This window comes from Gobio gobio (assembly GCF_949357685.1).
Source record: "Gobio gobio genome assembly, chromosome: 8".
In the NCBI taxonomy this organism is placed as follows: Eukaryota; Metazoa; Chordata; class Actinopteri; order Cypriniformes; family Gobionidae; genus Gobio; species Gobio gobio.
Genome location: NC_137114.1, coordinates 10,615,861 through 10,687,949, shown reverse-complemented (window position 1 = coordinate 10,687,949; position 72,089 = coordinate 10,615,861). Strand labels below are relative to the sequence as shown.

Here is a 72,089-nt window from a genome sequence, read left to right as displayed (position 1 = left end):
ACAAACCACTGGTCCTGCTGACTAGCGTGTAAACATTTATCCAATAAACACACTTAAAAAGTCCAGAGACCTAATAGTCTCCTGGCAAAATAGCAGCAAAATCAATCCTAATTCAATCAGAGACAGCAAAACAAATCCACCCATATTGTTCTCAGTGTAACCCTCGGGGAGTGTAAGAGAGAGACATGCCTAGGGAATCCCCACTGAGGGAAACCAAAAAGATCTTATCTCTCTTATTACACACCAAATCACTATGAAGCTCATTTTAATAGCATTCCTCTTCTATTTAAATATCATATTGTCTACACTTATTGTATTTTATTTTACTACTTGTATTTACCTACTTTTATTTGACTATAAATCAAACCATTCTTTCCCATTAATATCTTTAACAATTGCAGATGAATGCTGAATTGAGATGAGGATTGTTATAGCTGTATATTGATTTGTTCATTCATGTTTTTAAAAGAAAAACATTTCATTCATGTTTGTAGAACAACATTTTTTTGTGTGTGCATTGTTACAGTGTATAAAGGAAAATGAATATGAGAGAAACTGGACTTTTGAATGAAATGTTTTTGAGGAATTATTTGACATGAAATGACTAGGAATGTATGACAGGCTTACTAAACAGTCTTTTCCTCCACTGCGATTCACCAAGATCCCAAATAAAAGGGATACTAATATGCTTGCGCAATCTAACAAATTGCATTCACGCTTTGTGAGCATATTGCATGTGAGTAAGTAATATTAGAGGAGAGCGGGGCACAAACTACACTCTAAAAAATGCTGGGTAAAAAATAACACAAGTTGGGTTGAATATGGACTAACCCAGCAATTGGGTTGTTTTGACCCAGCGGTTGGGTTAAATGTTTGCTTAAAATAACCCAATCACTGGGTTAAAACAACCCAATCGCTGGGTTAAAACAACCCAATTGCTGGGTTAGTCCATATTCAACCCAACTTGGGTTATTTTTAACCCAGCATTTTTTAGAGTGTAACGTGGGGTTAGTTGTTACACACATGGTTTAACACTTTCCACACATGCCAGGACAACGAAACCTAGTGACTAGTTGCCATATCAACACTATTTATAGAAAAAATTGGCCCAAAATTTTTAAATCTTTGGAAGATACCTTTGAACATTTATTTATATAGCAAAAGTACATTTCTTACTTAAGTTTATTTTTCATCTCTGTTTTTTGTGTTTATTTAAAATAAGACAAATCTGATATTATTTTCATCTTATATCTGTTATTTAACAGTTGAGATGGTTCTTTAATGCTGATCTTACAGCAGAAGACACGACCCGCGGTTTAAATCCCAGTTGTGGAGGCGGGGCATGTTGTCACACTGCGTTATAATGAGCCCCTATTAGAACTATGATATTATATTCTATACTTTTATGAATTCTATCGAGAAACCATGAGAAAAAGGTGAATAATGACTTAGAGTCAATGTTCAGAAATGTTTAATTATTATTATGTTTTGAACTATGCTGTATGTTTTGAGGTGTTTGTTGTCAAACTCAAAAATTAGTTTAGTTTTAATAATTAAAATATGCCATTATTTTATATGAAAAAGTTAATAATTGTATTTTATGGACAAAATATTTAGTTTGTCTTGGATAATTTTTTGATTATATCAGATAACATTTTAAGCTGTCATGTGGTCATGTTACATTGTGCCTCTCACAAGTTACAATGTACCCCACCTATGGGGCATGTTGTCACATTTCACTTCCATTCTTTCGGGGTAAATCAAGAAAAAAGTATACACTAATGAAACAAAACCACATAATTGTACTAGATGTGTGATATTAATGTGGGGGAAAAAATAATACTCCAAATAAATAAAAATAAAAATAAATACTCCACCACAAATGGATTTACACAAACTGAGTAAGTCAAAAAGTGTTAGTTTGTGCCCCGCTCTCCCCTACTTGCACAAACAGTGTCACAAAACGGCACACCAATATTTGAAGTACAACCCCAAATCAGAAAAAGTTGGGACAGTATGGAAAACGCAAAAAAAAAAAAAAGAAGTGATTTCTAAATTTACTTTGACTTGTATTTCATTGCAGACAATATGAACACAAAATATTTCATGTTTTGTATGGTCAACTTCATGTCATTTGTAAATATGCATCCTTTCCTGTCATTCAGACCTGCAACACATTTCAAAAAAAGTTGGGACAGGAGCAATTTAGGGCTAGTAATGAGGTAAAATGGTTAAATAATGATGTGATTTGAAACAGGTGATGTCAACAGGTGATTGTAATTATGATTTGGTACAAAAGCAGCATCCAAGAAAGGTCTAATCCTTTAGGAGCAAAGATGGGCCAAGGATCGCCAGTTTGCCAACAAATACGTGAGAAAATTATTGAAATGTTTAAAAACAATGTTCCTCAAAGAAAGATAGGAAGATATTTGGATATTTCACATTCAACAGTGCATAACATAATTAAAAGATTCAAGGAATCTGGAGGAATTTCAGTGCGTAAAGGACAAGGGCGCAAGCCTAAGCTGAACAACCGTGATCTCCGATCCCTCAGGCGGCACTGCATCAATAATCGTCATTCATCTATAAGCGATATCACCACATGGGCTCAGGACTACTTTGGCAAACCTTTGTCAAGTACCACAATACGTAGTTACATCCACAAATGCCAGTTAAAACTGTACTGTGCCAAAAGGAAGCCCTATGTTAACAGTGTCCAGAAGCGCCGTTGACTTCTCTGGGCTCGGAGGCACCTGGGATGGACCATCACACAGTGGAAACGTGTACTGTGGTCAGATTAATCAGTATTTCAGGTATTTTTTGGGAGGAATGGACGCTGTGTGCTCCGGACCAAAGAAGAAAAGGATAATCCAGACTCTTACCAGCCAAAAGCCAGGGTCTGTCATGGTATGTGGTTGTGTCAGTGCCCTTGGCAAAGGTAACTTGCACTTCTGTGAAGGCACCATTAATACTGAAAAGTACATAGAGATTTTGGAGCATAATATGCTGCCTTCAAGAAGACATATTTTCCAGGGACGTCCATGCATATTTCAACAAGACAATGCAAAACCACATTCTGCACACATTACAAAGTCCTGGCTGCGGAGGAAGAGGGTACGGGTACTTGACTGGCCTGCCTGCAGTCCCGACCTGTCTCCAATAGAGAATGTGTGGCGCATTTTGAAGCGCAAAATGCGACAACGAAGACCCCGTACTGTTGCCCACCTTAAGACTTTGCAGGAAGAATGGGACAAAATTACACCTGAAACACTTCATCACTTGGTGTCTTCAGTCCCTAAACGTCTTTTAAGTGTTGTGAAAAGGAATGTCAACAGTACAAAGTGGTAAATGCTTTACTGTCCCAACTTTTTTTGAAATGTGTTGCAGGTCTGAATGACAGGAAAGGATGCATATTTACAAATGACATGAAGTTGACCAGACAAAACATGAAATATTTTGTGTTCATATTGTCTGCAATGAAATACAAGTCAAAGTAAATTTAGAAATCACTTCTTTTTTTTTTTTGCGTTTTCCATACTATCCCAACTTTTTCTGATTTGGGGTTGTATATCAACCCCTGCTATAAAGTAACAGGCCTTAGTGTAATAGTAATTGACTAAAATGCACCCATATAACACAGCATTTGCAAAGAGGAGGATGAAATCACTTGAATGCATAATTTACAAAGACAAAAATATAGTAGTATAATGTTAATTACATGTTAAGCCATCACACCATGGATGAATACAGGAAGGAAGGATGAGACGTTTTTCGCCGCATCTTTGTATTCAAACCCAAGCTTTTTGTTCACTGGCAAACAGAACATGGATATTTCAAGCAGCAGTAGCAGCTCCAGCAGCTCCATCTTCTTCTTTGTCTACTTACTTCCTCTTCGTCATATCAATGTGTGCTCTGCAAGACCGTTTTGTGCTTGAGCGCCACCAAGTAGTGTTTTACTGTAACTTCAGCAGCTCCAGGCGCGTGAACAAATGCTGCAATCTCATTGGTCGGCCAGTTTTTAACATGGCGCGTCAAACCAAAAAAACTAACCCGAGGTGGTTTTTTTTGTTTTAAATTACACTTTTACGCCTGGCATTTTGCGTGTTGGCGTGCACATTTACATTGCCGCTCTTTGTTTCGTCACGAGTGTATAAGCATTAAGTCTGTCAACTCTTTCAGCAACGTATATATGTTGCTGGTTGAGTGCTGAACACAGTTAACTATGACTATAAAGACCCACTTTAGCAGTGTCGGACTCACCAGTATTATGTTAAAAGGTACAATGTGTGTGATATGCAGAAAGGCTTCTATACCTGCTATTTTTTGATTGGCCCATTTTCCCCAGAGATAGCTAAACTGCGGGTGAGTCACTGCATATCAAATGATCCTTGTGTTCCTGAATGCTGGCTCCACAAACATTTACTGATGCTCTTCTCATAACATTGACCATACATCCGGTACTGCACTTGTAGCGGTTGTGCTAAACACGCTTACAACTCCTCCCTTTGAACCTCTTGTGATGGAGAGCTTGTGCGTTCTCTCTCTGAAAGCAATGCTGTTATTCGCTTTGACTTCAGTGAAGCGTATTGGACACCCTCAGGCCTTGTTAGGCCATGACTCTTGTCTGGAAATTGGGCCTGCGCTCTCTTCTCTCCTTCCCCTCTGGAGTTGGTCAAAGCGCAGAATTCGCACATGCTCTGAGGGCTCTGTACCAATACAGGTACAAGTCAATTCAAGCTGACGAATGTTCCTGGAGGCTGCTCAAAAAGTTTGGCCGTCTTCAAGCAGAGGCATTTTCACTGTGTTATTGATGCTATTATGACCGAAATTAATGAGAATACATATCTCACGCATGCATCTCGGTGGTTTCCCCATTTGGCTTTAACCTCGTCCGCTGCACAACATACATCAGTAAATTAAGATAAATAAAGTTTGGTACTACACAGAAATCATCATGGAGTGTGTGTAATAACTTCTGACTGCGATATAAAGTGGATTTTGATTAAATAACAGGCAGATGTGCATTATTTGTAGCATTTCATAATAAACTATATGCTATACCTGCTTAGCATTTTTCATGTAAGCATTTCTCTTGTTATACAAAGACCCGAAACCACATGAAAAACACATACAGAACATATATTGTCATAATCATATTTATTTTGCTTTTTTGTTTCATCTGTGGAAACGTTTCTCTCAGTTGTTTAAGTGCGGAAACGAGCGGAACTCAGAACTAGGAAATGATCATTATTCGGAAGGGCTGGAGTTATGATCACATAATATGATTGACCGCTCTAGAGCGAATGAGCTCTCTGACGCTCTGTACGCCATTTCAACCTCTTCTGATCGCATAATTCAGTGGAAAATTAATAGAAATGATAATCTGTATAAAGAACATGTAAGAATAAAACTGTTCTCAGACACTAATGATTACACTCAACATCCATTCTCTCTTCCAGAATACTTTTCTTCTGTGTTTACACAGGTTTTCAAAACAGAACCACCACTCTCACACTTTTGTGCAACAGCAGAGACTTGGGTAAGCTCAAATCTAATTGGACAGCTTGTTTCATCATGGGGCGACTGGGGAAAAAAATCAACTCACTGGTTGGAAAAAACTTTCTTTGTCGCATCCAGTGTGAATAGCTCCATAGGGATCTATTGTTTTGATCTCGCCTATGAGCCTATCACCTTCGAGTGGTAACAGAACAAGCCAATGGACATTGGTGAGTGAGATTTACATCACGAACCATGCCCGTAACATGTTTAATGTATCCGGTCCCTCCTTCACGTTCCCTATCAGTCAGTCATGTTCAATGTTAATGTCGAAATTGGGAATCCCTAAGAAAAATTCCACAATCGCTGCGCCTTCCACACGGAGAATGTTGATCACTGCTGTTCCTACTTACTCATACAGTAAGACTACTAAATAACACTGGGAAAGTGTGCCTATTCCAAAGGAAAGGGATGCTGCAGAGGCCACATCCTGCCCATAGGGAGGTAACATTTGGAGTTTACACATATGGACTGACCATTAGGGTAGTGCTACATGTGGAAGGTCTCTGTAGTAGATCCTGCCTTGTCTAGGGTGGAATGTGTGACAACACACTACAGAACCTTGAGGGGTCCAGACACTTCCCAGCATGGCGTTGTTGGTATTCTCATTCCCATAGTGTATAGTGCTAGCCTGACAAGCCAGACCCACATCAAGATGTTGGGTCTGGAAACTTACCATTGACAGGGCTCAATCCGAGGGGCGGGATAAACGGTTGTCTTTCAAATTTCCTCTGCATGCAATTGGATAGCGCCATGGGTGCCAACCAACCAGAGCAAAGAAGAAGCTGAAGCCGAGCTAACGTTAGTTGATAGACTTTCGCCGTAGGCAAAACTTCGAACATATCCTCTTTTCTTAAGAATGACTTCAGTGCCGTTCTTTGTTCTTTTCTCAAAGAAAAGCTTAACTCCAAGTCTTGCAGAGTCCAAAGCCGATTCAAAAGACAGCTGTTCGTCAGCTTTGTTTACGAGTAGCACGCAGAACCTCCGCAACTCTGCCGTGACGTGCCGTCATTATGTCAAGCCTGCCCACCGACTCTACACACTGATCAGAGTTTGTTTTTTCCAGCTCTCAGGTCTACCGAGAGTTGCTAGACTACACTCGCGGCAAAATAAATGTTCTGCCGCTAGGGTGCGTCTAGATTTCTAGGCTAGCATAGTGCAATTGAGAGTAGCTTTTGATAGGGAACATCTTGGGTTACTTGACTGTAACCCTGTTCCCTAAAAAGATATGGGAATGAGATGCTGCGCCTCAATGCTGCACTGGGGGAGTGTCCAGATGTCTCTAAAGACAAAGTGATACCTGAATGTGCACCTGTTTCACTGACGTCATCGTCAGAGGTTATTTAAAGCCAAGTTCTTGGCATGTTTGCACACATGCTTCACAACTGCTTAAGCAAAGATGTTTCTAATAGTGCAAGGCCCGTTTTTCAAGCAACAGCGTTACAGTCAAGTAACCCATTTTCACTGTTATACGGTAGGGGTGCTATTATGCATATTTTGAAGCAGTACAGAATCTCTGGATCAAAACACAGGTGAGGAGCAGAAACAAGTGATAGAAGATTGCTTACGCAAATGTAAAATAACGCGACCATCAAACATTAAACAGCATATAAGTTCTAAACTGCCTAAACTTACATTAAAATGTCGACCCAGGAAGGGTTAATCACTGTGAAGCTTTGGGGGTGTTGATGGACTCGATCTACTCCATCTGTGTTCTCATCGTTTTGTATCCCATCTGAGCATAGTCTTTGAAAAAATACTTTTTTATCAGCTTTTTTGTTTAAAATTGTCACAATCACCAGTGAGAGTGCCCCTGATTACCACCTGAGGGCACTCCACCCCGGACTGTCACTCCATCAAGGACTACATCTCCCATCATCCTTTGCCCGGACTCATCAGCACTCATTGATTACATCCACCTGCACCCCATTACCTTGTTAGCTCACACTAGAATGCCCTGGTCATGTCTATCATTCATTGCGAAGTCTTGTTTTGTTCACACTGCTATTCTGGGTGTTTTCCCTGGTTTCTTGTCACTTGGTTTTGGATTTCATGTCTGTTCCGTGGTTTACCCATTTGTTCATCTGCTCCACCGTGGGGGTCTTCAACCTCATCTGTGCTGCTGTGGTGGTCATCTGCTCCGCCATGGGGGTCTTCAACCTCATCTGCACTACTGTGGTGGTCGTCTGCTTCGCCGTTGGGGTCTCCCTACCGTCTGCACTGCTGTGGTGGTCGTCTGTTCCGCTGTGGGGGGCTTCAAGCCTATCTGCAGGCCTGTCTGTTCAGCATGCTCCGCCTGCCCCACCCTGGTCATCTGTCCAGACTGCGCCATCCTAGTCATCTGTTCAGCCTGTTCCGTCCTGGCTGCCTGCTCTGCCTGAGTCTCCAGGCCCTCTTTCGCTCCACGGGCCCTTACAAATAAAACTCCATTTGGACGGCCCACCAAATACTATTCCATTCTTAAAAATGGAGAACTTCTGTAAAGGGGCGGTACGGATGATGCCGCATTCCAAGTAACCCAAGGCCTCCAATTTTATAACATTACGAGCCAGTACTAATAGGTTAACCGAACCACTTTCACATGGCACTGGCCAATGAAAAAATGTGGGTACACTTCACCCTGCTACATATACTATATATACACTCACCTAAAGGATTATTAGGAACACCCTACTAATATTGTGTTTGACCCCATTTCGCCTTCAGAACTGCCTTAATTTTACATGGCATTGATTCAACAAGGTGATGAAAGCATTCTTTAGAAATGTTGGCCCATATTGATAGGATAGCATCTTGCAGTTGATGGAGATTGGTGGGATGCACATCCAGGGCACAAAGCTCCCGTTCCACCACATCCCAAAGATGCTCTAATGGGTTGAGATCTGGTGACTGTGGGGGCCATTTTAGTACAGTGAACCAACAGTGCACCAAACAGTGAACAGTGTGCCAAGAAAACATCCCCCACACCATTACACCACCACCACCAGCCTGCACAGTGGTAACAAGGCATGATGGATCCATGTTCTCATTCTGTTTACGCCAAATTCTGACTCTACCATCTGAATGTCTCAACAGAAATCAAGACTCATCAGACCAGGCATCATTTTTCCAGTCTTCAACTGTCCAATTTTGGTGAGCTCGTACAAATTGTAGCCTCTTTTTCCTATTTTTAGTGGAGATGAGTGATACCCGGTGGGGTCTTCTGCTGTTGTAGCCCATCCGCCTCAAGGTTGTGCGTGTTGTGGCTTCACAAATGCTTTGCTGCATACCTCGGTTGTAACAAGTGGTTATGTCAGTCAAAGTTGCTCTTCTAGACCTCTAGCATCAACAAGGCATTTTCACCCACAGGACTGCCGCATACTGGATGTTTTCCCTTTTCACACCATTCTTTGTAAACCCTAGAAATGGTTGTACGTGAAAATCCCAGTAACTGAGCAGATTGTGAAATACTCAGACCGGCCGTCTGGCACCAACAACCATGCCACGCTCAAAATTGCTTAAATCACCTTTCTTTCCCATTCTGAAATTCAGTTTGGAGTTCAGGAGATTGTCTTGACCAGGACCACACCCCTAAATGCATTGAAGCAACTGCCATGTGATTGGTTGATTAGATAATTGCATTAATGAGAAATTGAACAGGTGTTCCTAATAATCCTTTAGGTGAGTGTATATCTCTCAAATCAGATGTAAGTTTATATCCTATTTACCCTTAATGTTCTCACATCTTCCTGGTTAAATAAACATTATATAAAATAGAGACAAAAACAATTATATTTTGTATTTTTACATTATGTAATTAATGTTCTAATTAATGTGGCATCATTTTATTAATTCAGACTGATTCGCAAATTTAGAAAGTGGACGAAAACAAGAGGATGAGTTTTATCACATGAACCAATCATATCCAACCATAACCAATCACATTCAATCATAGCTTGATGGAGGCAATGTGCCCTCTCATGTGACTTTCCTCATTCATTCTCAATTACCCCCAACCAAACCCACCGCACACATTATAGGGCAGGGGTCTCCAAACTTGGTCCTGGAGGGCCACTGTCCTGCAGAGTTTAGCTCCAACCCCAAATAAACACACCTGAACCAGCTAATCAGTGTCTTACAAGGCCCTAGTTAGAAACTGATTAGCTGGTTCAGGTGTGTTTAATTGGGGTTGGAGCTAAACTCTGCAGGACAGCGGCCCTCCAGGACCGAGTTTGGAGACCCCTGTTATAGGGTGTCTATTAATGCTGCCTTCACATGCTATCAGAAACTTCCTACGTCCCACTAATCAAGTCGTGATTACGAACTCTTCGCATTCAAATTTTGACTTGAGAGGGCGTTCATCATCCAATTATTAATTCCATTAATTCCGATAGGTCAATGGGGCTCATGGGAGGCACGAGAGACGCTATAACTTCACCTGTGGGTGTCACTGTTGGACAGTGTTATTTTAGAAAAACAAGTGATTTATAAAATTTTTAACGTCACATTTTGTAACATTTGCGTTGTTTTATGATTCTAATGGTGTGTGCACACCAAACGCAAATTGTATTATTTGCGCAAGCATATTACATACAAAGTCAATGCAAAGATGCGAATACGCGCAAATTCGCACTAGGCGATGCAAATGCGATGTGACGTTTGCCTCAACCTCAATGAAAAATTTCAACTTGAGCGGAAAATTTGCATGATGCGTTGTCGCACAAGCCAATCAGTGAAGAACTTATTGACACGTCCGGTTTGATAGGCACTGCCTCCCTTGCCTCCGTGGAGGAAACGCCCCTGCTTAAAAGTATACTTTATAGCCTAAAAAGTGGTCCAAAGTAGTATTTAAATATTGCACTTACAAGTATACTAGTACATTGATATTAGTATTCTTACTTCATAAATTATACTTAATAAAAATACACTTAAACAAATACTCTTAAACATTACATTACAACTTTACTGAATGTTACAATCACCAGCTGGTGTGCCCTGGATGTCCACCAGAGGGCACTCCCCTCTTGTTCATTGTCATTCTATTATGGACTACATTTCCCAGAACTACATTTCATTTCTGAGCGCTCCTTTGAATATCTGTCCTATGGTCCTGACCCCCTTGCCTGTTTTCTGAATTTGCCCTGGTTGCCTGTCGCTTGGATTGCCCTGTTTACCTGAGTTCCTGCCCTGGTATCTTTTTGGATTGTGATGTCCTGAGGTAAAAGGGGGAGGAGTCATCTGAGACCTTAAGATACACATAAATAACAACTTAAGTGATCACTACGTCATCTGTGACTTGAGTACCAACCACTACACCAAATAGGAAATCTCAGAGAATCCACACTGTCGTCTGTCATGCAAAGTGTGTGTCTGTGTGTGTGTAGTTTCACATCTAACATCTATTACACAGACAGATGTGGTTTCCGTATGAGGACCTCGCCAAAAAGCTGCATTTGGCCCCAGTCAGTGATGTATTATTAATTGTTGTGCTAAGTTCTTAGTGTGTGTGTGTGTTTAGGTTTTGGGGTGTGGGGGTGGGGGTGTTGATGGGGTTTCAAGGAGTCAAGGAGATGGGAGTCCTCAGGGCTGTCTGGAAAACTTTTTCCCTAAGCAGGGGGAGTGGGGTGCGGAGAAGAGAGAGAGAGAGAGAGAGAGAGAGAGAGAGCGAGAGCGAGAGAGAGAGCGCGAGCGAGAGCGAGAGCGAGAACGAGAGAGAGATCAACCTGGGAGATACGGAGAAGGTTGGGTTAGGTTTGGCCGCTGGCAGGTGCCTCTGACATGGCAGCTGTCCACCCCCCACCACCACCACTTTATACTACATCCTTGCTGCTGAATCTGTGATAACAGAATGTGTGCGCTGATTAGAAAAATAGTGGCTGTTTTTGTTTTTTTACATATGCACTAAAATGAAAAATAATAAGTAATCCTACAATAAACATTTAAACATTTGTTATTGTTTTATTTCAGGTCATTTAATGATCATTCTACTTTTTCTTAATTTTAATGTTAGTAAACATTAAACACTGTTATGTACACTGTTATGTATGCACTGTTTGTGTGTTATATACACCGATCAGCATAACATTATGATCCTAAGATTGTGTTGGTCCCCATTTTGCTTCCCAAACAGCCCTGACCCGTCGAGGCATGGACTCCACTAGACTCCTGAAGGTGTGCTGTGGTATCTGGCACCAAGATTTTAGCAGCAGATCCTTTAAGTCCTGTAAGTAGCGAGGTGGGTTCTCCATGGATCTGACTTGTTTGTTCAGCGCATCCCACAGATGCTCGATTGGATTGAGGTCTGGGGAGTTTGGAGGCCAAGTCAACACCTTAAACTCGTTGTTGTACTCCTTAAACCATTCCTGAACCATTTTTGCTTCGTGGCAGGCGCATTATCTGCTGAAAGAGCCAAAGCCACCAGGGAATACCGTTTCCATGAAATGGTGTACATGGTCTGCAGCAATGCTTAGGTAGGTGGTACGTCTCAAAGTAACATCCACATGGATGGCAGGACCCAAGGTTTCCTAGCAGAACATTGCCTTCAGCAACACACTGCCTCTTTTGGCTTGCCTTCTTCCCATAGTGCATCCTGGTGCCATGTGTTCCCCAGGTAAGTGACGCACACACACCCGGCCATCCACGTGATGTATAAGAAAACGTGATTCATCAGACCAGGCCTCCTTCTTCCATTGCTCCATGGTCCAGTTCTGATGCTCACGTGCCACTGTTGGTGCTTGCGGCGGTGGACAGGGGTCAGCATGGGCACCCTGACTGGTCTGCGGCTATGCCGCCCCATACACAACAAACTGAGATGCTCTGTGTATTCTGACACCTTTCTATCAGGACCAGCATTAACTTCTTGAGCAATTTGAGCTCCAGTAGCTCGTCTGTTTGATCGGACCACACAGGCCAGCCTTCGCTCCCCACGTGCATCAATGAGTCTTGGCCACCCATGACCCTGTCGCCGGTTCTCCACTGTTCCTTCCTTGGAGCACTTTTGATAGAGACTGACCACTGCAGACCGGGAACAGCCCACAAGAGCTGCAGTTTTGGAGATGCTCTGACCCAGTCGTCTAGCCATCACAATTTGGCCCTTGTCAAACTCGCTCAATCCTTACGCTTGCCCATTTTTCCTGCTTCTAACACATCAACTTTGAGGACAAAATGTTCACTTGCTGCCTAATATATCCCACCCACTAACAGGTGCCGTGATGAAGAGATAATCAGTGTTATTCACTTCACCTGTCAGTGAATGTCATAATGTTATGCCTCTATCAGTTTATATAAGCATAGTTTATATATAATATACAATATAACAAAGTTAAAAATGTATTCAGGTATAGACATGTGTAATGATTAGGCCTACATGTAAAATAACACTATAGCGTTCACTGTTTAAATTAAATATGGATTAATCTTTAGTAAAGCTGTGTTTTGTTGTTTGATTAACATTAATGTCTTAGACAGCAGCAGCTATTTATAGGTTGCTGTCACTTTAAGACCGAATGCACGGATCCAATATAATGATACACATCCAATTTCTTTCTCAACTGTTTACGTTAACATAAGACACGATCAACTGTGTTTATGAGAATACTTGCAGAGACTGGTATTTTGACATACTTAGATGTGTATGTGTCCATTTAAGTGCATAGAGATGCGAGATGCGCCTCTCTGTGTGAGCGCGCTTCGGGTGTGTGCGGCTAAGATAACATATAACAAGTACCAAATTGATGATGAAACTTAGCAATTAATCCATGAAACACATGCATGGGGCCTGGTCCGCACAGATCACGGATCAACTACGATCCGTTTAACCCCTACTGAGAAGCTCAAGGCAGATCCGAGCAGCTGAGGGGCAGAAGGGAGACAGCAGAGCAGGGCCGAACCTATGATGATGAAGGAGACTTGAAACTGGGCAGAGCCAATTTGGACAAAAGTGACTTGGAGCTGAGCAAAGCCAATGGTGACGAAGGCGACTTGGAGCTGTGCAGAGCCAATGGCGACAAAGACGGAATGGGGCTGGGTTGAACCAGCAGAGATGAAGACAACCTGGGACTGGGCTGAACCAGCAGAGACGAAGAAAACATGGGACTAGACGGTACCAGTGAAGACTGGAGACTGGAGACCTTGAAACATCATCATCATTCAGCTCATCACTTAACAATTGAGCGTGGGACATCAATCCTTTCAAGTGCTTTGCTGCTGGAATGAACAGGAATTATGGAGGACACCAGGTTTATTCTTGCCTATTTATTGGGAAAATCGTTTTAAAACCAAAAATATATTGTGTCACATGCACTGACAACCATATAAACATTTACGATACTATTCTGCCGATTCTGTAATTTCGGTCAAATGCAGGCTAATTTCGCTGTGTATAAAACATACAATACGCTTCAAATGATTACTCGTAAATGTAAATATGCACTACATTCACCCCTTAACTGTCCCCCCCTTTTTGAGAATATGAAAAGGGCTGTAATTCAAGAATGCTTTGGAATAAATTTGGTCTTGTTTTAAAGCAGACACTCTGCAGATTATTGCTGAAGTGAAAGCAATTCAAAATATGAAAGTATGAAAAAAAAGTTTAAATTTACTGTAAATTAGAAATACTGTACTAAATATTTTTTATTTTATATAAAATATTTATTTTACAGGAATGTTTTGATCTAAAATGACTATAAAATCAAAGCCATATGTCTAACCAAGTTGTGTTCCAAATTGAAGTTGATATCACAAATATTGAAGTTCCCATGAGATTTTGTTTAGGCGCTGTACCACAAATAGCCACCGGGAGTCATTGAAATTCCATTGATTGTTATTTTGATGCAGTTTCCTGTAAATTTCTGTCCAAATGTCACTTCCATCACAGAACGGTCACCAAATATGGAACCTTGAGACTCAGACCTTTCCGTCGATATGTGTTTTGTCAAGATTAGAAAAGATTTTGATTATAAAGTAGTTAAAATAAATGTTGTAATATGAAACATGACACCGCCCACTAGGGGAGGAGCCTGCTAGAAGAATTTAAAGTAACATTTCCATGGTAACGCAACGTCCAATTTCAAAACGGTTTCAGAGGATGAATTTTGAGTTCGTAAGCTTTCGAATGATACCTAATTTATGATAATTACAAAAATATTTGATATGAAAAAAGGCAATCAAAAAAAAGAGTGCCAGGTGTCCTGCCAGCGGGACGGTGACAGTTAAGAGGTTAATGGCAAGACAAGGCCTGTTTTGGGGAAAAAACTAATAAATCATACCTGTCACAGTAATAGTTCTCCCCGCCACCATGTTTGAAATTAGTTTATGCCATGCCCATCTCAGGAATTTGGGTATAAAAAATTCTTCCGAACTTCCCAGTGGTAAACACGACATCAGAGGGCGTTCGTGTGCAATTTTTACCTAGGAATCTCATATTTACAATAATACCGATAGCACGTGAAGGCAGCATAAGCCACCAGTAATGGACGCTGTTGCCAGCTCATACACCTGATTAGAAGATACATCATTTGCATTTAATCGGTTTGAATAAATGATTCAATGACTTTACTTTCATAAAGTCAGCGTTTTTGAATGAATCTCTTTATTGAAGGGCTCATTAAGTATTGCGGGAAGCAGAAAAAGACTGACAGTCAAATCACAAAGACTAACTGGTAAAATATAATTTTAATAAATCATTTATTTTAATTCGATTTTTATCAATTACCTACTCACACTGTACGAGTAGATCGCATGCGATGATTTGAATCAATCTTTAAAAAAGTCAAATAAAAGCTGTGTGAAATATCACCAATGAGCGGAGCCCACCTGGGTGTTCATAAATACCTGTATTCATTAAGCATTTCAAAGTTACCGGTATATTAAGATAGGATATGTACTAATGCATTTATGGAACTTATTTTTATACACTTACAGTATGCAACAACTCAATGTTATACAATCTTAAAGGGGCAGAGCTTTCCAAGTGCATCCCATTTATGTGGATATGTGGTCTTAAAAAATGTAATCTGGCAAAAATCCTTTACTACATTATCGCTAGATCATAGCAAAGTTTTAAATATTGAATAAGCGTGTCCACAAAATCACTATCAGCTGACTAAATATCGAGTTTTGACCTATACCAATAAATGTGATGCCAACAAGATGTCGATATTAGAGGAATGTCATACAGTATCATATTTGCTACTGTTGAGGCTCTCCTTAAAGACCTATCCAGCAGCAGCAACAACCAAAAAGTGGCATGATCTCATTCATAGTTTGTCGAAGGAAATCATTCAGAAGTAGCTTGTGTTCTCCTTGAAATTCAGCCTAAAGTACTGCAGAAAACGAACCAGCTCCTGCACCAGTTAGCCATACACACTCTGCTAGATACGAACCTGAATTCCAAATAAACCAATCAGACTAGAGGGATTTGAGATGTAAGTTTATGTGAAGTTTAGTGCTTCTACATCAGTGTTATTCACCTATCATTTCTCTCTGATTTTAGGAACAAGTTATGTGTAGGGTAGGGTTAGGTTTAGGGTAGGGATATGGTTAGGATTACATTTTCGGACAGTAATGTTGTTCCAGGTTCAACAAAACATGTTGACCCAGGAACGTGTCTAACTCAGGACGTGCCATTTTGTGCACCTTTGATATTACGCATTTTATAGACTTATTCCATTTAAATACAATATTTTCCAAAATGTTTATATTTAGCAGCAATAAAAAAAAAAGCAGAAAGTTGATGATGGGTAGGCCTCCAATAGTGTGGGTGGGCCGGAATAATTCACATTACCCCTTAATTTTGAAGAAAAATCCAAAACTGAAACATAGCAAAACAGCTAAAAGTATTCCGCATATGTTGGACCTTTTATTGTCTATTGTCTTTTAATATAGTCAACTTCTACATGTTGATGCCTTCTCAAGAGTTGACTGGGATTTAAATTGAAGATGTTGATAATATCACTTATCAGTTAGTTCACTTTCAAACGACAAAAGTGTTATGGTGTCCTGTCATCTTTTTCAAGACGTGTTTCTTTCTTAAATGTGTCATTAATGGCAGTTTAGCTATTTTTTTATAACAAAAAAGGCGCTGCTAGTTGGATTCGAATCCGGATATTGCCGCGAAGAAGAACATAACATTAGTACTGGCGTGACATAACTGAAGAGATGAATTAGCATATTTGTTTTAATATTAGAATAGAGTTCTAATGCATGACAAAATAAATTACATTTAAAATAATCATTGAAGAATTGTTAAACGTTAGAAAATAGTATTATTAAAAAAAAATGATTTCCCTGGATCTGACAGGATGGGCAAGCTGTCAATGTGCTACGCTAGTGGTCACCAACATGGCATGACGTCCACTAATTTCATTCCTAAATGTTACTAGACAACCAGCCGTTGGAATCAGTACTAGCGACTCAGCTATTTTAGGACTAGCGGCACACAGCGCCAGAGTCTCTGCTGTGTGAAAGAGGCATGTGGAGACCCTATGTAGCAAATTTATACTCTGCCTGCGATGGCCCTGCTAAGGCCTCTTAAGCTGGGCATACACTGTGCGATTTCAGCAAGGTTACCTACTCACACTGTACGAGTAGATCGCATGCGATGTAAAGCCAAAGCTCACAGTTTATGTGCTCACACGGTCCGATCGTCGAGCGCTACTTGTCTGCTCACACAGTACGAGTGAAATATGCGCAAAAAAACCTATAATAGAGAGATAGCCTGTCAAATGCATCAGCTATCGATATCAAGAGCATTTAGCATTTACAATTTATGTATATAAATGAACATTATTATTAGGGTAGGCCTACTTTTATTATTAAATTGATATTACATTTATTGCCCTGCGCTCATTTTACAACATCAATGCATAACGATACTCTGCATAATAAAAGAATAGATAGATTAGCTTAATTACTCCTCATTATTTAAATAAATTTTGCCCAATTAAACAAGGAATTATAGGCCTATAATTAAAATGATTATCAGTCTAAAATATTTCATAACACTGCAATAATATCAGAAAGTAAGAGCAGCTTTATTTAAAAAACAACTTGTTTAACACGAAATGGGCCTATACTTCTCTTCTAATTTGTTTTACAATATGGGCCACAAGAGAAATATTAAGAATATAAATTTTACTTTCACTTTCACCGACTTTCGCGCACATTGCGTTTTTGTGATATCCACTGACTCGCATTCATGATTTAAAACGAAAAGTAAAAAAAAAAAAAAATCTATATTGCGCCGTGACATTTTGTCATTCTTTTCTTTTGTCAAATGATGGACAACGATTCACATTTTTCCCATGATAATAAAATTAAGTAAATATTAAATAATAGTAAATAAAATAATTTGTGAAAGTAAAACAAGTAAATTAATTTTCAACGTTAAATGAATAAAAGAGGCACTGATCATTGGCTAAACACAGCAGTTTGAACGTCTTAGATTATCCATTTTACAACACGAACTGGAGGCAAGCAACAGTTTGCTAAATTTCTGCTATTTGATGACTGCCTACAGAACTTAAAGATCTCCCTCTTTTCGTTTTCTTTCTTTCTGCATTAAAGATTCATGGTTAAACTTCTGCTTTCGCGCAGGCGCAGTGATGAGAAATAGGGCAATCAGTTCGTAGCTCTGCTTCAGCTGTGCGATAACCTCACGAGGAGCGACCAGAATTTCTGACATGCCAGAAATTCACCCGACCATCCGATTGCCGATCGGGAGAGGTTTGTCGCCTGTCGTTTCCCCCTGTACGCTGCACAAACACCTCACGACAAACGACGCACGACAAAGCTAAAAATCGGCCCGACCCAAAAAAGAGTCGCACGAGTCAGAATTCGGCTCAAAATTGGACGAAAATCGCACAGTGTATGCCCAGCTTTAAAGAGGTCATGAATTGAGAAATCAACTTTTCATTCAGCCTTTGATATATAAAAGTTGATCGTGATATAAGAATATCCTGTACGTTTTGGGGCTGAAAACTTCCGTGTTAGTCAAAGAAAAGCTTTTATTGACACCAGGCCCACCAAACGCTGGATCTCAGAATGTGCCAACCCTTGTCGTCATCATGTGGTGAAACGCCGCCTCAAGCCCGCCCACCGACATGTGGAGCTAAACTGATCGCGCTACCGAGCAATAAACATGCAGAAGATAGCAACATATAGTGCTGTGCCTGGTTGTGGAAGAAAAAAGTTGCTGCATGCTTCCTTCGGATTCTAATATTAGGAATTTATTTTTAATGAAGTTCCAGCTCATATATGAAGAGATTGCATGTTTGTTCGCTTCATTTCACTGTGGTGCAACACACTAATGTGAGTAAAACATGTTTTTTATATGTGATAGTATCGCATTGTTACAGATTGTTTGATATCTACTGATTATGTTGTGGATGTTTTGAACATGCTGATTTGTCTGCAGTGAAGTTTTGTGTGTGTGTGTGTGTGTGTGGGTGTGATGCGCACTTCGCGGATATATCCACTGATCGGGTGGGCCAAGTAATAAACAATAACATTCAAATTAATTGCGGGTGGATGAGAGATAAATCATTGTGCTTGTTTGATAAAGACATTGCCCTGTGATCATTCCAGTTGTCGTTTCTCCACATTGGAAGCTCCAATTCCCTGCATGAACTGACGGGGGAGTTGAAACTCATTATTATGCAAAACTGTTATCCAATCATAGCAGTGGCCGTTTACTTCCAAGTCTTCAGTGCGGCACGGCCATAAAAACCAAGCGTTCCATGAGAGAGGCTCAAAACCAGAGTAGAAAATAGTCTATTAGTTATTCATTATGATGTTTCTGAATGGAAAAACCAAGCGAACGTCATTAGTTGACCTCAGACAACAGTATACATTTAAAAAAAAAAAAAAAGTTCATGACACCTTTAATGTTTAGCCCTGAAATATTATAGCACAAGTCGGTAGGCGGGCTTGAGGCGGCGTTTCACCACATGATGACGTCAAGGGGTGGAACATTCTGAGATCCAGCGTTTGGTGGGCCTGTTCATGACCCCTTTAATGTCTAGAACAGGCCTTTCCCTGAAGCATCCCTGATAAAAGTGATCAAGTAAATACTACAGAAAAACAAATGTAATTTGTTTTGCAAATGTAATTTGCTTACAAATGTAATGTAAGTTAGTTCAGGCAAGAAAAAAAGAAAAGAAAAAAAATAACATTCTATATTAGTACTCAATTCAAGCTTGCAGATATTAAAGTGTAAATATCCACATTATACTGTACAATTCAGTAAAACCTACTCAACCTTTCTGATACTGGTGTTCCCATCATGCACTGGGCTTGAATAATTAAAACGGTTGATTTTTGCAGTTTTCCAGCTCTATTTACACGGTTTTATCACTGCTTTTGTTGTTAGGTTTAGTAACTTGCCATTTTGTGACATTTGGATTAATTTTCTACTCAAAATGACACAATCATACTCAAAAAGGACCCATCGAATGTTACCGTCATTGTGTACCAAGTATTGAGGTCTCTGTGTTCAGGTGCTGCGTTACTGCTATTACGTAGATGTGGTGTCAACACAATATTTACCGCATTATTTACTTAGATGTTTTTAAGTAAAGCGTACTCTTTTAAAAGCATGGGTTAATTCAGTGTTATATTGTTTGAGTAAAAGTATAGCAAAGGAAACTTCAACTGAATAGAATTAACTTTAATCAACTAAAATTACTTATTTTATATGTTAATTTTACTTAACTTAACTAAGTAGAGCGTACTTAATTCCATATGTGAAATTTACTTTAAAAGAATATGTGTGTGAATACTTGCAAAAGAAAAATTAAGTACATTTTACTTTAAATGTGTTTTTAGTGTTGGTGTGGATGCTTTACATAAAACCAATAATGCACTAATTACTTAACATTGCATATAAAAATAATGTTATGAACACAAGGGTAAACAGAGAGAATTAAACTTGAGTATATAAACGTTCTGTCAAACGATCAGCTTCAGAAAACTGAGTAAAATTTGATTAAATAAAGTCATCTTCACTATCATCATGTAATGATGTTTTTCTAATTATATTTAAATAACTAGAAATGTTAAATGTATACTATTTATATATATTACAGAGTCTGGAACCTGTGAATTATTAACAACAAAAAAATTATCAAGCAAGATATCTGGGCCTCCACTAAATCACTTTCTTGACAAACTTTTGTCTTAAAAAACACTTTTCACTGAGTACATATGTGAGCCACTCCACTTTGATTTTACTTGAATGCTACATTTAAACTTTGCCAACTTTTTGCACGGCTTAAAGAATTACCAAAAGTGTGCAGTGTCACTTTCAACAACTTTGAAAAGTAGCAACCAATAGTAAGAAAGGCAACTAATTTGAATCCTTGTATTAGAAGTTCTTAATTCCTTTCTTTACAGGTCTGCTTTCTGAGAACTAGACTCTGCTCATAGGCTGTACCTTGGGTTATGTCTATCTTTTTATAGTTTTTTTTTTCTTTCCTAAAAAGAACATTATGCTGATAGATATTTTATTTCACAGCCCTGTGACTGCAAGCAATCCTTATGCTAATCTGTGAAATGTTAACATTTGAATTATTTTAAAATGTTAAGATCTTTTCCCCCCTAAACTCCAAGGGAAAATAGGTCTGAGTTCACCCCTTTCTCCTTCTATCTCCCTCGTTGTCTTTTTTCTCTGTTGTGTTAGATAGAGAGTAACCTTTCAGGGGGTGTCATGCCCCAGGGTATCTATTCAATACCACTGTGCCCAGGCAGGCGGGCTTCTCTCTTTTCGTCTCTCTTTCTTACCTCAGGAAAAAGAACAAAAAAAAAAGTGGGGAGGAATGTTTATTAACACCTCCGCCGGCTCACTTGGCCCCGCTGGGGTGACCTGATTATCGCCTGTCTGTAATTATGCTGAAACCAGAGGTGTGCTGCTCTTCATGTGGGGGTCCTGATTAGGGAGGCGAGGCGTTCTCGGCGTCTACCCAAGAGCCTTGATGAGTATTAACACAGGAGTCCTGTTGTTTGTGCAGCTTTGTTGTTAGGTATATATGCTCGTCAGGCAGATGATACCTAAGGCGGGAACTTTGAGCGTCGGAGGGTGCAGGTGGAGTGAAAGGTATTATTGTGATGTTTTTTTTTATTTATTTTTGTACATTCCTTCACCATGAGCTCTTTTGTCTGCCGCTGTTTTGCGAAAACAATCAAATCAAATAGCAGATGTAACTTTGCCAAATTCCAATGCTGCAGCAAACAAAGAGCAAAAACTTTATGCCCTGCTTTCACAGACAGGGCTTAGCTTAAGCCAGAATTAGGCCTGATTTTAAATTAGGATATTTAAGTAACTTTTATAAACGTGCCTTAGAAAAAAAACAATACTGGTGTGCATCTTAAGAGAAAACAATGGCACTGACATATTTTAAGTTGGAAGTTGCTTTCAGTTAAAACAGCTCAAACATGCATTTTAGTCCAGGACTAGGCTTAAGCCTTGCCTTTCTGGGGGTGTATGTGTCTGAGTCTGGTTTAATGTGGGTGACAAGTGGGTAAGTGTGTTTAAAAGGTTCATATAAAGGCCTATGTCTGCCATGGAAGTATTGACCAATTATCAAATTATAAATTCCCCAAACTGTAATAAAACTGCATTTCTTAAGAGTGTATGTGTAAACTTGTGTGCGATCTCTCTCTCTTTCTCTCATGTGAGTCAGGCTTCATCCTTTGGTGAGTGTGCCAGCAGTCTTCTAACTAGAGTGCACTTGCCAGACGTGTGCTGACATCTACTGGCTGTTAGGCCAAATGACTTGGTTTACTAAAAGGAATATATAATGTAAGACAAAATCTGCTGTAAAGCAGCTCTACTACATAATATGTGCAATACAAGTCAAACAAGTATGCCATTGAATACATTTAAAAATATATGTATTTTATCATGTTTGATTTATTTCTGAGAATATTTACTACATAATAGGAGTCGCCTCTGTCGCCTTTGGCTTTGGCTTGCTCAGTTGGGGACACTAAATATTCAACTATATTACTGATCAGCTAATTTCAATTATCATAAAGTCATAATTAAGAGACAAAATGTTGGATAAACATTATTAGATAAAAAGTCAAAAATATGATTTAAAAAGTCATAACAGTGAGATAAAAAGTCGAAAATATAACATGCTACGCAATAATTATTAGATAAATTGTTGAAAATATGATTTTAAACTCGTAAAAAAAAAGAAAAAGTAAAAAATATGACATGCTAAGTCATTGTGAGATGAACAGTTGAAATTATGACTATAAAAATTCTGAGATAAAAATTCAAATTTTGGATTTAAAGTCAAAATGATGACTTAAAAATCTAAATTATGATTAAAAGTCCTAATTATGAGATAAAAAGAGGAAATTAGATTTTTAAAAAGTCTAAATTATGACCAAACGATGAAATCATGCTTGTTATTTTTTTAAATGCGCTTTTAATTTTTTGATTCACACCTATAATAATAATATTTACATTATTGTTTTCATTTTGTGCAATATATATTTTTTACATGCATTTTTACATTTTGAAATCAGTTTTTACAACATAAATTAATCAATCAAAAACTTACTGTAGCTTTTCATCTAAAACTAAATTAATTTCCTATCATCACTGTAAAGCTGCTCTGAAGCATCTGTGTGTGAAGAGAGCTGGAGAAATAAAGCTGACTTTACTTGACTTAATATGTGCAATACAAGTCAAACAAGTATGCCATTGAATACATTAAAAAATACATGTATTTTATCATGTTTGAGAATAGGACTTATTTAAGGATAATGATTACATTGTAAGGATATTGACAGTTTTTGAAGCTCATCCTAAGTTTACTAGAGTCATTCAGGAAGTTGCTCACTCTCTGGTCTTTACAGGCTATAGTTGGCACTCCTATGATTCATATTCTTTTGAAATCCATCTTACAGACTTGAAAGATGCAGGCAATGTTCCATTGTTGTCTGGTTGTTATAGGCTGTAGTTTGCAGTTGATGCTCAATAATACAAATTATGAGGTGGGAGTGGGATATGAGGATCCAGAGCGGGAGCTGATGCCATTTAGCTAGACCATAAGTAAATAACAATATACTGATATCACTGATACTGAATCTACAGTAACAGGTAATAGGATTGTTTTTTTCTAGTCTTTTTTTGCATTTTGAACTGAGCTGTTCTCAGAAATGGGCACACATACATCAAAAAGGTATCTTGGAAGACTTTTATTGTGGGACTTTTATTTTAATAATTATTGTAGAGTGCAATTCCCGATGCTTCCAATAGGAGGCATTATTGGTATACTTCGCTACATGGTTGAAATGTCAGCTGTGCACCCAGAAGTTTATTTGCCTGTTATTTGGATGTTCGTTGGTGTTCAGAGTGTTATTACATGACCTAAAAGTAAGTTTTCTTTTATTTCTCAATATGTAACATGATTTGTGCTAAATTGAGTTGATTGTTACAGTAATCTGTTAACTAAAGATACTCCAGAAGGATTAACCAGTATTATTTCCTTTTGATGATATTATTTGGGAAATTGGGTAACTCTTTACAAAACAGGTGCACTAATATGCTTTAATTCGTGCTTAACTAATGCACAGATAATCACAAGTTAATGTATGACTCATTAAGAACTAAACTATTTATTAATGATTACTGCATCAGCAACAAATGAAGAATCTATATGATTAATAGATTAAGTATTGTTATTAATTAAATGTGTCATAATGTAAAATTCCCTAATAACATAGTATTAACTAATAGTGTAAATTCATGTGTTAATTACCACAATGGGTCGAAGCCATGCATTTCAGCTTCCAGCTTCCTGCTTTAATTAATAATTAGCTAATGATTTGCAAAGGTATAATTATGTTATGACTTTACTTGTTGAGGCACATGACTGACACCCAGGTGTGTATACTGCTTACAAGTAGAACCAGAGCTTAAAAGTCACCTTTCCTCTCCAACACAAAAATATTTGCTCACCAAACATAAAATACAAAAAATGCTGATGTGAGTGCAAAATGCATTTAATAAAAATACAAACAATTTGTAATTTGTAAAAACAAAAATTCATATAAAAAATAATAGTGCTGTCAATCGATAATTAATTAATTAATTAGTTAATCAAACTTTATTTTTATACAAATGTTATTTTTTGGTACTATTTAGGTCCTTTCATCACATATACTGAATGTTTTCAGAACATGTTTGTGTGAATCAATGTACAATGGGCCATTTTACTGACCCTCATTTGCAAAGCAGCCCAGATTCACACAAACATGTTCTGTAAACGAATTAATCACACATTTTTTTCCTGTAATTAATAGAAAATTAGAGTTTAAAAGAGTTTAATGTATTATTATATTGTAATAATATCACATTTGATCTCTAAATTAATGTAGAAACAACATAAAGATGGTATATTTTAAATATTTTATCTAAAAGGTAGGAAATCATCTGGGTTACACATGTGACCCTCGTTCCCTGAAGGAGGGAACGGAGACGTTATTTCGACGTCACCAACATATTGGGATCTCACCTGAGAGCCCAATCACCTCTGCAGCGCGGGTATAACTACGGAAGCAGATGCAAATTTGTTTTTCGCTAAGGAGCAGAGCCAGTGACCTGGCCACGAGACGTTCCTTTTCAGTCGGTCACGTTTGACATTACGTCGACATCACCGACGTATTGGAATCCATCTAAAGCACCACTATTGCTGCACCTTACAGCACCCTACATACGCCTCCTAATCCCCCCCGCACCTATGGGGCGGACGATGGGACAGGCCTTCTGCATAGAAAGTCAGTCACTGCTGTTCCGCATGACCCAGTCAGCAAGACTATTGGATAACACTGGGAAAGCATGCCTTTCTTAAAGCTACACTGTGTAACTTTTTTAGTTTATACTTAGCTAAAAACACTTAGTTCTTTCAAAAATATATGTGCTCATTAACGTATATATTTACTTCTTTCAAGTAATAAAGTATTCTCGTAAATTTATAATATGCCATTGAAAATACATACGGGTGAGGGGTTCGAATGCGGGTCGCCATGTTGCCCCTCCATCTTGAAAGTACATTAGCCAAAGAGGGACATACCCGTAAATTCAAGCTTCGCCTTTGGCGTTTTAACACTCGATGGCACCGTGTCGAATGTGGACGAGGTCGAACTGGAAGCCATGTTAATCTTGGACTAAATCGGCCACCGTAGGAGTTAAAATGAAATCGGAATTGAGAGGAACAGAAACTAATATTCCTGGATGGTCATATACCTTTTCACCGCTAGATAGGGGAAAATATCACACAGTGTAGCTTTAAGTGAAAAGGAAGGGAGGTATCATGTGGAAATGATACATATGGACTGGCAGTCAGGGCAGTGCAGCATATGAAATGCCTCTGGGGTGGCTCCAGCCTATTCAGGAGGGAGTCAACACTGGTCAAAGATGGCAGAGAGGACTCGGCCCAAGGAAAGACAAGGGCTCGCCATCAGGGGAACCATTTCGTGGATGAATACACATATGGGATCACAACATGTGGGACCATCCACTAACCAGTGGGCCATCCTCTGCTTAGAGACAGCCTTTCCATTCTGCTGGCCTCCAAAATAGACCAAGAGCTGGTCTGAGGTCTGCGTTCTGTCCACGTACAGGCGCAAAACGCGGACGGGACAGAGCAAAGCTAGGGAATACGAATACTTTTGTAGGTTACATGTGATTTAATTTTTTTTTATTTTTAATACATTTGCAAAGATTTCAAACAAACTTCTTGTCACGTTGTCATTGTTTGTAGAATTTTGAGGAAAATAATGATGAATTTAATCAATTTTGGAATAAGACTGTAACATAAAATGTGGAAAAAGTGAAGCACTGTGAATTCTTTTCTGATGCACTGTAACCTTCTCGCTCCTCTCAGGAACCTGATGATCAGGTCGTGCTTTTTTCAGAGATTTACCATTAACAGCCTCGTGATGTGTGGTGAACGTGGCAACTTCCACTTTCAGGGTGGAGGAAGACAGCCTTTGCTCCAACCTGTCTTGCAGGAAGGAATGCACAGTTCTGATATAGCATCTTCTGGGGTCTTCCCAGCGAGTAGAGCACCACTCAACGAACAGGTTCCACTTCAAGGCATTCGTAGAGGGTGCTCTCGCAGAATTGATGATGTCTACCACTACCTGGGGTAGATCACCTAAGTCCTCCACGTCCCGTCCAGAGACCAGACGTGGAAATTCAAGAGGTCTGAACGTGGGTGCCATAGGGTGCCCCGTCTCTGAGAAAGCAGGTCCTTCCTCAGAGGAATGCGCCAGGGAGGTGCAGTCACGAAGAGTAGTAGTTCTGGAAACCAGGTTCGGTTTGGGTCAGTAAGGAGCAACTAGTAAGACCTGCTCCTCGTCCTCACTGACTTTGCACAGTGTCTGTGCGAGAAGGTTCACTGGGGGAAACACATACTTGCATAGGCCCTGGGACAAGCTGTGTGCCAGTGCGTCCGTGCCGAGGGTCCACTCACAGAGTGGATCAGAGAGTTAAACAACTGGCATTGGGACGTGTCATGGGTGGCAAACCGGGTTACCTGTGCAGTCCCAAAGCACCTCCAAATCAGCTGGACCACCTGGGGATGGAAAGTAAATTATCTAGCTTCAGCCTGATCAGAAAAATACGTAACTGGTGTGAAATGTCGTCAAACGTAGTGTAAGCATTTGGAACTATTTTCACTACACTTTTTCTATAAGTTGAATACGGAAGGCAATCTGGTGGAAGCTAGATCATTTACTTTATAAAGTTTTAAAAATGGATATTTGTCTGACGCATCGCTTCACTTCAGAAGGCCTTTATTAACCAGTGTGCCTTGTGGAGCAGTTATATGATAACTCAGTTCGGTACTGACACGGACCAATGTCAGACTTGCTGCGGATTCTGTGCACGCGTTTGCCCCCTGTCAGCGCTCGTGTGAGTATATGGATGTGTCTATTTCTAGGCTTATTGCCCTTGAACGATCAAACACACACATTATAATGGCTATATACCAGTGGCGGCTGGTCAATAGAGGGCGCTGGGGCGCCGCCCCCATCAAAATTCCAGAAATATACATGTATACAAAAATGGTATAAAAGTGAAATGAAAATAAAATAGTTTACTCATACGATGTGCTGGCTGTTAGTAAGAGCCTCAGCATTTCATAAAAACTGGCTTTGATGGGTTAACTATTTTATATGTTCTTCAATATGTTTCATGCGGTTTCATGCGTGAGGGACGCCGGACAAATGGATGTCTATCTGAGTCAAAAAATCTACGGGCAGCATGTGACCTGAAGCTGGTCTCTAATTGGTTCTTAAAGATCCTCCTCCGGACGCAGGTCGCTGCGTCCCTGGCGAATCAGAATTGGATGCGTGTTATTTTATCCAATCTGATTGGTTCTCGTCACCTGTCATTCAACTTTCCGTTCTTATCACATTATCGTGTGGCATCCAACATCACATTCACATTGGTTAGTGTTATTGAGTCATAAGTTAGCTGTCCATTACATTGTAGCAGTTTTGAGAAGCTGTTTCATGTCACGTGATGTAATGCTCCTCCCCACCTCAAGGGGGATCTAGGGAGGTTTCTGAAGGACAGGTTATCCTTTTAAGAGGGACAAGTAAGACTGTTTTGGAGAGGTATTGGCATGGCTATAGCTGTGTCCCAAAGTGAAGGGCGCGCACTTCGAAGGCCGCATTTGAAGTGCGAATGCGTCATTGCGGCACTACGAAGGGTGTCCCAATGTGAAGGCTGCACCCTCTGAAGGCCACATTTGAAGTACGATTGCGTCACAGCGGCACTACGAAGGGTGTCCCAATGTGAAAGCTTCACTTCCGAAGGCCGCATTTGAAGTGCGATTGCGTCACAGCAGCGCGTCGAAGGCTGCCGCAAGTCGAAAGCGACTCAAAATGCGCCCTCCGTTTCTCAGGCAAAGGAAGGGTACAGCAGATGGAACCTTACCACAACTTCGCAGCCTACCCTATCCCAGAATTCATAGCACACTGGTGATTACAGGATTTGACTGGTCCGCATTCCCGCGGCAGGTTTAAATTTCCCAGTGAAAGACAGTAGCGGTCGGTAACTCAAGTGTAGCCTGGCGCAACCGATTGAACTTGAAGTAAACAAAACGTTTAGTGCATTCGTGGTAGAGCAACCTGTCAAGATAATTTCCCAATTTTAACTAGCATAAGTGTTATTTATTTCTCAACCATTCTCTCAAGAAGAGGAATCAGTCCATTCTCTCCTTTTTTGCTCTTTTTTTCTTTTATCTTTCTTATTTCTGCACTTTCTTTAAACACAAATTAGATCTGCTTGGGGCTGTTTTTTCGTCCCGCTCCCGCAATGAGATCTATTAAGCACAGCACCCTCCCGCTCGCGCTTCAAATTCACTCCGTGCTCACGCGCTATAAATTATTTTATTCCCGACCGATCCAGCTAAATTTAGATTTCATTTCCAGAATCTCTGTTTTAAATGTCCTCTACAGAAAGAGAGAGAGACTGGGGATAACAGAAGTAAGGCTATGTTGGCCAAGCAATCATTTATATATTTTTTCTTATAGGCATACTGTCAACACCTAAAATATGTCACAGACAAAAATAGGCTAAATCAAATACGACATCTGTCACTCAAAACTATAAGTCAAAATGCAAATAAACGAAAACTGCTGACATTACTGCAAAATAAAGTATTTAATATGAATGAATGAATAAATGAATGAATGTCGTTCACTGACGACGTCCATTATACCTCCAAAGGCTGAATGTAAAGTCGTGGCCGGGATGCACAGAACAATATCTCTATATTATTATTATTTTATTTTATGCAAGTTATTTGTAAATTAAACCAAGTTATTGTTGTCTATTGTTAATTTTCGTTAACTTAAAATGTGTAGGCTAAATAAAAGAGAGGTTGTTTTGTACATTCTGTTTATTTTTGTAATGCAAGTTATAATTTGTAGAAATTCATATGTTCATGCATATATTTTCTTGTCATGTAAATTAAAATGTGGAAATGAAAATAAATTGGTCTATTACTTAAAGTACTTTTTACCTATTTTTATCTAATAGTTTTTTTAACTATTCATAGGCCTACAATAAACATCAGAAACAACAGAAATTTAAATTAACAGCTGAAACAGAAGAACTCATTTCTACACTTTCATTGAGCTGAGCGTGCGACGCTGGTGGAGCTGGACCGGGATGGTAATGCACAATAGAAACCCTGGTAAGGCCTGTGCCAGCGGGACATCATCTTCTTCTTCATCTTCATCTTCATCTTCTTCTAGGATGAGCGCAAATTTCCACTGTCCGCAGGTTTGCGGGGCTGAATCGGTCGACGGCTGGCATGTCATAAAAAGTATAGCTACAATTGCATCTGAGATGATGTGAGTTGAATAAAAATAAAAAATAAAATAAGTACTTAAAAAAAAAAGACTTGGACGTAAATATATAAATGTTTAAAATATATTGTAACAGTTACATTTCACATAATAAATAAACAATAGTTGCAATTTAACGATTAAATATTTAACCATATACAGATTTACGTGCTTATGCTCCGGTCTCCCATCATCGCAGGCTTTGAAGCATGTCAAAATCCAATAAAACTTATAAAAAGCAAAAAATAAATAATTAAATTCTGCTCCATTTCTCTATTTAAAATCTCCTCACGAACGTCCGCTGTCAGTTGTCACACACCTGCTCCAGCCCATTCAACGACGCTCGGTTCAGTGTTCCCAAGTCTGGGATTGGGAGGCATTTACTGTTGATGTGGGTTGTTTTGTTTGTAGCCTATAGTCCACAGTTGTAAGTTGTCTTTACTTTAGCTTATTTGTACTGGGCGCCCCCCGCGTTTTGGCATATGCTGGCCCATTTTGGCCGTGATTCCGCTACTTTTGATTAGCAATTGGAGGGGTTTTGTTGTGCAGACCTGGCAACCCTGTCCCTCGGTTCGCCCTTCATGCACTTCATGCACTTCTAAGGTGTGGCCTGGTCTGGCCTTCGAAGTGCACGGCCTGCGAAGTGCGCACCCTTCACTTTGGGACACAGCTTTTGAGTGTTTGCTCAACTTTGTGATGTCTGGGACCTTGTATTGAGGAACCTCTTTGGTTCTACAGCTCAGTGTAAGTTGTGTATATATTTTGTAACTTTGTTTGTTTTCTGCATTCAATTGCATATTTTGATTTATGTTTTGCATATTTGTTCAGAGGGTTTTCTTTTGGCCTCATTCGTCAAGCAAGGACGCTTCATCTGGACTATATGGTTTTCTTCCTCAACTTGGATTATTTGGACTGACGTTGGGTTATAGTTTGGGACACTGTATGTTGAACTTTTGTGGACTTCCATTGAACTGTCGGGATGGGGTAAGATGCACACTTCTTACCTGACTAGGTGGGTCACATGAGTGAACTCTACATGTTGTGGTTGGGCTGAAATTCTCTAACAAGATGTGAATTTCCATTTCTTTGAATGTATGTTTGGTGATATTGTTGCTGTTTGGGATATTTACTCTTTATCCCTTTAAATGTATTCTTCTCTGCTCTGGGATAAACGGATCTCCCACATTTATATATGTGACAAAATGAGAGCGTTACATAAATGGCGCCCGAACAGGGACGATCTGGAACAGAGTATGAGCAAGGTATGTTGGGTAATTGATATCTGCAATTGTGAGAGTTTGCAAATGATTTATAATCCTTGTCCATTTTCCACTTGTCTGAGTTTAAAATTATGGATGCATCTCAGGCCCAGGCTGATGTGGGTACGGACCCAGACTTCAATGCTGAACCCTTCACAACTCAAAGAGAACCAATTCAGGAGCTAATACACTCTCTTAGTGGTTTGTACTTGGAGTCTGTAGAGGAGGCAGCAGACCCGGACAAGGATGATGGTTTGAATGTTTTACCACCACCTCCACCGATACAGGAAGAAGAGGACGAAAGTCTCATCAGTCTCACCATTGCAACCAAGGTAAATCAGTTGAGTATGAGAATTGACAAGATGGAGAAAGACAATGTGGAGTGTGTTAGAAGAGTGGAGCAAGACATTCGAAATCACCTTCAACGTCATGACCATTGTCTTAAAACTCTAGAGGGACAGGTTAGGGAGATAACCAAACAGATGACAACTCAAGCCCAGGTGGTTGATCAGAATCAGCGAAATCTTGAGGAAAAGCTTACAGATATAATTGAAAGGCGCTGTAACCGTTTGAAGCAAGTCTTGGAAGTACAGATGCAAGAAATGGGTAAGGCCATGATGGATTGCTTAAAGAGAAGAGATAATCAGCTCAAGTCTATGATAAGTTCTGCCCCGAATGCTGTGTCTACTCCTATAGCTTCATATGCCTTCACAACGTCATTTCCGGTTGGTCAGACAACATCTACATCTCACACAATTCCTTATAAGGCAGCAGTCAAACTAGAGTTCCCTGTATTTGGAAGCACAGAAGGTGAAGATCCACTAACATACCTGGAAAGGTGTGCAGAGTACTTGGCAGTGCGACCAATGAGTGATGGCGAGATATTGGCAATACTTCCATCAGTATTGATGCACACTGCTAAAGACTGGCGGATGGCGGAGAGGATCCATATCAACACGTGGAATCAATTCAAGGCTGTATTCCTTCATTCCTTTCTACCGGATGACCATGAGGTGGAAGCTGAGAGGAAAATGAGAGAGAGAAAGCAAGGGATGGGTGAAAGCATTCAGACATTTGCTTTTCAATTTAGAGCTATGGGTCTGAGACTGAGGCCATCTATGACTGAAAGGGAAATACTTCAAGCCACATTAAGGAACTGTAATCCTCGAGTTGCTAGCATTCTGAGAAGCACAGCTACGACCTTTGATGAGCTGGTACGCGTTGGAACTTTAGTGGAACGAGACCTGGCAGAAGAAAGAGTCTACTGGAAGCAACATAACGCTGAGCAAGCCAGCAGAAAAGGAGAGTATGACAGATCAGGTAAAGGCAAAGGTGGAAGCCATAACATTGCCATACTATCATAAAATAACATCAAGCTGTTAACCTTTCCTGTAGTATTGCAGAAACATCCATGTGATGCTGTCATAGACACTGGTAGCTCATATTCGTTGATTCAAGAGTCCTTGTGGAGGAAATGGAAGGATGATGCTGAGACCTGGAAATCCAGCAGAGGACTGTCGTTTGCTCTTGCCAATGGTCAAGTGCAACGAGCCCTAGGGGAAGTCAGTTGGGAATGTACATTGCAAGATAACACACATCCAGTGCGGCTGTTCATTATGAGGAATCAAGATCTATCATTTCCACTCATTCTTGGTCTTGATTTCCTTGTGTCAGTTGGCTTAAAACTTGACTTCAACAGTTCTTCTTATTCATTTCCTGGACAGGGGACACCACAATCGTTTTCTTGCTATCTACAACCTGCCAGTATTAACATTCACTGTGCGTTATCAACTATACAAGTGTCAGAAAATACCATAATCATCATTAAGGACTTGGTGAGTCAAGCTGATATTTCACGTAGCGAGAAGAGGCAACTGGAAGGTATTTTATTGAACTGGCCTACTGTATGTACCGATGACCTAGGACAAACCTCTGTTATCAAACATCAGATTGTGACTACGGATTCCATCCTGGTAAGGAAAAGACCATACCCTGTACCAATCAACAAGCAAAAGTTCATTGATGAGGAAATTGAGTCGGTGTTGAACAAGGGCATAATAAGGCCGTCTACTTCACCATGGGCAGCTCCTGTAGTCTTAGTACCGAAGAAAGATGGGAGTGTTCGTTTTTGTGTAGATTATCGGCCCTTGAATGCCAAAATCCCATTAGACGGATTCCCAATGCCGCAGATACAAGACATCTTGAAGTCGATATACGGAGCCTCAGTATTCAGCACCTTAGATCTTAGGAGTGGATACTGGCAAGTTATGATGGATGACTGCAGCATCCAAAAGACTGCTTTCATTACCAAAAACAACCCATATGAGTTCATTCACCTTCCTTTTGGGCTGAAGAATGTGGGAGCTACCTTCCAAAGACTGATGAACAGAATATTGAAGTATTTGCTTGGTAAATGTTGCTTCGTGTATATTGACGACAATGTGGTGTATTCGAAAGATGTCCAACAACATATCAAGGATCTTAAGGCAGTGTTCTGTGAGATGGAAGCAGGTGGGTTGACCTTAAACCTAAAGAAGTGTAACCTCTGTAAAAAGTCATTGTCCTTTTTAGGACATGTGATTTCTGAAGAAGGGGTCAAAACAGAAGGGACCAAGGTTGAAGCCGTGAAGAAGATTCCCACACCAAGGAACCTAAAGGAAATTCGGCGCTTCCTCGGCCTTGCTGGATGGTATCATCGGTTAATTTCACGTTTTTCAGAGCTCGCTGCTCCTTTACGTGCTCTCAAGCGAAAGGATATGCGGTGGAATTGGACTGATGAGTGCCAAAATGCTTTTGAGAAACTGAAGGATGCTTTGCAAGAGGCCCCAGTTCTTGTGCCACCAGATACTGACGCAAGCAACATCGGTTTGGGGGCTGTTCTGACCCAAGAATCAGACCACGGTGAACGTGTCATTGCCTATGCATCACGACTACTTCATGGAGCGGAGAGATCATATTCTGTATCGGAGAAGGAATGTCTTGCTGTGGTATGGGCGGTGGAAAAATGGCAGAAGTATCTGGAAGGAAGACAGTTCCAAATTCTTACAGATCATGCAGCACTTGTTTGGGTATTTAACCATCCTCGACCTACTTCAAAACTCATGAGATGGGCCATCCGGCTTCAGGGTCTTGACTTCACTGTGCAATACAGGAAAGGCCAGTGCAATGTTGTTCCTGACTCATTATCCCGTGCCCTACCTGAAGAGGATCTCCCGAGTCCAATTGCAATATGTCATGCACAGGATGTGGGTAAGGATTTGCCAGTGGACTGGGAAGAATTAGGACGATTCCAGAAGGGTGACCAAGCACTGCAAGACCTGTGGGACAATGTAAAACATCCTCCACAAAACCCAGATCATATTCACTATGTTGTACAGAATCAGTTTTTGTTGCGATGCATTCCTGACTCGCTGAATGGCAGTAGATTGCAAGTGGTTATTCGCACAAATCTTCGTCAGAAATTCCTTGAATTCGCCCATGATAACCCACTGAGCGGACATTTGGGCCGGATGAAAACGTTACATCGGTTGCTCGATGTAGTATATTGGCCAGAAATTCGACGGGACGTTTGGAATCACTGCAAGCAATGTCAGGTTTGCCAGCAGTACAAGCCGCGGATATCCAAGCTATCTGGACAACTACAGTCGACACCCATCAAGGAACCTGGATATATGTTGGGCTTGGATCTCATGGGCCCATTTCCTAAAAGCACAAAATTGAATGAGTATCTGTTGGTTGTTGTGGATTATTGCAGTAAGTGGGTGGAAGTGCTCCCATTACGCTCAGCGAAGACTCATGTGATAGCAGACATTCTTGTCAAGGAGATTTTTACTCGCTGGGGAACTCCGACTTACCTCGTATCTGATCGTGGACCCCAATTCACGTCCCAACTACTCAACGCCACATGCAAGCAGTGGGGAGTGATTCAAAAACTTACCACAGCATATCACCCGCAAACCATGATCGCCTCTTATGTCAAAGATAACCATCGGCATTGGGATAGGTGGGTTCATGAGTTTCGCTTCGCAATCAATTCAGCATGGCAAGAAAGTACTTTATACACTCCAGCTGAAATTGCCATAGGACGTAAACTGAAAGGACCCATGGATCAATTTCAACATCGTCACCCAGATCCTAACCATTCTGCATACAGTGTCATCGAATGCCAACAATCCCTAATGAACAGGGTAAAAGAGAATGTAGTGAGAGCCCAGGAACGACAAAGGAAATACTACAACCAGAAAAGACGACAGGAGACTTTTGAAGAGGGAGATCTTGTCTGGGTTCGTACTCATCCACTGTCTCGGGCAGGGGATGCGTTCATGGCAAAGTTAGCCCCTAAATGGCAAGGACCTGCAAAGGTAATCCGACAATTGAATAAAGTTAATTATGTAGTCAAAGTGTCAACTGACCCTGTGCATACTGGAACTTATCATGTAGAGAATTTTAAAAAGTTTTACGGTTATGTCTAACCTTTCTCTAAAGGGTGGGGTATGTAACAGTTTTGAGAAGCGGTTTCATGTCATGTGATGTAATGCTCCTCCCCACCTCAAGGGGGATCTAGGGAGGTTTCTGAAGGACAGGTTATCCTTTTAAGAGGGACAAGTAAGACTGTTTTGGAGAGGTATTGGCATGGCTTTGAGTGTTTGCTCAACTTTGTGATGCATGGGACCCTGTATTGAGGAACCTCTTTGGTTCAACAGCTAAGTGTAAGTTGTGTATATATTTTGTAATTTTGTTTGTTTTCTGCATTCAATTGCATATTTTGATTTATGTTTTGCATATTTGTTCAGGGGGTTTTCTTTTGGCCTCATTTGTCAAGCAAGGACGCTTCATCTGGACTATATGGTTTTCTTCCACACCTTGGATTATTTGGACTGACGTTGGGTTATAGTTTGGGACACTGTATGTTGAACTTTTGTGGACTTCCATTGAACTGTCGGGATGGGGTAAGATGCACACTTCTTACCTGACTAGGTGGGAGTTGTGAGAAATGGACTTTATTTCTGAGTGAACTCTACATGTTGTGGTTGGGCTGAAATTCTCTAACAAGATGTGAATTGTGAATTTCCATTTCTTTGAATGTATGTTTGGTGATATTGTTGCTGTTTGGGATATTTACTCTTTAGCCATTTATATATATTCTTCTCTGCTCTGGGATAAACTGATCTCCCTCATTTATATATGTGACAAAATGAGAGCGTTACAACATGAATACATAAGGAGTCAGTCATGAACTATTTTTGAGTTTTTTTTATTACAAATCCAAAGTAACAGGTTATTAGACAACTGATATGTTCCCCACAGAGAGAGTGATTGGTGCCCTTAAGAACTGGTACCACATCCTGGATGGGCCACTTCCTATGCACCTGGTGAAGAGCCTGATGGATGAGCGACAAAACAGAGAAGAGGCCATGATTGACAGAATTGTACATGTCTGTGCAGCATTAGTGAACATGTCTGGCAGTGTTATGTACAGCCGCTATTAAATCATAAAGTAAGGATGCAACAAATGAACCATATTTTTATCGGCTACTCTACAATGTCATTCTTGCATTCTAATTGTACCATCTGTTGATTGTCTTATCCAGAAGTGTCTAATGGAACCCTGACGGACCTCCACCTCCTCTGCACCCTGACGGGCCTCCTCCACACTCCTGCACACTGTTATTCTTCTATTTTCACCTCTATCTAATTGTCTGCGTTCAGCTTCCTTGACAGAAAAATGTACATACAGTATCTTAACATTAACACTATATACACACTATGCTATAACTGCACTGTTAATTTTGAAAATATGACATTGTTGACATTGAAATCACAGTACATTATTGCAGTTATCCTAACGTGTTTTTAAATACATTGTTTTGATATTGTAGCCAGGTTTATAATGTTATACAAAGTCACAGTGTGCTACGTCAGTTTTCAAAACATGAATAGAAATGAAATAAATTCATAAATAAGGTACTTCCAATTGTAATGACCTTATTTGTTTACAATCAGATTGCTAATGAAACCATTTACTTGTGCATCTTTCAGTTCCTGAAATTTTGAAAAGATGTGCTCCAACCAACATCTTTCAATGACGCTACAGACTCCTCATCTCTTGTAACCCTGAATATCAGGCAAGTCTGAGGAGTCCATGTAATGAAGTCCACATATGCTCACTGAGTGACGAACATCTGCATCTGGACCTACGAACATTGTACATGCAATGACAACTCTGTTTATGTAACTGACCAGGGGTGCATTTCCCAAAACCATAGTTGCTAACCTGTTAGCAACTTAGTTGGTTGGCAATGGGAAATTGGCAACTATGGTTTTGGGAAACGCAAATTTGGCAACTAAATTAGTTAGCAATTATAGTTTTTGGAAACGCACCCCAGGGGGGTACCATTTACAATAGTAATGAAAAATGTGACTTACCTGTGTAAAATATGGAGTTATAGGATGCAAAGTTGATTGAGTTATAGGCTAATGCTACCGTGATGCCTTACCTGGAGATTCAACCAGATAACCAAAATATGTCTGGAAACGACACCTCCTGCCATTTGGTTGGGTCTTTGACCCAGTTTTTAATTAAATAAGGGCAATCCATAAGCTATTGCAGTTCATTTTGCAATGTACCGTTGCCGGTCGGCGGGCATCAATGACTCGCAATACAACATTTTTGTCATTCAAATACACACAATGTACGCAGTGTTTTCCCCCACGCCGACTCCACCCCCGCCACGCCAGACCATATCCCCAACTATGACTAAATGCCAACTCTACGTATACCCCTACTGAGGGAGCAGGCAGCGAGTCCCGCGCTCCCTGCTCCTCCCCTAAACTTTTTCAGCTTGGACGGAGACCACTTTCCCTTCCTCCCTACTCGGCAACATTCGCACATTCCCGCTCTCAAGCTACCCACTTTCAAACTTCCCGCAGATCGAAGACCTGATCACAGAAGAAACTCAGAGAGAACGCTCCAGCTAAAAGAATGCTTGAGAGGACTCTCTCAAGCTACCCACTTTCAAACTTCCTGCGGATCAGAGACCCAATCACCAGAGAAACTGAGAGAGAACGCTCCAGCTAAAAGAATGCTCCAACTCAAAGAAGCTCTGAGAGGACTCACACTCATTCTTTTATACTCAGCACAAAGAACCATGCAATTATAAATTCTATCGCAATTTAGATGCATTGAGATTTGTACCCCTGTTTAAGGTGACAATGTTCTTTGCTGGCTTAAATTGCTTCTTCCTTTCTCTTCTCTTTTTCTTTTCTTCTCATCCTCTTTTGCTACTTTTCATTATTCTGTATAGCCTATACATGTAATCCTTTATTTAGTCGTATATGTATTCGTAGTATTATTTATTAAAACCATTATATCCACGTTTGATTGTCATTGTTGCCGCTCACAGGATAGAGTCACTTTAATGTTCAGATCTAGCTACAAGCTCTTATAAATATCTTTGAATGCTTTAATTAATATCCTAATAGTTCGGAAAGTTTATTATTTGTGGCCAGAAGGATAACCTTCCTGAAGATTTGGTAAAAAGAATAATCTTTGTGAGAGTTGATAAAAGATTGTACTGCTTGTCCGTTAAATGAACAAATCAGATTAACTTTTAATAAATTCTTTAAAGGTTATTCTGTAATGATTTAATATATATATCCATAGTTAGTTGCAATCAATTGTTGTTAACCATATATATATATATATATATATATATATATATATATATATATATATATATATATATATATTGCATAAGTACCTAGGTTAGGTATTCCCCCTTTGGGTGATTTTAGAGATTTATAATTTGATCATAACCTGTTATGATTAATCATAAACCAAATATTAATACCCATAATTCCCTATTGAGCTCATTTTAATTTAATTCTATAACATATGTGGCCGAGTCGCTACATGCTAAATCACAAGGCTGCACAAACCACTAGGCGAAACCTGGAATGTTTGGTATGGTTGGACTCGGCAAGGATTCAGGAGCCAAAAAAATGTACTCTGTGAAAATAAGTTGACCACACCCAAAGTTATAAGCGTTTGAAAAATGTATTTTACCACTAGGTGACGCTGGTCCGAAACTTCTCAAGCTCCTTCTGGGCATCGTGCTGATGACCCATACTAAGTTCCGTTACAATCTGTTCATGCATTCTTAAAATACAGCATTGGCTGATATGATTTAGACAAATCCATCGCTGCGCCGAAACGCTGCATGTTGCATCAGGTCATGCTTGTACCAATTTGGTCTGAATACACTCAAGTCTATTTTCGCAAGCACTATGTAAAATGTGTTTGCGTGTTATTCGAAAACAGTTTGATGAATCAACTTGAATTCCATAACTTTTTGTTGCCATTGTCTGAAGATGATCTGGTTCCATTTTTGTGCAAATCGATAAACCGTCTAGGAGGAGTTCGAAAAAGTAGGTCTTTTGGTGGGAAAATGTGGCGGGAAAATTGCAACTACAGAAAATTGAACGCTAGGGTTCAATCGAATCATCTTGAGCCACAGAATCAGAGAACACATTTTTTGTTTCTAATCCTTACGGTTCAAAAGTTATTATCATAAATGTGAGTGCAATTTTGGACAGTTGGGGGCGCTAGAAGGAATGAGTTAGAGACTCCAAATTTGCTATCGTGACAGTTGAGACTGTCCTCTTATCAGTGTGCCAAATTTCATAACTTTCCCGCAAGCCGTTCTATGGGCTGCCATATCCCAGATAGCAAAAAATATCGGCACGGCTTCTTTTTGCCGCCGGCCCTAAGCTGTCGGCTATAGGTGCGTCCCGCTGGCAGTGATGAAACGTTTGCCGCCGAATACGTCACTCCCATTTCTTGCGAGATGCCGCGGCCGACTAGCCGGCGGGCCGCCAGCTTCATTTTCTCTGGCGGTTGCCTCCGCCTAATGGACCGCGGCCGGCTGGCGGCAAGCCGCTGTGAAATACAAGGATTTCTACTCTCAAATTCGACCAGCCACGTTGGCTATGTTTGGCTTGTTGGGAAATAGAGTGGAACTGACAGCATTTTAACTAGTTCTCACATTTGAAGCGATTATAAAATCATAATAGCCTATATGTGAATTATATCAAATATTCGTTTTTTTTGCTCCAAAGCCATTAGGGTTTATAACAGATTCTTGACTCTTGATTCCATGATAAGGTTAGGTTTAGGAAATTACATTTAAATTTTCACTTGATTATTTGCATGTCGAGTGTGTTTAAACAGTGTTGGTCAATTTGACCCATAATGGATGTAATACTTTTTTTTTTTTTAGCATAATAGGAGGGTTAAGAAAGTTTGAAAGTTCATTTTAGGATAACACTTATTTTTGTATTGCCCTTTTTTCTATTTCTTTTTGGACTGCCTTTAAAATAGACATGACAAAAAATTAGAACTAACTTCATGACATTTTACTTTGTTTTCAAAACCCATATTTTTCTGAAAAACAAAAATATATTATTAATTATTTAGGAAAAATTCTACATTCATAAGACAAGAATAACTCAAAAGAAGCCCTCTAATATTACCTCTTATAAAGCAGATTTTTACAACTTTGAAACCCTCTCAAACATGAGGTCGCAAAACAAAAAGCTTACAAAAACAGAAACCTGAAAGCTTTTCAATTTCATGTGACTGCCTTAATATTATAAAGTATTTTCTATCTCAGAATTCTTATTTTTATTATTTATTTTATATACAGTGTTACATTTGTTGTTATTCTTTGTTCTACATATTCGGAACTGTACCACAATGCTTTATTATTTTAATTTTTCTCTCATTGTACTTTTTGTATTGTACTTGTCTATACATGTACTAATTTAAATAAAAATAAAATAAAAAAAAAAACAGAGAAGTACCTCCACCGGCCGAGAGGGGCAGTATACCTAAAAAAGGCGGAAGACAAACCGGTAAAACATATGAAACAGATTTACCAACAGCGGCCGCTCATCACATGGTTTTAGTATTTGAAGAGAGGAGATCAGAAAATATCCTCGACTACGAGCGTTTAAGTAAGTACATGTTTCCTTTTTGTGTCACACAATATTATGTTCATTTTTGATGTATATACCGGTAGGTTGTTTTAATTAGTTTGTTCAGACACGCACGCTGATATAGTGCACAATGCACAGTGTTAGCTAACACGTGCTGTTTCGCCTTTTTTACACACTGAGTTCAAGCATGTTCTACATGTTAAAATGTATCTAGCTACTGTAGGTAAGTTAGCCAAAGCTTTACATCTAGAAAGACTTAAGTTTAACTTTTGGTGTTTTCTAACAAAACAGAATGATGTATATAGGTTATTTAAATTATTTTGTTAGTCCGAACAAGCATGCTGCTAGGTCAGTTTTAGCAAGTGTTAGCTAACATGTGCTGTGTTGCTACTGTTCTTCTAGCATTTAAGGTCATTTATGAGTTATTTCTCTGAACTGCTGTACTTTTTATGTTTGAGGACAATGCAGTTTACTTGAATCACTACACTGAATGAATACATTTTACTGTTCCACATTTGGCTGACCAGTTTCCCCCCCACAGCATAGCTACTGTATATTCTGTATATAACGTTAACAATGCGGTTTTGTTCACATTTTCTTGCAGATACCTTGACCAGAGCACAATCGGTTGTCTTCATCCAAGAGACCTACTGTTGGACAATCGTTTCGGCTTTCAAGGTAAATAAATTGTTAGTCACAATGTCTAGTTACTGGGCTATAAGGAGAAGAATATTGAAAGGAGTTGAGATGGACAAACAGGAAATTGCAGATGTTGGAAACTTTAACAGTATGGAAAATTGTGCCTGTAGTTGTTGTTTTATATTTATATATATATATATATATAATTAATTAAAATAAAATATTTTTTATGTAGATTTCCAGAATGAGAACCAAGCCCTGAGGGAAAGCAATGCACAAGCAGGTGAGAACATGCACTCTTTCTTAAATTTTACTTTTTTGACTGTGATGTAGGTCCAAAATTACCAAATGCCTTTCATTTTGTAGCTTCGGATGACAGCGGCTCACTTCATGAGCAGGTGAAGCAAGTTGGGACAATGTTGACGACGTTTGCTCGTACTGGGCAATCAGGTACAACTTGCAAACAACACCTGTGGTTGTTGGTTTAATTCCCACTGGGGCCACCTGTACATGTAGTAGACCTAGTTGTAAATGTCATAGTTTAGTAGTTGAGGGACCAGGACTGACTGCTTTATTCTTTTATTCTGTGAACCCCTGTAGGTGCAGATCAGACCCTAATGCTGCGACGTCTTGGAGAGTTTGGCGATGTTGTGCGTAGCATGGACAACAAAATGGACACTATGCTGCAACATTTCAGTGCCAATGTGTCTTTTGGAGAGTTATCCCTGCCAGGGGGTCTGTTACTCCCCCTAGACAACCCATTTGGCGTTGCTTGACAACAGTTTGAGGCAGGATAAAGAGCTCCAGTAAGTGTGCTGATTTTGTTTATAATGCTGTAGGGTAATCTAAAAAGTAAAATTTAAGATTGTACACTGCATATTCTACAGTCTGAATCCACAGCCTGTCACATTTTTATATTTATGTATGAGAAGCTTCAGAGATATGTAATTTGTAACACTTTTTTGTATTTTCAGCTTCGGTTTTTGGCAATCAAATGTGGGAGGGACCTAAAGACAACCGTGTGGCGAATACTTCAGAGTATCTTCTCTAATCACCTTTCCATTAATACAACCTGGACGGGTGTAGGGGATAAAGCATGTTTTAGAGACATGTTCCTGAAGACCATTGTTCAAAGTAATATATATAAATATATAAATTTGTTATATATTTAAGTAGATGTGTGTGGCCTTATGACATTCACATGGAATGACAGATCTGTATTTTCTACAGGAGCCATCCGGAAGAACCCGGCAACCCAGGATGCCACTGATGAGGCGGTCCAGGTTAGCGTTATGCGTTACCTGAAAGGAGCATCTGATCGTGAAGGCGGAAAAAGACGCCGCACAGCTGAGAGGGACCCACAGCCGACCTCTTACACCTAGGCTGACTACTGACACCTGGAACCCTTTCTTTATCCTGCAGTCAGTAACATCAAGACCCCTAAAGAAGCCAGAAGTTTCAGGCTACACTCACCCAATCCACACTGTTCACTGTGGAAATTACTTTTTTTTATTCCCTGTGACCCTGCCTTGAAGGCAGCTCCTTGGATAGATATGGGATGGCGAGGTTGTTTGTCCTTTATATAGGCGCACAAGAAATCACTGAAGATAAGCCAATTTGCGCTGCCTCATTCTGGAGGTCGGGGAAAACCGGAGAACCCATAGTCAGGCTTGTTATAATGTTCTGTTCTTCTCCAGAGCTTTACTCTAAATTATTACCATTTATCCTATTGTTAGAAATGGCTTGTTAAATGTGATGTTATACCTCGATTTATTTGGTATCCTGCACATTCTTTGGTACCAAATATCCTCATTATTTGATATAATATTTAATGGTAATTCTTTTCATCCCAGAGCTGACCTATTTGTTATTAACAAATATTGTAAGTGTTATAATTTGCTTTTAAGGCTGTTTTTTTTTTTTTAAAACCAAAATTTAATTGGAAACATGCAGGTTCTTTAGTAAAAATGTTTTGTTATTTATAGGCCTATTTAAGCTTATTTATTGTCTGTTATATTTCATTTATATTATCTTGTATCATTGACAGTTAATGTACTTTGAAATGTGGAATAAAAATGCCAAATGGGAATTTATCTGGTTTGTTCAATTATTATCCATCATAAACTGCATGTTACAAATATATGAATAATAAATAAATATATATATTATTTATTACACAATAAGCGGAGGCAGATCGCTCGAAAATAGCGTTTGCCTCCGACGGCCGCCTTTTGGTATAAAGGCGGCGGAACGGCGGTTTGCCTGCGGGCCGGCGGCGGTACGAAGGCGGTAGGAAGCCGGCTGCCGCTTTTAAAAAGCGGCTGCCGCCGGCGGTGCGCCGTCAAACGTGTTTGCGATTACGCAATTCTGACGCTTCTACAGCCGCCGGATCACCGCCGGTGGTCCGCCGACTCATTGCTATCTGGGATACTCCCATGGCAGAATAATAATAAGAAATCTAATGATTACAATAGGTGCCTCCACACCTTCAGTGCTTGGCCCCTAATAAATGGGGAGCACACAAAAGAGGGTAACGAGGGAAGACAGATGGGGCAAATGAACCAATAATCAGGAATCAAGATGGGCTGGGTTAAACAATAGACAGGAGAGCACATGGCACAAGGAAACACATAACAAGCCATGTGCTCACATCAAACATGACAAACACATGGCACATGGCCAGCAAACACAAATCATAAACCATGTTCCCAAACAAAACATGACATGAACACGCAGCCAATAAGAACACTCAATAGTGTTCACACAAAACATGACAATATGAAAGCATGCAGCCGATGTAAACATGAACCACGTGCTACACAGAACACAACACATATGGACAGAAGAGCGCACGCTCACATGACAAGACAGAGCGCACGAGAACGAGTGAATGCTCATTCCGTGCCGAATGTCCGAATCCCAACACAAAGCTGAAACCAAACTAGACCTGCGCCAGCAGTTCAGGGACGGCCTCCTTGGCGGTGTCAGGGAAAGTAGGAGTCTCTAAGATGACCTGATTCTGATTCTGGCATCAGCTGACATGTGTTGTCTCTCTTCCATACAGTCAAACATACTTTATATGCTCAGGCATTTGGAACGAGTACCTTAAATAAAGATTAGGATTTCTGTTAAATTAACTAAAAACTGCTCTTTGCTTCTTGTGCTTCGTGGAGTGTTGACATGTTTTATAGACTTGGTATTGTTTATTTTTCAAATGTGATTAACACCCACCCACCCCCATCCCATCCCATCCCGAAGCTAGAAGCATTCCTGTGTAATTTGCAGGTTAGACATGTTGCCACCACTTTAAAAGCCACTGAAAGTGTAGCTTACAGAAGCATTCAACACACTCATTGGATACATCTACATTATGGCTACGTTCAGCTTGTAAGTCCAAATCCGATTTTTTTGTGCATGTTACATCACTGTGCATATCCAATTGAAATCAGATAAGATTTAGCATGTCTGAACAGCCAAAAATCACATGAAATACGAGTTTTCGAATCTGTTTCAAGCTACATTCATATATGAATCAAATTCGCATTTCTGGAAATTGGATTTTGTGTGGTTTCTCACACCATGTAAAACGTAAACTTCAGACGTTGTTACAGAAAACATACTGAAAGTCGCTTCAGAATCAAGGTTGTGTTGTTGCAAAGTGCTGGTCGAGCAGAAAATAATAATATAACGGAAACATGTTTTGAAACCGGTGGAAACGACAGCACGGAATAAAGCCGCTCATACCAGCCGTCTGCGGTTCAGCCTCACAAAGGACTACTAAGAACTACTATATACAGGTTCATCATAATTATAAATAATAATAAATAATATATAATTCATTCTAAAATAAAGGTCATAGTAACCCACTAGTAATGACTCAAGTGTTACTACATCCTTCAGAAGGAATTACTAATGATTTTAAAGTGAAAAACATGGTAACTCTAGAAATCACTGAAGTCATTGTAAGCTTTCAAGGTTTTTGTAAGATTTTAATTAGTAAGACTTAAAGGGGTCATATAATGCCATTTTTGTACAAATTAATATGATTCTTTAGTGTCTAAATGAAAAGTATGTAATATACTTTAAAGGTCCCGTTTTTCCTGTGTTTTTGAAGCTTTGATTGTGTTTACAGTGTGCAATATAACATGTGTTCATGTTTCGCGTGTAAAAACACAGTATTTTTCACACAATTTTACTTATCTGTATACCGCTGTTTTCACTGTCCTAAAAACGGCTTGAAGATTTCCTTATTCCTTATATGAAGTCCCTCCTTCAGAAATACGTAACGAGTTCTGATTGTGCCAGCGGTTCCCGTGTTGTGATTCGACAGCAGCTTAGCGCACGTTGCCCAGAAAGGTCACGCCTCTTACCATAACGGGGAGATGCATGTGCTCAAAGTACAGTGTCCCAAAAGGCCAAACAAAGGTGATTTGACTCCGGGATGAAAATAACATTGTCTCAACGACATGGCGACAAACACACTACAAACGCAACCGAACGCAACACTTCCTCTTCTCCACGTGGGAGAGCAACAAGACCACGCCCCCTTTTTGCGTATTCTTGTGGGCGGAGGTTTGTCGACAAAATGTTCTATTTACGTCATTAAAGCAGGAAGTACATAGCCTGGGAAAACCCAGACAACTTCCGGCAAATTTAGATTTGCTCTGCAAGTAGTCTGGCAAAGACCCCATTCAAACCCATTTCTAATCCCTAGAAATCGCGGCACCAATTAGAAACGTTGGGGCGGGCTTTAGACGATGACGACAGCGCAGCGACGTTAGCAGATTTGCCGCCGTGGAGCATCACTCGTTCGAATCAGCTATCGCTTCTGTTTTAAGCGATTTAAACTTTTCCTTTTCGTTAAAACCCGAGCAAAGAACACCACTCGAAGCCTTCATATCTAAAAAAGATGTTATCGCTGTCTTACCGACTGGATTCGGCAAAAGTCTGATACCAGCTTGGCCCTTTGGTGGCTAAACGAATGGGTCTTAGCGAGAGCCCTCTGGTAGTGTTAATGTTTTTCAAAATGTAGTTTTAAGTCCTTTTCAAGGCGAGAATGTAGTTGTTTAAAGCTCAAATCTGTGGTTTATTTATTAAGAGAGCGCCTTTTTAAAAATTTGATTTGCCGTTTTCGGAGTTGTGAGCTCCAGTGGTTCAGCGGCGCTCAATCACTCATCCCCACCGAGAGGCGCCTTTCCTCGGCCAGTCCTTCTGCCGTCTGCCGCTGGCTCTGATGTCTCTGTAGTGGTTAAACATAAGATATGATTCATCTCGTCTTGTGTAGATCTAACGGATGATCTTTGCTCTCATTAATCTATAATTTGTTCCCAGACAGATCGTTTTGTCTGAGGGCAAAGTGAAGTTTCATAACTTTATATTTTTAAGCTATTAAACTTTACCGTTGTAGTCTCCTAGCGCTGACTTTGACTGAATTGCTTTATTTATTGTTTAGCTTCTTATACCTTTTGGGCCCTATCTTGCACCCAGCGCAATTGACTTTGTACACCGACGCATGTGTCATTCCTATTTTGCACCCGCGCAAAGCGCGCTTTTCCCTCCACAGAAGCACGTCGCTAAACTAGTGAATGAACTTGCGCTCCCTGGGCGGTTCAGCGCAAAAAAGGAGGCGTGTTCCGGCGCAAACAATCCCTGGTGCTATTTTGCTGTTCCATTAAACAATTGCGCCACTGACCAGAAAAAACCTAGTCTAAAGTCAGTGGCGCGTTGCGCGTTGTTCATTATGCTATTTTAAGGGCGCATGCTTGACCATAATGTATAGCGTGCACAACGCACATACACTTTGCTCATGTAATCTACACAGATGCAACAGTTATTTTTGCAAATCATAAATTGTTACACTAAAAAAATATTAACACATGAGATGACGGAAATCATTGTGGTGTGCCACGAAGATGTGAAAAAATAGGCATAAATCTAGCTCACAAATGATTCAGGCTAATTGTAATAATTAAGGATAAGACCTGTTTGCCCAATAGTGGCAAGACATATATATAAGGACATCTGACAAATTGGTTTGTCCATCAAGAACCAGGAAAAATAAATCGACTGAAAAACTGAAAAAACTGAAAGACTGAAAAAAAAAAACACTGTGAAATCACCTTTATATACCATAATGTACAATATTACAACTTCACTTCTCTGTCTTTCACTGCTCTTACAAGAACATCAGTCTCCTCGGCTGTGAACCGCTCCTGGCGTGCTCCTGGTAAATACGCCATAATAATAGCAATCCATAATGGAACTTGCGCACCTGCTTTTAAAGGGAATGTTGGATGACTCTCTGATTGGTTTATTCACGTTACGCCCAAACCACACCTATGAATAATGAAGCTACTTCAGACCAACCCATTTTAGATTTGCGCCGGGCACAAGAGCCATTTATCCCGCCGGGAAAATAGCAACAGCGCCGAGACCCGCCCACAAAGTTACTTGCGCTTCGCGCTTTGACACTTGCGTTTCAGATCGTTAAAATAGGGCCCTTTACTTACTTTTATAATTGCTATTGATGATCACACATAAACTGACATTTAACAAAAAGAGACTGGGTTGTGTTTTATGTAATATTTAATTTATTACAGTGATAATCATAGCCTATATTATGCCTATATTATGTGTGTGTTTTTTTAAATGTAAACAAAAAGAGGCTGGGTTTTTTTATATTTCGTTTTGTTATAAACATGCATTGAAGATAATATGCATTGCCTGCTCTACATATACAAATATATACTGAGTGATACTGTCAGCATTGTAGGCGGACTAGTGTCCTCCCGTCCTCGGGAGTTCGTTCTCCGGAGTCAAACTTGGCAAGTCATGGACGCAAGTCAGAAGTTCGCGTACGAAATATGTCATAAAACACCACTGCCTCATTTCATAAAAAATAAAAATCTTAAACATAATAGCCACACGAATGTGGTTCAGGCAACGCGTAGCTAGGCCTACATTGATTATCTTATATATTTATAATAAAACCTCTGTTCTGTGGGCCGTTTTGACACAACACACGTGAAGTGTTGCCTTGACAACAGTTGAGGGTATGATTTGGAGAAATGGCAACGGGAGTCTCTGAGAACACAATTTGAACCGGAGTCGGACCCGGAACAAGATGACGGCCCCAACGAAGTTCGACAATTAAGGTTTCTGACGTTTATAACGTTTCTGACACTTTGATCTATCTTTGTATGTAACGTTACTGGCAGGGTAGTGTCACAGGTCGGAGCGGACCGCGTGAGTCCCGCTCCTCCCTTATTTTTCACCTCGGGGAGGTTCCCAGTGATACCCCAGACGACCAGACACACGAGGACACTGGTCTTTATTAATTTACTTAAAATTGGGGGGAAGGGGAAGTGAGGGGGCTAAAATCCAAGAGGACTGGAGAGTGAGGACACCGCCTCAGAGCTCGCCGGCTCTCTCCGCAGGAGAACCTCAGATAAGTCGTTTCGTCCTTTTTCTCAATGTTTGGCTTCCATGTCCTGCTATGTGCTCACTTGTCTCTTTCTTTCTTTTTCCCAGGGCGGACCTTTCGGGGGATTTACGCCACGGCTTGCTCCTTCTCCTGAACACAGGGGTAGAACGGGTAAGTACAGGGGAACGGGGCGACAGGGGTACCTCTCTCTCTCGGGCGTGCTCCGATGGCTTCCTTTCAGAATGGATCAAGGGGCCGGTGTCATAGAAGTCGGTACCTCCGGGGCATCCGCTGGATCTGGGTCAATACTGGGACTTTTGTTTGGCATACAGGTAAGTATAACTTCGCTCAAAGGATATCACTCACAGACTCTGTAGACACGGTTCATCAGTTTCTCTCTCCTTGTTCCAGGCTCTGTGATAGCGGTGGCTCAGGGGGCTTGACCACGGCGGTGGTGCTGGATCGGGCGCTTCTCTAGATGGCTTCACACAGGTAAGTGCAGGTAAGTATGACTTTGCTCAATGGATATCACTCACAGACTCCGTAGACACGATTCGTCCGTTTCTCTCTCCTTGCTCCAGGCTCTGTGATAGCGGTGGCTCAGGGGGCTTGACCACGGCGGTGGTGCTGGATCGGGCGCTTCTCTAGATGGCTTCACACAGGTAAGTGCAGGTAAGTATGACTTTGCTCAATGGATATCACTCACAGACTCCGTAGACACGATTCATCCGTTTCTCTCTCCTTGCTCCAGGCTCTGTGATAGCGGTGGCTCAGGGGGCTTGACCACGGCGGTGGTGCTGGATCGGGCGCTTCTCTAGATGGCTTCACACAGGTAAGTGCAGGTAAGTATGACTTTGCTCAATGGATATCACTCACAGACTCCGTAGACACGATTCATCCGTTTCTCTCTCCTTGCTCCAGGCTCTGTGATAGCGGTGGCTCAGGGGGCTTGACCACGGCAGTGGTGCTGGATCGGGCGCTTCTCTAGATGGCTTCACACAGGTAAGTATGACTTTGCTCTGGGAGTATGTAGCGTTCCCCTCTCCTCTCCTCGGGCCCTGCACACGCACACACAATTTCCTCCGACACAAGCACGTATCAATGGCTATTCAAGAGAGTGCTTACTTGGCTCCGGTCGTGCTACAGCCGTAGAGACAGAGAGTAGGGTGAGGTTCACAGCGTGAATGGTTAGGGCTAGTTACTCCGCCAGCTTCGGGATCGTACCTTCCCCAGAGAGTAGGTCAGCCTGGATAATGGTCTCTGGGACGACACGCACACACACAGCACAACACAGCAGATTCCAAGTGTACACTCTCAAAGTCAAGATGCTGACTCACCCACGGCACTCTACACACTAACCAGGTGTACTTAAGGTCCAGAGACCACTTTTCCCGCGTCGTTTATCTCGGGGGGGGGGATCGCTGAAGCGCTGGTATAGCGAAGAACCAACGAAAAGGACGTTGCTGAAAGCCACCCCGGCGGCTTTCACTGTCCACCGTCTCTGGCTCTCCCACGCTCACTCTCCGCGGTGGGGCCACTCGTTTTCCTAGTTTCAACGTCACAAGGCTCACAGATGATAAACTTCCGATGAAGTTGTTACTGTATACGTTTCTCAGGGTACTCACACATTGATCAACCCGTGTGCTCGTCTTGTTCTCTCTTCCAGTGTCTGGCTCGCGTCCTGATCGCTGTGCTCTCTCTCCCGAAGGGATTTGCTCATTAGCACTTCCGGCAACTGTCCTGCATGTAACTTCTCAGAATCGGACACACACTTGACACTTGAATCACAATGCAAAACTCGGTCTTTATTATACTCAGCCTCGTCTCTTTTCTTCTCTTTATAGCTCTCCGGATCTTTGATCGCTCAGTCCACAATATCCACCTCGTGTTATCCTTTGTTTGCCCAGATGCCCAGATCCTCTCGCCGCAACGGCTGGAAGCGGCTACCACCACGCTCAGCTTGAGCCTGACCCGGAACTAACAGCTGCGGCTGTGTGTGACCGCTGCAACGACTGACCCCGACTGACCCCGACTGACTTCTGGAGGCCCTCTTTGTACTCCTCCTACCTCCCCTTCACCCAATCCGGAGATCGCGCTGTTTATTGGAGCACCTGCCACCGATTCTCTATGATTTTTGGCGCGGGGACGGGAACCCGGAAGTGGTGGTGTTTGATCCGGGCGGAACAAATCTCTGTCACTATGGTTCCGCCCCAGGAAAAGTCACACCGTGACATCAGCCTAGTGAGATACGAATGCTATGTGTTTACTGATGTATACGTTAGTTCATTGTTACCACGTTAACTTTATCACCAGCGTACACAGTTTGTAATAACCATAAAGCGTTGTTCATTATAAAGGTGTGACAATGAATTATAATGAAAACGTCATACATAGAAAGCATGCCGTAATGTAACTTACCCTGTAAACTGTAGCCGCATTCATCGTGAAGCGTGCAAGCGATTTGCAAAGATTAATTTAAAGGTTAATAAAACGTTACACTCACTTCTTCTGGAGGTGCAGCAGGAACACGAATAGTTGGTAGCGATGCTTTTTTCAGGAGAAGCTTCTTAGCAAAACCTGCTTTATACTGACCCTCGTTTATGACATCACATGGTCAGACGGCTCGATTTGAGACAGGGGAAAACATAAGGAGATTAAAAAATAAAAAAAAACACTGGATGGATTTTTATCATTATAGGATGGTTGTGTACAGGCACTGCCAACACACATTTCCATACAATCAACTTGTAAAAGTGCATGTACCATTATATGACCCCTTTAAGTAATTACTAGTGGGTTATCATGATGTTCACTTTAGAATACTGATCCAAATAACTAGTAATTCTTATAGAAGTAAGTAGTAACACTTGAGTCATTAGTTATCCAAAACCTTACAAAAACGTCAAAAGTTTACAATGACTTCAGAGTTATCATGATTTTCACTTTAGAATACTGATCCATGGATTATCCCTTTCCTATATTTGTAAATATTAAAGATAGACATGTTAAAAATAATAAGACAACATATACAGTATTGAGCTGTTTCAGAAGAGCGAGAGCTAGATCTAGATGCAGCAAAAACATTTATTTAAAATAAAAAAAAACATAAAAATAAATCCAGGCAGAAACAGAGTACTCCAGACACGAGCAAAATCAGAACAGAAACAAGCAAACGTCTAACATCTATAAATGACAACTCCAGACAAAGGACATGTGAAAACACTTTAAATACACAAGATAGCAAGAGCTGGAACAAGGAACAGCTATGGGTAATGAGTTGCTATGGAGACTAATCAGGGCAACTATGGAAACAAAGAACTAATCACAGGAAGTCAAACAAAAATACACTTCAAAATAAGAGTCCTTAGACACAAGACTAGGTATTGTACACATCTGCTTAGATCATTTGTTTGTATGTTGTTTTTACAGTATATGGTCGCTGTATAATATAAAATAATATAAATATAAAAAAACCTCACATATTTCTTATTAACATGTGTCCATATATAATATACAGTTTTACTATGGGTATTTTATATAAGCTTCTATCTTCATGTACCCAGAGAATGTGATGAATGAGGTAAAAAAATATAACATTAAAAACTATGGCAATATCACTATAGAGCAGGGGTGGCGAACATATATTACATTGGCTAATGGGAAAGGTTAAGTATTTCATGAAAAATCCCCTCTCATCTAATCATCACAAGAGAAGAAATAAAAGTTTTGGTTAGTTTTGAATTATTACCTTGATACATATAAACTGAACTTTTTATTGGACAGCAGCAGAGGAGAAGATAAAACAATTACTGCACCATTTGCTTTCTACAGGTCACGCTTGTGGCATAATGCAATAGAATTCATGGGCAATTTCTGAGATAGCCGCATTCAATTCAATTACACCAGCTCCTGTTTGGCTGCCTGAGAAAGATGAGAGTGTCCGTTAAAAGACAGAGGAGAGAAGGCACTGCCCCTTTCTTTCCTCCTCATCTCTTCCTCTCTTCCCTTGTAAAAGACTGAGTGTGATGAAACAATGATGGATAGACTCTGAAAAGTGCATTATTCTATATACATTATTTTTATGTTTTTTTTTTTGTTGTTTTTTTTACATAATGCAATAAGCATAAAATGTCCAGGACACATGGATATTGCTCCTCGTAAAGGGACAGATTTTCTCTCAATTTCTTACATTTTCTCCCTTACTTTGCCAGTAGCTAGCGTGGAAATATTTCTAATCGCATAAGGCTTTCTCAGTCTTACAGGGGGTTTATTTTTCTGCCTCTCCAAAACATTTATTAGGCTTCTTTAAGGTCTTTGTTTAAGAAACCAATAGTGCTTGCAAGATTAATGAAATAATTAGGTTGAGTGCTAAGTAACAATTTTCCCCGATCTCTGCCTAATAACCAGTGTTGGGGAAAGTTACTTTGAAAAGTAATGCATTACAATATTGCGTTACTCCCTTAAAAAGTAACTAATTGAGTTACTTAGTTACTTTTTAAGAAAAGTAATGCGTTACGTTACTTTTGCATTACTTTTTCTCACCTGGGCTGGGCTTGTTTTTGTTTATAAAAAAAAAAGTTATATTTTTGTGCAACGGTAAAGACCTCTTCATACCAAAATTGAAATAATAAGCCCCAGGCTGAGGTAAAAATGCAAAATCACGCATGAACAGTAGAGGGCACAGCTCTGCTGCCATTCTGGATAATGGTAGAATAGGATGCAGGAGAAAAAAAATTTACCAATAAAAACAAAAAATCTAGTAATTTTCATCATCAAAGGGTAGCAGCAAGACATTGGTTAATTAAATATAAAGGTAGATTATGCATAAAAATTGTTTTTATTTAACATTTAATTGTTGGAGGTTTGCATAGTACTCTGATTTTGCATTTGACTGATTTTATTCATTTTAAGGAGTACAGAATCTTTATTGTGCATGTCTGAAAGCCTATTTGTTCAGCGCTGAGGTTTTCTAAGTGCGTTTGAACGCTCCATCATGTGAACTGCGCCTGGACAGGAAATACAACTTCCGAACCCCAATAAGTTCTCCAACTGGAAAGAGCTTCTTAAGGAAACTGCTGGCTCCTTTCACGGGGCGGCTGATGCTAATACTACAGTGCACTTTCCCGCTGCCGATTTTCTGCAAGCAGAGAAGCTGATGTTACAAAAGGCTCAAGAGGACGGCTTTGCTGAAGAATTGAGAGCTCTCAAAGCTGGACGTACTCTTCCTTCAGACAGTCGTCTCACATCTCTGTCACCAGAATATGAAAGATCCACAGAGCTACTCAAAGTCGGTGGCAGGTTAAGGCATGCTGAAGGACTAGACCTGGATACTATCCACCCAGTTATCCTGGATCCAAGCCATCCCGTGACGAAGCTTATCATCAAGGATTTCGATGAGTCACTACTGCACCCTGGGCCAGAACGAGTTCTTGCCGAGATCAGACGCAGGTTCTGGATTATCCGTGGTAGAGAGGCCATTCGAAAGCATCAGCATTCATGTCTGGAGTGCCGACGATGGAGAGCAAAACCCGACGTACCGAAGATGGCAGATTACCAGCTCGCCTACGACTCCATAAGCCACCGTTCTATTCAACCGGAGTTGATTGCTTTGGACCTTTCCAAGTGAGGATCGGTCGCCGCACCGAAAAAAGGTGGGGCATTGTCTACAAATGCATGACAACTCGCTCGGTGCATCTGGATCTATTAGAAAGCCTTGATACAGATGCTTTCCTGCTGTCACTGAGAAGATTCATCTCTCGACGTGGTAGACCGTTCGAACTCCTCATGGACAATGGTACCAACTTTGTCGGTGGAGAGAGAGAGTTGCGTGAAGCCGTTGCTGCCATGGCACCTCAGTGGAGAGAGCAACTTGCTGAACAGCAGATATCCTTCCGATTCAATCCTCCAAGTGCGCCGGACTTTGGTGGCACATGGGAGAGGGAAGTGAAGTCTATCAAGACTGCACTTCGCGTTGTCCTTAAAGACCAGACTGTTCCTGAACCTGTCCTGATAACAATTTTAGTGGAGGTCGAGGGCATAATGAATGCGAAACCTTTAGGCTACTTGTCATCAGATGCCTCTGATCCAGATCCGGTCACGCCTAACCTCCTCCTCATGGGCCGTCACGACTCGTCGCTTCCTCAAGCAGTTTACGACCCCAGTGACCTCGGGAGAAGACGTTGGAGGCATAGCCAAGCCATCGCCGATCGTTTCTGGTCATCCTTCATCAGTCACTACCTACCAGGGTTGCAAGAGCGCAGTAAGTGGAGGAAAGACGGTAAGGCACTCTCCATAGGCGACGTTGTTTTAATCGTGGATCCCCAACTTCCCAGAGCGTCATGGCCCGTAGGACGGATTACCCAGACTCATCCAGGAGCAGATGGACGCGTACGGACTATCAGTGTTCAAGTGAAGGACCGCACCTACATTCGTCCAGTAGCCCGACTCATTCTGCTCCCAGCTCTTGAGGACAAAGAAGAAGAAGAGACCACCAAATAGACTTTCTCCTACTCTTTCAACTGCCATTCGGACAGTTGGGGGCAGCCTTGTCTGAAAGCCTATTTGTTCAGCGCTGAGGTTTTCTAAGTGCGTTTGAACGCTCCATCACGTGAACTGCGCCTGGACAGGAAATACAGCACGCTGCTCAGACGGTTTGTGTTTAGGGATGATGAGAGAAGATTCAGAGACCCTTTTCTTTAATTAGTGTGCGTTCTATGAAAAGCAAGTAAGTTCCTACTACTGTTGCATGTTTGTACTGCGTTGTGATGAATATTGTGAAATGTATGTATGTTCACGCGAACTAGTTTTATTTGTTGAACTGCGTGACTAATTAGTGTAGTCATGATGTCAGATCGTGTTGTTGATCGCGCAACATGTTTGCTGTATGCAATAATTAGCCCTCTATATGTCGATTTAGACCTTATTCATGTTAGTTATTAAGAAATATGCTTCTGTGTTCGAGTACAGTGCATTTACTGTTTATTTTGTGCTACCTGCATCGAGTGTTATAGTGATACAGTGTCAGTCTGCATAGCCACTTAAAGGTGCAGCAGTACAGATATTAAAGGGCATATAGTGACATATTTTGTTGCACTGTATTAACGTAAATTATTAATTTATGTACTGTACTGTTGTGAGTGATGACAATGAGCATAGTATAGTATTCCTTTATTTGTTTATTAATCAGTTATTATTACCATTCCATTATTTCTTTTTCTTTCTCCCTGTTTAGACCACATACACTTGAACTTGTATATTGGCATCCTGATCTTGAAATAAAGCTGATAAAGGATTCTCTGGCCGGAATCTTTCTGTAGTGCTCCCATCCTAAAACGAACCCCTATTCCATACTTTACAGTGCATGTGAAATAAATAAATGCTCACATTTAGTGCCTCTGCACTTATTTTTCTCAACATGGGGGCAGGAGAGCTGTCAGTCAAATTAATTTGAAAAGGTAACTTGCGTTAGTTTTTTGAAAAAGTAACTCAGATATATTGTTGTAAATTTGAAAAGTAATGCGTTACTTTACTAGTTACTTGGAAAAAGTAATATTATTACGTAACTCAAGTTTCTTGTAATGCGTTACCCCCAACACTGCTAATAACTATATAATGATAGCCTGGATGCCAGCTGAACTTAGCCCCGCCCACAACATTCGAGGTTGGGCAGTTCGGTCTGGACTTGATCCGTTGTGGAGCAACTATGCCACAACAGGAGCTGTTCGGACCAATGAAATTGTGTGGGCGGGTTTTAGACAATGATGGACAGATGATCAACAGTAACGTAAGCATCCACGTCACCAAAGAGCGCTTGGGTTGAATTTGTTCTAATCCTAAATGGAGAACTTGTTCGTATGAATTCACCTTTACTATTTCTCTCAGAAATGATGACCGTGTTGGTAAGTACTCCGTGTATCCTTAAATTCTTTTTTACAACACCGGCAAAGATCGTTTACACTTCTTATTCGACTTCTTCCAGCGTGTGTGCAGACAGGGTTGCCAAGTTTTCACAACAAAAACTTTTCCGGTTCTCTGGGAAAAATGGCGTTTGGGGGGTAAAATATGTGGGTTTTTTTGGCAGGGTTGCCTGCTAAAATGTCTAAATATCACATAATTGGGGTCGTTTCAACCCGCGGACATGGAAAAACAACCCAAGGGAAAACCACGGACTTAGCAACACTGTGAGCAGTTGAGTTTGGTTGACATTTGACAACTAACGTTGTGCGTCGCTCCGTTGTTCTGATTGGTTGTAGGTCTATCCAATTGACCTATCAGTAAGCCCCGCCCCCCTTAGTTACTGTTGCTAACTTGGACAAACAGAGTTGCTATATCTTACAATGTACAGCTGTCAGTGTGAAAACCTTATCCCAAGATGTTTTTGAACACAGAATGTAACGTTTACCCCGTCCGAATGATGGCCAAACTTTACTGATGGTTTATGAAGTTTATTACATCGTTTTTCACTCAAAAAATCATCGTAAGAGCTGAACAAACAAACAAAGCATAAGAAGTGCGCATTAACATCTCATTCACAAACTCTCTCTCTCTCTAGCCCTCTCTCCGTGGCATTACCATTAACATACACAGCAAATTACACAAAAACACTCACATACCCCTTTTCCACCAAGGCAGTGCTAGAGCTAATTCAGAGCCAGAGCTAGTCCCAGTTCATAGTTTGTTCGACTGAGGAGCCTTCTAAGAACCGGTTTATTTTTCCACCTGCTGAGAGCCACAACAGAGCCAGGTCTTACGTCACTGTATACGTCTCATCTCTCTCAGCAACGCTAGCGAGGCAGCGGCAGTGTTGCCAAGTTGGGCTACTTCATCACTGTTGCCGCGGGCTGTTTTTCATGTCCGCGGGTTGAGGCGACCACAATTATGTGATATTTAGCCCCGGGAATGCGAATTTAAGTAGGCAACCATGCCAAAAAAACACATATTTTACCCCCAAATGTGTTTTTTACTGGGGAAGCCCCCCTGAAACGCGATAGGGCTTGTTTTGAGTAGCAATTGGATGGGTTTTGTTGTGAAAACCTGGCAACCCTGGGCAGCGGGGAAACACAAACACACCAGGCTTGTTCGAGATGCATCGGCGCTGCGCAGACCGATCCACGTATGATATAAAAAAAACCCGCATGAGTGAATCAAAAGGAGTCGTGTGCTCTCGCTGGACTCGTTGTCATATGGCGATCGGTCTCTGCACAGCACCGCTGCGAAGCCTTCCATCAACAATGCAAATGTTGCATTACCATTGATTCACATGGCTTTAAGATCCTACATCGGCATCAACACACAACGACACCACAGCGAATCCAACGCATTCATGCAGTTCGCCGTAATTTGTATAGACGGAGATTACAAACGAGCAGCAGCTGTTAGCTCCATTAGCTGCTATTTCAAAAATGGCGGATCTCAAGTTTGTGTTGGTCTTGTTGACCCCGCCCCCAGCGCCTGACGTAATCGGTTCTTACTTCTAGCCCTGTTCTAGCCCAGCAATGTTTTGGTGCTACTTAAGAACCACTTTTCCTGGCTCAGAGCTGGAGCTTTGGGTGTGGAAACACAAAGAACCGATTTGAAACTAGGCTCTGGCTCCGATCTAGCTCTAGCTCTGCCTTGGTGGAAAAGGGGTAACAGTAAACAAACATATACACAGAGCTTATGCGTTTTCGGGGGTGCAGTTAATAACTGGTAAACTTTGTATCTGTAAAACAACTCCGATAAACTGCGTGCGAGCTCTCCCTTTCACTACCCGTAGACTATAATACCCATCAAAATAAGAGTCCTCTTTATTAGACAGATAATGCAGACCTTTAAACATATCTAAACTCACAGAAATAAAATGGGAATAAAATAAATATGGTGAGAGATTAATTTGGAAGCGATGGTTTACAGATCTCAATGCAAACGGGAGAAGCCTCTTGTTACGATCGCAGATGATAACATCCAGGATCAACACTGTTCATGTACCGCAGGGTAAGATTACATACATTCACATTTAATCAGTTTAATATGGAGAGATGCACTGAAATGTAGACCTTCATGTTTCTGACCTACACCGTTGCATGAGAACAGTTAGTTATAGTTAGTCAGTTTGTACTTTAGCAGGGAATTACTAACTTTAATAGTAACTTAATTAGAGTATGACAACCAGAAAATCCTCTCAGGATCACTGGAATCAGTGCTACAGTACCTCAGGCACAAACACCATCAAACCGATGACAGCTTCGGATTTTCCAATCTTTCTCTATGGCGCTGAAATCTAAAGATGTCCGAGTTCCGGTCCCAGCGCAACTGATACTCAACTGCCATTGGCTCATCTGCGTTCGATGGGAGGGGCTTACCGATAGGTCAATTGAGGTCTTTCCTGGTTCAGTTGAAACATGCCCCATAATCACAGCCCAACGGAGCAGTATCAGACTCATATTCTGACTAGAATTGAGTATGACAACGTCAGGCTAATATAATATATGCTGAGAACAGACTTGAATCTGACTATTTGTGGCACTATGTAAACAAATAAAATCATTAGTGCATATTGGTTAACATGGCTGACGTCATAATCCTGGTGACATATCTTTCCCATTATATTGAAAGCTGCTGCCTGTAAATTTTTTTGTGTTCAAGATTTACAAAAATATATAATGAGAATGTACAACATGAATCCATTTTCCAAACCGTGTTTTTGTCTTACCCTGAATCATTGTGCAGTCCCTCCAGAAAAACCCGATTATGCGATCGCATGATTTAATGCATAATCAGCCAAAGTCCGCATATTTTCGGGGGCCGCATTTTTTCAAATACGCCGCACTTTCTTGCAAAATATGCGGGACTAGCATTATTTCATAATCCCCGTATTTTCGTTGCAAAAAAGTCATATATATTAGCAGAAAGTTGAAAAATGTTCAAGAGCCACCATTTCCCCCGATTGCCATGGGAACGTTTTGAAGTGACGTAATTACCCAACGTGAACGTCATCGAAAATCTGCAAACCCTGTGGTGAAACCATAGATATCGGTGAAACCATGATGAAGTTAAATAACAGCAAAAGACCACGCAAAGCAGTTTCCCGGTGTGTTGACCGATTAAAAAAACAGCATCATGAAACTTCGAAGCATTATAAATCAGTGAGTTGACTCAGCGGTTTGGATCGCCAAAGTCACGTATTTCAGCCATTTCAGCAGTTTGACACGCGATCCGAATCATGAATCGACTCGCTGATTCATAACGCTTCGAAGCTTCATGATGCTGTTTTTGGAAATCGGTCATCACTATATAAGTCGTTATTTAGATTTTAGCACAAAAACTATTTTCGTCGCTTCATAAAGTTATTGTAGAACCACTGTAGTGAGATGGACTTTGTAACGACGTCTTTAGTACCTTGAGAGTGTAAAATACATTGTGCCAATGGAGGCCTTTCTGAGCCATCGGATTTCAACTAAAATATCTTCATTTGTGTTCTGAAGATGAACGAAGGTCTTACGGGTGTCCAACGACATGAGGGGAAGTCATTAATGACAGAATTTTCATTTTTGGGTGAACTAACCCTTTAAGAGATTGCATTTTGTGCATTGAAAGCACTCAAATGTCTGTTTTGTAAAGCTACCTCTGTAAAACAGGAAGTTATTTATTCATTTTTTTCAGAAGTTGCAGCATATTCCTTTTGTAAAGCTACAGAACTTGTTTGACTCCATGTTTTGTCAATTTGAGCCATGTGTTTATTAAGGTCTTCAATAAAACAAGATGAGAACTTAAATATTCCCAGCACTTTCTGTGATGTAGTGCTTTTTTTCTCTTTTTCATCAAACCGCAGTTTTTGCAAGTTCCCGCAATTTTATTGCATAAAATTGCATAAATATCCCGCATTTTCCATCACATTTTAAAGAAAACGTGCCACATAATCAAGGATTTTTGCCCGCAACAATCACACAAAAAAGGCGCATTTTTCTGGAAGGACTGATTATGGTACACTTATAATAAGTGTTTATATTGGGACTATTTCAGGCCAGACTGGTAGGAACTGCGGAGGAGGAGCACAGTCCATGCGTGACTCGCCATATACATAAACAGAGAGAAGTAGCTCCGGCTGCAATGTTCTTCCGCAAGACGCATGCAGTTCTGTTTATTAACCGCTAGAGCACAAAAAGTTACGGACTGCAGCTTTAATTAGCTTATTACCAGGGGCGGCGCTAGAGAATTTTGAACGCACATGCCGAGGGGGCGCTAGATCAATGACGGGGAGCTGCGCAATTATATATTTATAATAAATACTATTAATAAATATGAACAAAACTTGGTCACTCAATTTTTAACATTCAATTATTTTATTTATTTAAAGACTTAAATTAAAACAATTTAAGTTTTAATTTTATTAAATTGAACAAGCACAAAATGTATTATGCAATCAAATATTCTTTAAGATTTTGCATAGGCCTATTCATTGAACAACATTTCAGTCAAGGACAATATGCCATTAAAAAGCACCCATAGCACCGGAGAAATATCAACCGAGGAAGTTGACAACAATCACTTACTATTTACAGTCTCAAATCAGGACAATGGGACAATTGAAGGAAAATGCATCAATGATGCGTTGAACATCCAAAGGCTTCGCTCTTTGGCAAACGTGTCAGCGGACTGCTCCGTGTAAGACTCCATACAATCAACCTCTGAACAGTTCTCAACCTCTGGCTGAGATAAGTTTATGTTCTCGTTTTTAAACTAAATTCGAATCATGAGATTGCTTACTTGCCAGAAGGAACCGCTCCATCTTTTATCAAAAATGAAATGCTCATTATTAAGTGTGACACGTCACGTCACATATGTTACACATGCTTAATGAGTAAAATGGTTTGTTTTTTATTTCATTTGTTGTTTTAAATGATTTACTTGTCTTTCTAGGGGGTGCTGAAGCACCTGCTAGCCCCTCCCTAGCACCGCCCATGCTTATTACACAATAAATATATCTGAATTTTAAAACACATTCCTTCATCTTATTATCTTGGCTCTCTCAAATGTTCTGTCCTATAAAATATTTTAAACAAAATCTACACTTAATCTACAACTCAGCTCAAATAAATTCATAGGGGTCATGGGTAACAGTCAAACATTCAATAAATGCAGAATTTGAAGTATAAAGTCTGTACAGCCTTCGAGTGGGTGCCAATCTTTGTTTTGCCAGTGGTCTTCTCGCTTGTCTCTTTTTCAAGAACTATGTAGTTGTGTCTGACACTGCTTTGATGCTGCCAGGCCTCATACTGGGAGACCTGTGCCAGTCTGAGTTAATGCCGAACCTGAGCTGTGTCATCCTGATCTCCTCTGATGTGAGCACACAGGTGAATGAGTTCAAGTAGAGCTGGCAGTGAAACGTAGTGGACTTTTCTTTTGATCATTTCACTGCTAATCTTTGATATTTATGCAATATTTTGTGTGTAACAATGCCATACAAAGTGCCTCACAGGTACTGAATGGCAAACATGAATGAAGAAAAGAAAGACGAGCATTCCAACTGCCCTTATGTTTTCCCGCAAGACAAAAATTGCGGGTAAATGTTCTGTCATCTCTGCAAGAATGTAATATGAAGGTTGTACAAAGTAACATTTATCTTTATCAATACGAAGTTTAATGAACAAAGTTTGGGAGGAGCACGTTCAGATAATCAAACCAATCAGCGCAAGAGGAAGCCGGTATATATAGCGGTCTCTCACCTCTGTCCCGCGACAAGTTTCTCAGCATCCCTCCACCACCCCACACTATTAGTACAATATGCATCACAGGACTAAACATCCATCATCACTTTCCAATATGTCATCGTTTTCCCAGTCCACACTACAGCGCTTATTAATACAACACTTAAGAGTTTATTTATTTGTTTGAGTTGAAAGTGTAGCTAAGTGTATGACAGTAAAAACTGCATGAAAAGGCCATTGACTAATCTTCCACATCTTCCATCACTTACAGTGGATAAAAAAAGTTAAAAAGTTTACACCCCTGTTAAAACAAATGATTTTTGTGATGAAAAATGAAAGAAAGATGATTTATATCAGAACTTTTGCACCTTCAATACACTGTAAAACCTAACAGTTGTATGTACTAAATCAAAATGAGTTCACTGCACTCAAACATTACCGAATGTTGTGTGGACACAATGACTGAAACAGAACTCAAACTGAATGAGTTATAGAACATTTCTAGTTGCCAGCATGATAATTGGATAATAATTGTATTGTTAAGTGATTAAATAAGTGATAATTGCATATTGGTGGTGACACCTGATGATAGTAATGAGCAGAATCACTGAAGGAAAGAGAAACACAAGAACTACAACTGACTTCAGCCACAGCTTTAGAAGAAATCAACTGAAGATAAAAGAAGACATTAAATCTCTGAAGATCTCAGCAGAGGAGGATTAAACAACTCCACAAACAGCATTACCAGCTTCACACATTACTAACCAGACTGACTTTATTTCTTTCAGAAAACTTCAGAGGCTCTTGTCACAGGTCGGGGCGGGCCAACCCAGACTGCACCCACCCCTGAAAAACCCGGGAACCACCTCGAGGAACGTGTCAAGGACCAGACAGACAAGAGAATAAAATAATACAGTTTATTTCTTAATTTAAAAGGTCAATGAATTGGATAAGTCCTAATTAAAATCTTCTTCTTGCCACCAGGACAGTCCAAGAGTCTACAGACCTCCCGGGACGGGAGGGGAGGGTCGCTCGGGACGGACCGGAGGCTCGCCGGAGGGGAATCAGGGGGGAATCCCCGCGCCGTCCAGGTAGGTCACCGGGTAAGTATTCCTCTACGGGACTCAAGAGGGGAGGCCGTGGTCATACGAACCCCATTCAGACTGGAACCAGGTAAGTATGCCGATGCGAGGGCGAAGCGAGTCACTGGGGTTACTCCGGAGGGAGGTACTCAGAGGTGGGGGCAAGCGAGCCACTCTCTTCTTCTTCTGAGCAGGGTAAAGGCTTCCAAATAGGGCGTGTGGGGACCACCAGGCGGGGGGACACTTTGAGCGGGGCGCTCACGTCAGCTGAACACTGGGACAGACACAGCACAGTTTCGACGGTTCAACAGTATGTGAAGCTTTTCAACTGATATACCTTCTCTCCTTTTGAACAGGGTAAAGGCTTCCAATAGGGGCGTGTGGAGACCACCAGGCGGGAAGGACACTTTGGGCGGAACACTCGACCACCAGGCGGGGAGGACACTTTGGGCGGAGCACTCCACTTCAGCTGAGCACTGGAACAGTACAGCAAGGTCTCAACGGTTCAACAGTGTGTGAAGCTTTGCAACTGATATACCTTCTCTCCTTTGAACAGGATCAAGGCTTCCAATAAGGGCGTGTGGAGACCACCAGGCGGGGAGGACACTTTGGACGGAACACTCCACTTCAGCTGAGCACTGGAACAGTATAGCAAGGTCTCAACGGTTCAACAGTATGGGAAGCTTTTCAACTGATATACCTTCTCTCCTTTTGAACAGGGTAAAGGCTTCCAATAGGGGCGTGTGGAGACCACCAGGCGGGAAGGACACTTTGGGCGGAACACTCGACCACCAGGCGGGGAGGACACTTTGGGCGGAGCACTCCACTTCAGCTGAGCACTGGAACAGTACAGCAAGGTCTCAACGGTTCAACAGTGTGTGAAGCTTTGCAACTGATATACCTTCTCTCCTTTGAACAGGATCAAGGCTTCCAATAAGGGCGTGTGGAGACCACCAGGCGGGGAGGACACTTAGAGCGGGGCGCTCACGTCGGCTGAACACTGGGATAGACACAGCACAGTTTCAACGGTTCAACAGTACATGAAGCTTGCAACTGATATACCTTTTCTTCTTCTGAACAGGGTAAAGGCTTCCAATAGGGCGTGTGGAGACCACCAGGCGGGGAGGACACTTAGAGCGGGACGCTCACTTCGGCTGAGCACTAGAACAGACACAGCACAGTTTCAACAGTACAGGATATAAGAAGCACTCAGCACTAGCGGGGCCGGGTCTTTTCAAGCCGGAAGTTGGGCAGTTGCTTTATCAAGACCCTTCGTTAGAGACAGCGGGTGGAAGACTGTAGGAGAGGAGTGCACGGCAGACTTCTATTACTTCTCCACACACAAATTTCACTTCACAGCACAAACCGTGTAAATCTTCACTTCAGGCACTGCAATTCCACTCGCACACCGTGCATTCGGGCCAGCACTCACCCACCGGTCTTTTCTCCCACCAGATCGGATCTCGTCCTCGATCAGGGCTTGACTTTGCTCCGGGAAAGCAGAAGAATGATGCAGCGATTACCACATTCGGCAAGGAGAGGACAGAAGTTGGAGACAGATCATTAATTCACTCGGTGTAATAGTTCACTCGTGCCAAACGTTTTCCAAACTCTCCACACCACTTCAGTGTTAGTGCATATAAACAACGGATCAAATACTCATCACTTGCGTCTTTCTCACTACGGACGATATTCCTCCAGTCTTCGCTGCCAAATACTTCACTCCTTCCTTCCTCTTCCACAACTCCAATCTTCCCCACTCCACAGCCCAGCCTCAATAAAAAGAGCAACCCGCTGACAAACACAGCATCATACGGGAGGAGAACCACACCACACAGTCTGTTTTCTCTCTGTTTTTAAAGCCTCATCTCCATAGGTGTCCCTCTCACAGCGTTCTCTATAATTGCCCCACACCTGCTGTAACTCAGGCAATCAGCCCCGCTGCCATGGCAACAGATTCCCAGGGCATAGACCGGGTGTTCACTGGAAAATCCTGCAACAGTATTCACCAGGATCTTAGTCCCGTTCGGTTTGTTTTGTCACCCCGTGACACACCCCCCTGCCAAACCGTTCTAGTCCCTAGAACGGGATCCGGACACCCAGTCTCCGTATCTGGCTGGGGGTTGCCCCCGGTTCTCCCGTTGGGATCGCCTTGGCGGGGAGTTAGGTTCCTCGGGCCTTGGTGGGGAGTTAGGTTCCTCTGGCCTTGGCCCTATTTCCAGCCTCCGGGGGGCCACAGCCCATCCCACCACGGGAGGCATCCACGCTGGTTCAGTCGGAGGTCTCTCTACAGTTGGTTCGGGGTAATTCGGACAAGGACGCATCAGGTTTCGGTGGAGCACCCGCTCTGGACCTTCTCTCCCTTCGGGACGGAGGGCATACACCGGTTGATCGAGATGCGGCTGTCGTTGGACCACGTACGGCTGGGGCTCCCACCGATCACTGAGTTTGCCCTTTCCTTGTCGCCGGCTATCTCGCACCAGAACTCTTTCACCAGGCAGTAGCGGCGCACTTCTAGCCGTACGGTCATACAACCTTTTGTTCTTGGCTGCGGCTTGCTTAATTCGGTCCGAGACCCGCTCGTAGGCCAGTTGGAGGCGTTGATGGTGTCTGGCCACCCACTCCGTTACACCGCCTCCCTCTTCAGCGGCCGCAGTTCCCAGCAGTAGGTCAACTGGTAGTCTCACATGCCTCCCGAACATCAGGTAGGTCGGTGCATACCCGGTCGTGCTGTGTATGCTGTTGTTATACGCCTGGACCATTGCCGGAAGGTTGTCAGCCCAATGCCCCTGTTGTTCGTTTTCCAAGGTCCCCAAGAGACCGAGCAGCGTCTGGTTAAACCTCTCGCACCCTCCGTTCCCCTGAGGATGATAGGGCGTTGTATGGGTCTTCTTACATCCGTACAGTTGGCACAGCTCGTGTACTACCCTGGATTCAAAATTTGGCCCTTGATCTGAATGGAACACTTCGGGACACCCGAAGGGCTGGATGACATGCCTCCACAGGGCATTAGCGGTGGTAATGGCGGTCTGGTCCAGAGTTGGGATGGCCCAGGCATATTTGGTGAACAGGTCAGTGACGACTAGGAGGTTTTGAATGCGGTCGACCGGCCGACCCAGCGTCAGATAGTCCATAGCGAGGATATGCATCGGTGCTTTAGCTCGAATTGGGACCAATGGAGCTCGTGTCTCTTTCCTGGCCTTGAACAGGGTGCAGCGCGGGCAGCCCTGTAGGTAAGTCCTCACGGTCCCCTCCATCCCAGGCCAGTAAAAGTGGCGTCGCAAAAGTGCCGTCGTCCTCTCCCGCCCTTGATGACCAAGCTTGGTGTGATAAGCCTCCAGCAGAGCGTGACATCTTCCCTCTGGGACCACCACTTGCCAGACCGGGTCACCCGAGCGTGAGTCCTGGAGGGACCGACAAATCACCCCTTCCTTCAGATGGAGCCTCTCCTTCTGGCCCATTAGGCCCCTCACGATTCGGGTTTGAGCCCGGCGTCCCGCACCCTCCGGCCACTTGTCCTGTTCCAGCCAGACCCGGACCAGTGACAGGTCCTCATCTTCACCCTGCAACATCCTCCAGCGCTGTGGGTCCCATCCCCAACTTGCGGGCGGTTCCTCCAACGGTGGTCCCGGTGCCTCCACAATGCCCACCATCATTCCCTCGTCGCGGTCCACCTCCCGCATGGGTCTCGGACCCTCTGGCCCTCCTTCTGGCCACCTAGATAGTACGTCAGCGTTGGTATGTTCCCTTCCTGGCCGGTATTGAAGCTGGTACTCAAAGTTGGCCAATTGTGCCACCCACCTCTGTTCCACCGCCCCCAACTTGGCGGTTTGTAGGTGTACCAGTGGGTTGTTATCGGTCACTACGGTCACCTTTGCTCCCCATAGGTAGTCCTTGAACTTCTCACTGAGCGCCCACTTCATGGCCAGTAACTCAAGCTTAAAGGAGCTGTAGTTGGCATCGTTCCTCTCCGCGGGGTGTAGACTCCGGCTCGCATAAGCAATGACTCTTTCTTCCTCCTGCTGTTTCTGCGCTAAGACAGCCCCCAAGCCCAAGTGGCTGGCGTCAGTGTAGAGGATAAAGGGCTGGGTGAAGTCTGCGTATGCCAGGATGGGTGCCTGTAACAGCTCCTGCTTGAGCCTCTGGAAGGCGGTCTCGCATGCCGGATCCCACTGAATCGCTGGGGACCCTCGGCCCTTGGTGTGTCCCGTTCCACCCAGCAACTGGTTCAGGGGTTTGGCGATCTTAGAGAAATCCTTAATAATCGCCTGTAATACCCGACAAAGCCGAGGAAGGATCGAACCTGGCGCACGGTCTTCGGGGCAGTCCACCCCTGTACAGCCGACACCTTCTCGGGGTCCACAGCGATTCCTGCAGCGCTCACGATATGGCCCAGGAACTTTACCTCCTTCCGGAAAAGCTGACATTTATCCGGTTGGAGCTTCAGCCCGTACTTCTCCAGGGAGCGGAACACCTGCTCAAGATGCTGAAGGTGAGTCTCAAAGTCAGGGGAATAGATAATCACGTCATCCAGATACACAAGAGCGGTATCCACTAGCTGGCTCCCCAGGCAGCGCTGCATTAGCCGTTGGAACGTGGCGGGGGCGTTGCAGAGGCCGAACGGCATCCGGTCCCACTCATATAACCCAAAGGGAGTCGTGAAGGCTGTCTTCTCCCGGTCCCGCTCGTCCACCTGTACTTGCCAGTATCCGCTCGCCAGGTCTAGTGTGGAATACCAGGCCGCCCGGGTGAGACTCGTGAGGGAATCCTCGACTCGAGGCAATGGGAAAGCATCCCGCTTCGTCACTTGGTTCAACCTCCGATAATCCACACAGAATCTCCATGCGCCTGTTTTCTTCCTCACCAGAACAATCGGGGCCGCCCAAGGGCTACTGCTCTCGCGGATGATCCCTTTATCCAGCATCCCCCGCAGAAGAGCCCGAACCTCAGAATATAATGTTGGAGGTACCGGCCGGTAGCGTTCCCTACTAGGCGGGGCTTCTCCAGTGGGAATCTGATGCTGAACGATGTTAGTACACCCGTAGTCCTCGTCATGGGTGGAGAACAACTGTGGCCATTTTGATAGGAAAGCCTTGAGCCGTCTTGTTTGATCCTCCTCCAACCCTTCTCCCCGTAGGGACTCACCTCCGAGATGGGCCGGCAGTCCTCCTTCAGCCTCTCTTCTGTGCGTCCCCGTCTGCGCCAACGCAACCTCCACTACGGTCGGGCCCACTTGACTGAACTTGACTCCTCCTGGATCTTGCACTTGCTGGGGCAACACTGAGGTAACTCGGGCTAGACACTGATGACGATGCAGTTGGATCGGGAAAGGGTTCGTGTTCCGGACTCTCACCCGGACTCGGCTGCCTCGGGCAGATGCCAGTCCTCTGGCCACTTCCACCTTAGGACCGTCGTTGTGCGGTTCTACCAACACCCACTCCTCCGGGTGGTAAAGTCTAGGGGGCACCCGGACCCAAACCATCGCCTCGCTTTGAGCCGGGATGGACAACGCATAGCGGCAAGCCACTCTTCCAGTGCTCTCCCGGTTCCCCTGCTGTTCGGCCAGGCAAACTCGGCGACAGTCAGCTCTAATGCGATCCCATTCTCTGCCCTCAGGCGTCGCAGTTGCTCGGGCCGGCCCACTCTGGAACAGCCCCTCCCAGCATTCGGAGATGACATTCATGCCCAACAGGGCGCGATGAGACCCCAGGCAGGCGTCGCGAACCACCACCACCCCCTTCTGGGGTACGACCATGCCATGGATCTCTAGGTCTGTCACTACGTATCCCACGTATGGGATGTCGAGACCGTTGGCCCCTCGCAGAGTCAGCCAGGGGGCTTCGGTCGTCGGCCGGCCCTGGGTACCGAATAGTTCCTGGACTAGGCTCTCCGCGAACAGAGTGACTTGCGACCCCGTGTCCAGCAGACACTGCACCTTCTGGCCATTGACTTGAACCACGATGACCGGACAACGGCCCACCAGGCGTTCCTTCGACAGTTTGGAAGACGAGGGGTCTGAAAAGGGGGTCCCGACCACTTGACCCACAGTGGCCGGAGACTCTAAAAACCCCCCTGCGAAGCGCGTCTGGAGGAGCACTGACGGACGTAATGTCCGGCTTCCCCACAGCCGTTGCAGATAGGACGCCCCTGTTCGTCCCACTGGAATCGGGGACCCGTGGATCGGGTGAAGTGACGCTCTGGAGGGCGATTCCCGTCGGAGTAGGCTCGCTCCCGCGGTGAGGGTAATGGATGGAGGCGTTCTCGGCGGAGTTCTTCGACGACAGACTTAGACAGTTCAGACATTTGCTCACGGATATCCCTCTTTAGTTCCTCCCGGAGGGCATGCTTCCAATCGGAAGTAACAGGGGCCGAAGGCCTACTGACAGCATTCGCAGCCAGACAGCTGGGGGGATCCATACCTTCGGTGTGGTCACGCTCAAGGGCTAGAGCTTCCTGCCGCAGCTCTTCGAACGTGAGGTCCGGTGTCCGTCTCAGTTGCACCCGCAGACTCTGACGCACGGGGCCCTCCCGTAATCCCAACAGAAACTGATCTCGCAATAGGGTCTCCTCGTCCCCCAGGCCGTGATCCTGTCTTCCCCTTAGCCTGGTAAACTGTTCCCTCAGTTGCAACGTGAATGGCCGAACAGTTTGTCGAGGCCCTTGCCTACAATTAAAGAATTGCGTTCTCAGGACCGCTACCGGGGTGGTGTCTCCGTATTGCCCCGCGAGAAAATCAAAGATGGCTTGGACTGTGATGCGGGTTGCTTCCGGCGCTGCCTGTACTTCTCTTCTTGCTTCTCCCTCCAACGAATTTAGCACAAACTGTACCTTCTGAGGGAAACTTAGCCCTTGGAGCCCTGCCAGGTATTCAACCTGGGTCTTCCATGCTGACAGGCTCAATTCTGACCCTGGACCTCCGTACTTCTGGGCCCACGGGGCCCCCATAAAGAAAGGCATAACTGGCTGCCGGGCCACTGGCTCTTCTTCTGCCATCTAGGTCCTTGATCGCTCCACTCGAGGTGGTAACCCTGCCGCACTACGCCAAGTTCTGTCACAGGTCGGGGCGGGCCAACCCAGACTGCACCCACCCCTGAAAAACCCGGGAACCACCTCGAGGAACGTGTCAAGGACCAGACAGACAAGAGAATAAAATAATACAGTTTATTTCTTAATTTAAAAGGTCAATGAATTGGATAAGTCCTAATTAAAATCTTCTTCTTGCCACCAGGACAGTCCAAGAGTCTACAGACCTCCCGGGACGGGAGGGGAGGGTCGCTCGGGACGGACCGGAGGCTCGCCGGAGGGGAATCAGGGGGGAATCCCCACGCCGTCCAGGTAGGTCACCGGGTAAGTATTCCTCTACGGGACTCAAGAGGGGAGGCCGTGGTCATACGAACCCCATTCAGACTGGAACCAGGTAAGTATGCCGATGCGAGGGCGAAGCGAGTCACTGGGGTTACTCCGGAGGGAGGTACTCAGAGGTGGGGGCAAGCGAGCCACTCTCTTCTTCTTCTGAGCAGGGTAAAGGCTTCCAAATAGGGCGTGTGGGGACCACCAGGCAGGGGGACACTTTGAGCGGGGCGCTCACGTCAGCTGAACACTGGGACAGACACAGCACAGTTTCGACGGTTCAACAGTATGTGAAGCTTTTCAACTGATATACCTTCTCTCCTTTTGAACAGGGTAAAGGCTTCCAATAGGGGCGTGTGGAGACCACCAGGCGGGAAGGACACTTTGGGCGGAACACTCGACCACCAGGCGGGGAGGACACTTTGGGCGGAGCACTCCACTTCAGCTGAGCACTGGAACAGTACAGCAAGGTCTCAACGGTTCAACAGTGTGTGAAGCTTTGCAACTGATATACCTTCTCTCCTTTGAACAGGATCAAGGCTTCCAATAAGGGCGTGTGGAGACCACCAGGCGGGGAGGACACTTTGGACGGAACACTCCACTTCAGCTGAGCACTGGAACAGTATAGCAAGGTCTCAACGGTTCAACAGTATGGGAAGCTTTTCAACTGATATACCTTCTCTCCTTTTGAACAGGGTAAAGGCTTCCAATAGGGGCGTGTGGAGACCACCAGGCGGGAAGGACA

General features: G+C 42.3%; 1 long non-coding RNA gene across 1 annotated transcript; it reads left to right on the top strand.

The window, feature by feature from the left end:
* The first annotated feature begins 42,119 nt into the window (after nt 1-42,119).
* Nucleotides 42,120-43,468, top strand: LOC307130992. The gene is made up of 4 exons (XR_013817109.1): nt 42,120-42,254; nt 42,405-42,610; nt 42,779-42,938; nt 43,035-43,468. It is a non-coding gene; the product is annotated as an uncharacterized lncRNA (long non-coding RNA).
* Nucleotides 43,469-72,089: the final 28,621 nt, after the last annotated feature.